Source organism: Scleropages formosus, chromosome 11, assembly GCF_900964775.1.
Source record: "Scleropages formosus chromosome 11, fSclFor1.1, whole genome shotgun sequence".
NCBI classification, from domain to species: domain Eukaryota; kingdom Metazoa; phylum Chordata; class Actinopteri; order Osteoglossiformes; family Osteoglossidae; genus Scleropages; species Scleropages formosus.
The window spans coordinates 16,879,355-16,948,453 of NC_041816.1; the positions used below are offsets into that span (position 1 = coordinate 16,879,355).

Below are 69,099 nucleotides of genomic sequence, written 5' to 3' on the forward strand. Positions count from 1 at the left end.
GAGGTAAGGACATTCCTCTCCATCTCTTAACCGTACTGCCAGCAAGTCAACATTCCGACAGATGTTTCCAGCAAAGGATTTTATTTTAGCCAAAACAATTTAGAATCAACAAGTCTGAGTTAGTTTCATATTAATGTAGTATATGAATTTCGTTGCTGTATTTTCACATAATGATATACATGGATAATAAATGATGGTGCAGACATTAATTTACCCACAGTAGAGAACTCATTTGATGTACATTTCATTTTTGCAATTATGCAAGTCACACCCCCAAAAAAGAAAAATTGACAACATGCTCTGCAATAACTTTCCTCTAAAACTCATCTAATGCTTGTGGCATTTGTACAACTGGGGTCTTAATATTTTCTTAAAATATGTAAAAATTAATAAAGAAGCTTCTTTAAAAAAAAAAAAAAAAAAAAAAATACAAACCAGATTAACTTAGAGCATTTGTGCCAGTGGTACACTCATTTCTTCACTGCTGCCAGAACTCAGCCTAAAAAGTGAACTTAGTAATTTAGGCCTCCCCATGTTTGTTTTTGTATTCTGAAGAAAGTCATTTTATACGAGTCATACATTCCAAAACAAACAATGAATAAAGCAACTCCCTCATGGCATTAAAGGCAGACAACCTGCAGTACTGCTGCTTTTGTTACCACATGTGCAAAGTCAGACCGTCTCATTTCAGCATTTATTTTATCACTGTAACTAAATGTAGCACACATCATACTATTAACAATGACTTTAAAACAGAACACTTACTGTATTATGACAGCTGTTAACTATAAAAATATGTAGGTCATTTTATACCAAAATAACAATGTGACATTTATTTATACTTTTAAAACCTTAAAAGATCTGGAGGGATTTATGTAAAGTGTACATTATACAACTGACATAAATATTAAATACCTCTAAATGTGCAAATATTGCACAAGTTACTACACAACTGTTTGAACAGTGAAGTTATCTGAAGTACTTATTTCAAATATCCTTACAATGGCTAAAATCCAACACCATGTTAACTAAAAACTTAATACGGTAAATTACAAGAAATGACGATGCTTGAACATCTGCTGTTGCAGGAACGTAGACGTGTTAAGTGGTTGGTTCCTGAAGTCCTTGGCCATGGGGCCGAAGGATATGTTGTGGCACTGGGTCAGACTGCCATGGAGGTGAAGCAGGTAGGGTATCAGATCTTTTGTCCCACCTGCTCCAGCTTCTCTGCATCCCTGTCGAAGATGGGGCTAAGTCCCCTGAAGCCCGAGTAGGGCCGCAGGGCCCCGTTAAGGGCTGGCTGGCATGGGTCCATGGGGCAGATGTAGTCCATGGAGTCATCCAGCTTCTTCTTCCTCAGGTGGCCAAAACTGGAGAACCCCAGCTTCTTAGGCTGAAAATGAAAGTGTTGAAGTAACTGAGGGGGATTCCTACCCTTATCAAACGCCCCCAAAAATGCTGAATGTTTTGTATGAGGTGAAATTGTGCTAGAGGTAAATTAACAACATCTTTAGTTTGCTTTTATGAAAGAGCTCAACAGAACAATGACCTTAAAAAGGATGTGTGCTAACGCTACAAAACCCTCCCTATAAAACCCAAGCAGTGAAGCACCCTTGAGCTTAGGTTGATCTCCAGGTCTGAAATGTCAGTCACAGATTAAGGTGTTTTCAGAGTGATTAAGTAAAGGTGCAGCAATTTTTCCCAGCTCCCAGGTGTGTCTGATGCTGGCCCTCAGTTCCCACCCCTCTTATACCCCAAACCTGTTGAGGAATGTGAGCCACTTCTCTCAGCAAGATCGTAGTGCTGCTGTGGACTCTTACCCGGACTTTGGCAGTGGTTGTGAGCGGTACGTAGCCTGAGGACTCCATGTGCTGACGCTTCTCTTGCTGGGCCTGAGTGCCCACTAGGGCGTTGAAGTTGGTGGCCAGGTGCCGACGCAGCAGGGTCTTCTGGGGTGGAATGTTTAGCAGCATGGCTAGTGCATCTGAGTTGAAGCGTGGCTCTAGAATCTGTGAAAGACCATAAAATACAACACTACATGAACAAGTTACATCAAATGTACAATGAAAAATTAAATACACACGATGCCATAGCAACAGCTTTAAGAGGCAGTTAGCATTTGACTGTACAAATCCATTCAAATTTTCAGCTTCTACAGATTTGAATTTTAGCATACAGTGTTTGGGATTAGCCAGTGTGTGAATGGGAGTAATAGGGAAAAAGAGTAGAGTAGAAAGCTTAAACAGCTTTTGACAAAAAGGTGTGCTCATTGTTCTTTTGCTTATTTGTGTAGCAATGGAAGAACATGACCAGTTGGGGATACTATGTAGCACTGTGCACTTTGTCACGATAGGACGTCACTTACAATGAGTCCTCCGTGCACACCGCTGCCCCGCAGGTTCGGTGCATACTCAGCCAGGTCCACTGAACGCAGCCACTCCATCACACGGTGGTTAGACCACTGTGTCACTTCTGTGGGTGATGTCTTATTCTGTCCAATGAAAGACACACACACACACTTCTAGAATCTGAAAGCCATGAGTCTGAACAACTATTAGCTTCCTGTTTTATGGGTCAATTAAATTTACTTTTTATACAGTGCCCTTCCTAAAAGGCTGCCTCAGAATGATTAAAAGCACACAGACTTTCATAAAGTAACAACTAAAATGATGCAGAAAATAAGTGTGGAGAAAAGGCAAAAAAGGCAACAGAACTTCTACAGTAACAGAGGAGAAAAATCTCTGGGGGCCCAAGGTCAACTGGCTGCCCAACCCTAATGTTTTGTAAAGTTTCTGGAGTGATGAGGTACCTGTCTGGACACCTCTCTGTTCAGCAAATGAACAAACAGCAACTGCTCATTATTACCATTTGCTCATAATTGTGTGGCTTTATGAATGGATGAGCTCCTGCCCCTCACCTCATCCCCTGGCCGTCGCCTCAGGCAGTTGGGGTTAAACTTGTTGATGTGGAGCACATGGATTGCACTCTTGATGCTGAGGTGGTGGAGCTGGCTGGTGACTTTCAAAAATAGTAGGTCATTCTGCAAAATGGAGAAAAGTACTTTATCCATGACAATACAGCACAAAGGAGAAACTGTGATGCCACAGCTTGATAAGGCACACATCTCTTTCAACCACATGTACTTTAATCGACTGCCTTACCAGGGTCAAATACTGAAGCATTCTGCCATCTACCCTTGCTTCATTGAACTGATCTTTGTACTGTGGTAGGCCAATGTCATCAAGCCAGCCTGTGAACACACATCAGCAATATAGGATACTTATCTTCACTTTTCCCTCTAATAACACATGTTAATAGTAGTTACTGGTGGAGCACACTGGGTAGATAAGCTACACACGTGTCACCCAGATGTGGTCCAGGTCAGCAGACTTCTCAATCACTTTCGTGCTGAAGGAGCGAACTGCCAGCTGTAGCTTCTTCCTGTGCAGAGGATGTTTAATCCCCATTTCCTGGAATACAGTTTAATAGAGTAATGTAGGACATAACATGGACATATGCAGTGAGTAGAATGTGCATGCTTTGCTACTGAAGTTATCATTAGGAAGTACCGGATAAACCAACTATTTTATTAACATTTATTCATTTGTTTGACATCTAAGACAACTTGCAACGTTAGGTTTGTATACTAAGACACAGCACAATTACACAGCTGGACTTTTCCTTTGACTGAAGCAATTCAGAACCTTTCTCAAGGGTACTATAGCAGGAGCAAGGATCTGAATGCAGGTTTTTTGATTACAAAGATGGTGGCTCTAACCACTATGCCACCTGCTACCAATTTAAAAAAACAGACCAGAATTGTTCTCATATCTTAAGGGGGAAGTTCTGAACCTTATGCTTTTTCTGCCTCTACCTTCTCAAAATCCTGGGGTGTAGCTGAGAGGAGTGTTTCTCCGCTGTTGACCCACTGCCTGGCCAGGTTCACATACTGTCCCAGACCGTAATCCTCCAACCAGCCACACACCTGCTCTTTTGTCCACTTGGAGAAGGGAGTGTTCATGTTACTGTGGGCAAAGTGACACGATGGTCAATGATCACTGCTATGTCATTGTGGTTTGACCTTTAAAATCCTCACACATCCTTTTTAAGGTCACAGTGGCCCTTACAGCAGAACCTTGGACTTTAAACATTTTCTCTTGTCAGAACGGAAACCTCCACAGTCACTACATGCTATATAGTCACTAAGGCTAAGGTGCAAATTGTCTGACAATACCTTTAAAAGCTAAAATCTGATGTGTAAGATGTGTTTCTGCAGGATGCTAAGAATTTGACATTAAAATCAAAATGTAAATTGTTATTTCTTGACTATTCTGTGCATTACATTTCTTCCATTATCTCTTCATACTGACAGAAAGGGGGGAGCGGACTCATACCGCACACTGCTGCCACCATCACTGGTGCAGGCCAAGCGTGGGCCAGCTGTGGCACGAAGGCCCCCTCTGCGGAACTCTGTAGGCTCTAGGTCATCTCTGGGTAGGCTGCCTGACTGGGTCCTCCTGATCCTGAGGCAGTTTGGTTTGAATCAATGCATGTCAGCATACCCTAGATCAGTGGCACTGTACATGCCAACTACTCTCATTCTGCATCTACTCACTTGCCCCAGAACTTTTTGATGCCCTTCTGGTTCTTTTTGTTCTCTGGAGAGACAGGAGACTGTTGCCAAGAGTCAACACCAGATGATACAGGTGAAAGATCTGATGATGCTGGATCATCTGTTTTCTGAGTCCTTCCTGTTGGAGTACAGAAAAGGTTTAATTTAAATTTATCATAATTTGTTCCTGAAATAGTCAGTGTTGTCATGTTTCTTTTAAGTTTTGGGGGGGGTCTGGAGATCTACAGATTCAAATTTAACCCCACCCACTTTGTGGTCTGGCTGACTAAAAGAAAATATTTATGTTAGTAAAAAGACTTCCTTAAATTTGTTGAAAGTTAAGACTATAACAAAGGAAAGAGAATGTAAATAAACCATGAGCAACCCACCAGATCCAAAAAGATCATGTTTCCCACGATATCCTGGACCAAAGGCAAGCCATGCAACAAGCAGAGAGGAAATTTGGTGTAACATCCCAGTTATATTATAGTTCTGTGCCGTTACGAAACATTAAGTCTGCTAATAAACCTTAAGCGACAGCTTTAACTCAAAGATCTATACTAAAATAAAAAGAAGCATATGCTATACTTTTACTGGAAATGGAAAATATTCTCATCGGAGGTTCTCATGTTGATTTTGTGTTTGTGCAGATTAGGTAACCTTACAGGGAATTTTTTTTAAAAATCAACAGTGAATTTGAAAAGAAAAAAGTTTTGGTGACACCCCTAAGAAAGCAAAATGAAACCAAAGAAAAAAACTAAAATTTCATACATTTGTATTTAGTTTGTGTGCGACTATTATTTATTTAACTAAAGCAAAAGTCAGTGTGAAGTCTCCCATAGTCAAATGTAAACAAATGAGTTTCAATTCACCATCTGCTTTTCCATAGTTTACAGCCAGTGAAGAGTGTGTGTGCGCGCCTTTGCTTATCTGCAGTAAAGTTTGAGGTCTGGCTCTTACTATACATGTGCACACCATACACCACTCTCATGTGGAACCAGTTAGGATTTTTAAAAAAAAAAAAAAAATTGTAGTGTGTGCTAATTTAACTCCAAGTCCTACTCTAGTGAGGCAAGCACCATTGATGCGTAATGGGAAAAAAACCCCCACTTGGCAGGCTGCTTTAGAAAGGCCATATTAAAGGGGGTACAGTCTGTTAGAGATGATCAAAAGACCCTATTTCTGATCTGAGGCTTGTTCAGTTGTGGGGACTGGATGTAGACACATGCGGTTGTGTCTGCAAAAGACGATACCTAAGACAGGTGCGCTGGCACTTCGGCATCGATCTTCAGTCATGTCAAGTGAGCAAGCAGAAAGCCACACAGAAAAGCAGAGGGGAAACAGTAGCAAAGCAAGGGACTGTTAAGTCAGAGTAAGAAAGAAGTGCACGTGAATATACACAGCAGGAACCCATGCAAAGTATATGGAGAGAGAGAAAATAATTTTATAATTTAAAAAAAAAAAAAAAAAAAAAAACAGATAACCATTTAACAGAAAAAAGAGAATATTGTGCATAATTAATGATTTTCTAATTTTAGGGATTACTGACATGTTATTTTTTTAAAAAGGACTTATTTTTTCACCAGTTAGATACTGAAATTTCACAGGTAAACTGTACTCTTTGGATTGAACAGAACATGAAATGTATAACCAGTTTTCATGTTTATATAACTGGATGATATCCATCCTACCTAAAAGCATTTTCCTCTTAATTATTTGTCTATTCAATCTAAACTTCAGGATAACAGTGATAGTCATAAATGATCATTGCATCATCACAAAAGTCAGTGTTTAGATTTGGTATTTACTGTAAACAATGCCTATGAATTGTCCTGAACTGTCATTATCATGGCATCACTTGATTGTTTAATAAGGGCACCACCAGGTACAGTGACATTAAAACATACTTAGGCTGAATTCACTGTCTTCAGTCTCTTCAGGCTTCTTCTGAGCTGGAGTTTCTCTCTTTCCATTTTGGTCAGACCGACACAGCTTTCCAGGAAGGGTTTGATACTTGTTTTCCATATGTTGATTCTGTTAAAACAGATAACAGTATTAATAGTGGGCAGTATACATAAGATATTGTGTGCGTATATAATTATTTAGTGAGTAAATTAGTAAAACTAGGCATTAAAAATTATACTTTAAATTTTCTGTGTCTACAGCAGACCAAAAATATAAAATCCTTGAGGGACACCAGTAACTCACTGCATTTCATACATTTTATGCATAGCAGTCAGGTACAATAAATCAGAGCTTGAGTGAGCAAAGGGTTAAATATTACAGTGATGTCATCCAGTGGGAATACCTCTGCTGCTACAACAGGTTGTACCGGTTCCCCCACTACATGCTGTGGGTTTGAAGGGTCAGTACATGTAACAAAGAGAACAGACACAAGGTTAATACAAAAATGTAGTACACACAAGATGTTTATTTAGTAAAGTCTTAAAAACAGAGTAAGTTGTGTATAGTTAATTTTATAGTTTTTCAAGTGTGTCTGTTTTGGACACTTTTTTTTTTTTTAGTCACCTGAAAGTCTACTATGTCTATGTATCATAAAATATTTACAACATTTAGAATTAATTAAATATAAAATTTATAGAAACAACCAAATATTCATACTAGGCTTTAACTGCTTTTACTTCACATTTACATTTTGGTTTTAAAACCATCCCAGAAAATCCAGACAATTTCCTGGTTTAATATTATGTTAATGTTTATACACAAGTGCCTTGACATATGTTAGTTCACAAACACTGGGCCAACTGTTAATATAACAGAACATTTACATTTATTCATTTAGCAGACGCTTTTCTCCAAAGTGACGTACATCTCAGAGAAATACATTTTGTGCATTACATTAGGGGAAAGAGACATAGGTGCAGACATGTGATTAAGTAAAGTTAGTTTTTTCCACTATATGCACCAATGTTCATCACACGAGTAGCTGCATAAAACTCAGAATACACGATTCCTGATCACCTTCCGACAATTTTTTTTTTTTTTTGGAGACACACAAATATTTACATACAATACAGGAGTAGCGGCTGTGTAAAGGCTTATCCGGGCATGGTCATAAAATTATGGTGCCTGAACATTTATACCTTAACATGAGATTAAGAGATCATGGGCGAAGCAAGTCTGGAAGACGTGAGTTTTCAGACCCTTTTCAAATGTGGACAGTGTTCAGCAGTTCTGAGTGAGATGGGGAGGTCATTCCACCACAACAGAGCCAGAACTGAAAACCTCCATACTTTACCTTTTGTGTGCAGGACCACCAGGCAGGCAGAAGCAGAAAAGCGAAGCGGTCTGGTTGGGGTGTAGTGGTTTATCAAGTCTTGTAACTAGCTAGGAGCAGTTCAATTGATGCATTTGTAGGCAATAACCAGGGTCTTAAATTTGATAAGGGCAACTACAGGAAGCCAGTGCAGAGAAATGAGTAGAGGATATGCATGGGAACGCTTCGGCAAGTCAAGCACAACTTGGGCAGGAGCATTCTGTATGAGCTGTAGAGGTTTGATGGCAGTAACGGGAAGGCCACACAAGAGAGCTGCAGTAGTCCAGATGGGATGTCACCATGGCCTGGACAAGTCGTTGAGCAGAGTCAGTTGTGAGGTAGGGACGGATCATGCAGATGTTATGCAGGATGTATTTTCAGGTCTGGGTTGCAGCTTCAATGTACTGAGAGAAAGACAGACTTGAGTCAATCATCAGTCCCAGACTCTTAGCTGAGGAGGTAGGCAAAATGAGTGAGTTGTCCAGTTTGATCAACAGATCATGATAGGAGGACAGGCCAGCTGGGAAGTGAAGAATCTCTGTTTTGAAGAGGTTGAGTTGGAGGTGGTGATCAGACATCCATGCAGAGATGTCCAACAGGCAGGCAGCGATGAGCGCGGAAATGTCTGATGCTCCAGGTGGAAAGGAGAGGAAGAGCTCGGTATCATCAGCGTAGCAGTGGTATTTTAATTCATGGGAAACAATGACAGGGCCAAGGGGAGAGATGTAGATCGAGAAGAGCAGAGGACCCAGTACCGAGCCCTGCGGGACACCAGTTGACAGAGGCATAAGACAAGTACGGGAGCCCAGCTAGACCATTTGATAGGATCTGTCAGATAGGTAGGACCCAAACCATCTTTGTGCTGTTCCTTTGATCCCAAGCTGACTAAGAGTAAAATCTGGTTACACACACACACACACACACACACACACACACACACACACACACACACACACACACACACACACACACCACAGAATTTAATGAAACCAGTCATTGACAGCTTAGACAAGAAGCAGCCTTTCACAGGCTTGCATCTGACCAGACTCTCTAAGGAAGAAAATGTAGTTTAGAGGCAGCTTAGTAGAAGACTGTGCACATAACACTATGGCCATACCTTTCGTAAAGATCCACTTTGCAGCTCTTCCAAACTACTTGAGAGTATCCGTGGTTGTGTCCTATCAAGTAGAATATATATTAAAACACTTCAAAATTCTGAAATATTTTCAGTCTCAGCAGTATTTGTACAGTACTGTAAATGTATCAACAAATTGCAGTGATACCAAATACCCCCTAGGTGGCAACCACTAGCAGCTCAGCCAAGATTTTGGTCATTTAGAAGCAGCCTTATCAGATGTGACAGTTGCTGCTAAACAGAACTTTTATGGGGGTTGTCTGTAACAGACAGGGACTCAGAGGAACAAGGTCAAAGCCACTTTAGTTCCTTTTCATGAAATCCATGTCTAAGTGGCTGCTGTACTTACCACTGTCCATTCTGGAAACCAGTGTGTCCAGGAGAAATGGCCGACTCAGGGGACACCTGGATACTCCTACAACTAAGGACACGCGGATGAGCGCTCAGTTACTTTGCATATGCAACAATGCAATACAGGGGAATATGCATAATTATGACTTTTAAGTCCCATTCATCAATATCCACTATGCTGGAAACATATAGTGCCAGGCAGGGTGACACCAGGGACAGGATGCCAGCCCATCGCAGGGAAATCACATGCATTCACACACTACTAGCAATTTAGTGTCACCTGAAATACATCTCCTTAGACTGAGAGGAAACCCAAATGAACATAGGGAGAACATGCACAGAACACAGCCCAGGAGCTATGAGGCAACGGCACTACCTGCTGCACCATTATGCCACCCTTGTTTAAGTACTTTAGTTATATAAAATATAAAGTTGAAAAGAAAAAAAAAAGTGACAGGTCCTCTATGTACACTGCAAACATCAGGTTGCATGAAATGTTCTTCTTACCTGAAGTCTGTCTCTTTCTGAATTGAAGATTGTCCAATTGAGAGAGGTGAGGAACCTCTGGAAGACACCTGAGGAAGAGGACAGTGAAAAATGAGATGTAGTTAACATGTTAAAGTGTTACAGATGTGGAATTACAGAAGCAGTGCTCACCTCCAGTTGAATAATCTCCGATTGGGTCTTGTGAGCAAGGCCTCTCAGGTTCCCACCTGCCACCTCCTCCTCACTGCTGCCCAAGGGTAGCTTGTCGTTGGATGCTTGGGCACATCAACATGCACACCTCAGTTCACTGGCACCCCTACTACTTTCAGCTGTTTAAGTTTGCAATTTTTCACTGCACCTCTTAAATTAATACTAAACAGTAACTTCAAAAGATCCACTGTGTAGACGTCACAGAGCTGTGAAATTTCAAATTTTCTGTATTTTTGAAGGTCTTTGACACCACATTTGATTAAACCTTTTTGTCCATTCTAGCAGTATATAAATACTGAGAGAAAAAAAATGACACCAGCATTGTTTTGTCATTTCCTTGACATTGAAGATAATGAAATGACAGGTGTAAAAATGTAATTGCTCCCACACTTTATTCAGCTGGGGAGTAATTAAAGTTAGCTGTTTTAATAAAATCAAGCCTCACTTTGGCCAGTCCTATACTGTTTTCAACAATTTAAAGCCTTACCAGCACAAGTCAAGTTGCCAAATCAGTGATTCACTGTGGAACATTATGCCATGCTCAAAGCAAATTTATGAAGACCTTTGGAGAAAAGTTGTTGAAGTCTAGTCTGGACAGGATTACAGGACCATTTATAAAGTTCCAAACATCAAATGAATGATGAACAAAGCCTTATTCCTCAAAGAAAGTTTGGAACAGTGGTGACTCTACCCAAGAGTGGTTGTCCTGGAATTAAAGAACCATGAATTCCTGCTTGTATAAGAAAATTCTAAAGGAAAATGTCAAACCATCAGTCTGTGAATTTACACTAAAACCCAGCTAGGTGATGCAGCAAGACAATAATCCCCAAAACATACACGTAAGCTCTCATCATAATGCCTGAAAAAAAAAAAAAAAAAAGTTTCAGAATGGCATAGTGAAAACCCTGACCTGAATTTGATTTAGATCTTGTAACAAAAACTGAAAAGAGCTGTTCATGTCTGAAAATCTATAAATGTTGCTGAGCTAAAGCAGCTCTACATAGGCCAAAATTCTTTCACAGCAACATGAGACTCTGGTGAACAGCTACAGGAGGCATTTAGATGCAGCCATAGCAGCTGAAGGTGGTGGAACCAGTTACCGCAATTACTTTTTCCACGCCTCTGATTGCACATTTCATTATCTTCCACACCAAGGAAATAAACACAATATTGTCGCTTTTTCTCTCCAATACTCTATTCATATTCTACTGGAACAAACAAAAAGATATATGATCAAATTTTATGTAAATAAGCTGAAAAAAGAATATTTTCAAATATTTTCAAATATTCCTAGCTGATGTACACATTGAGAGCAAGTAGCAATGCATTACCTGGTGTGAGCGCTGTAACTTCTTTCCCGTTCCTGTACTGCCCCAACAGCACAGTCAGTTCCTCTATGCGACGGTCCTAGAGTCACAGAAAGCAGTCAGACCTCAGCCAAACACCACCACCTAATAGTGATGATGACCTTGGATTAGGCATACAATATTGCTGTATGTTGTCATGGCCTGTCATCAACCTCTTCTATTCTAAATTCTCAATATGGCTTCATGAACCATGTGTATGAACACTTTTAGCAACTCGTTTTAAAATTACACACCAGCTGCAGTTTTCACCATTCATATAGTAATGTTCACGTACACCAGCTACAAACTACATTTTTTTTTTCCCTTTTAATCAGTCTTTAAACCATTTTCTTTTGTTCACCCCAAAAGAAAACATAGCAACTGAAAATCAAGCACCCCTATAGTTCTATAATGTGTCAAAATATTGTCCAATAAAGCAAATTAACACTGATGCTACCAAATAAGGTGTTTTCTGTTTGACGCAACCAGAGTGAGGATGCAAACCAGAAGCCTGATTTTTGATGTGGGGGTAACTGCTGCTTCCATTTGGTCTTTCCATTTACTCCCATTAAGTCGATATTGGTTTGAAACTTCAAATGTGATTTATGGACATGGTCTGAAAGTTGAACTGTGTTTTGTGTGTGTTAATCTTCATTTGCTTGCATGCAGAGAAATGCAAACAGTGCAGTGTGAAATAGTAAACTGCACATACTGCACTACATATTGTGGGGATTTTGTGACAGGAATGGAAAGCATTTAGACTTAGCTCTTTGCTAAATGTGTTTATTCATGTTCCTACCTATTGTGGCAAAGTTATTGTGTGCTGTAATTCATTCAAGATTATTCACAGTTGTTACTAGACAAAAAAAAAAAAAAAAATTATCCATATATTCACACACAATACAGAAATTTCTATGAAAAAAAGCATGCTTGTTTTCTCTAACCTTTTCGTTATTTGCTGCTAACAATGACTCCATTCCCGTTTTCAGCCTCTGCAATTCTTGATCTGTAGGGAAACATATTAGCTCCTGGTTGTCTGCATTAGTGAGTTAAAATATTTTCTCCTCCTTAATGTCACATTTTGAAAAGTACAGTAAAATATGGATTTAGAGTCTGGCCACAGTAACAGACTAGAAACATGTCTCTTCAGTTCTGGGTTTTTGTGCATGTAATGACCAGTTTCTGGTGTTTACATTTCAGGTGTTCATATCCTCTGCTGAAAAAAGGTCATACTGGGATGTAAAAAAAATTAAGATCTGTTTTTGTAGCCTGGGGAGAAACGGCATAGACTTCTGCAGTTCTTGACTGGGAACAAGAAATGATGTCACAGTGGACCATAAGATATCCAGGCTGCTTTTAGGTACTATGCTTCCTTTACAGAATTAGCTTGTGGCTGTTTTTCCAGGTTGTGGTTTCAAAGTTTGCCCAATGAGTTTCAGTGAGCTGGACATTACAGCACTTTCTGAACCCATGCCTATGTGATTCATATCAGATTCCCAACCCCCTCAAGTCAGTGCAGCACCGCAGGCAGATGAACTGGGTGCGACAGGCAGGACAGTGTGTTAGAACTGATTAGACAGCACAACAAACAGGTGATGACAAGGGAAATGGTGTGGGGGTGGACAGGAAGAAGGAGAGCTGCATTAAAACCCCAGATAAGACTTGGAGCTTACGTTTTTCTTTCAGCCTTCTCCTATACATCTCCTCTATGATGAGGGGGTTGCATGGCAAAGAGACAACATCAGAGGAGGCACAAAGAGTCATAGTTAGGAACCATGTCCCATGTATGTGAAACTCATGCAAACCGAAAGGCTGGACATACTGCTGCATTTTACTGAGACCAAACAAGGAGTTGGAAACATTCTTAAACGAAAAGTCAATGTGCCGGTTGTCCATTTGGTCTGTGGTGTTAACTGCAAAATAGCCACAATGAGTTCCTTCAGATGAGAGTTTTGATTTTAAACTTTCAGCAGGGAATCAGACTATTACTCCATATTCACTAACCTTTGTCATATTGTGCTGTTTCATGAGAACATTTCCACTGTCTTTAAAACCCTCCTAGCTGCACAATACTACACCTGAAATGGGCAGCACTAAATATTTCTGCCAACACTGTTTAACTGGGTGATGTGTTAGCTGCCTCATTTATTTAGTTCCACAGCTGTATTCCAATGGAATAAACATTTGCATTACTTTCCAAAAAAATAAAGCTTCATATCAAAGCTATGCGACACAGAAATAATATTTTTCCCTAATTCAGACTACAACACACTATAAGCACACATACACCATGTACAAAGTTACATTAATATAGTTGCTACCCTATAACGTATTTACCTTGCACTATGGATTGGTTGAAGTAATTTTAACTTTTTTTTTATATTATATTTTCTCATTCTTTGTCTGGGCAAATCCCTGTACACATAGTTAGCTTTATACTGTAGGAACCACAAATTTAATAAAGCTCAATAGAGGCAACCTTATTTTATATACATTGCTCACATTTCAAAAGTAATAGAAATATTTTCAATAAACTTAAAAAAAAAAAAAAAACCCTGAATATTCAACATTAAAAAAAAAAAAAAAAAAAAAAAAAAAAAAAAAACCCTGCTTTTACTGAGCTGTTCCTATCATTGAAAACGCAAAGATGGTGCCAAGAAGGGCTGAAATCATCTTGATATCGTTTACTATGAGGTCAGTGAACATTAGGTAGACAATGTTTCAATGTGTATTGCAATCTCTCCACCACAAGCATCTGCAATTGCAGCATGAATTTCAGTCCAGAGGTGTAGGAATGCAAGTCATGCAGCTGGATAAACCACCCTCCACCTCACAGCCCATAGTGCAAAGGTCAAAAGCCACACAACTGTGAGCAGCAAACAGTGGATCCTTTTCTGGCGATGCTGGACCACGGACCATGCTCTGGATGCTGATATTACTGTACCTCTTTCTGCACTGTCACTGCACACAGGGCTCTTTGATAGCAGCTGACTCTGAAGACACTCGATTTCAGCATCCTTTGCTGCCAGTAAATGCTGAAGTTCTGCAATTTCTGCCTACAAAAGAAAACCTATTACTTTGGACATTGAAATGAATTTTACACAAAGAATGCAAAGATAGTTTTTACACTTTACTAAAAAATTTCCATCATGTTTATTACACATTGGTGTTCCTTTTCAAATTAATTACACTAAGAACAACAACTATGATTTAGAACAAATCTTTAAAGTGATCATGGGCTTCCTTTTCATCAACTGTAGGATAAACACAACCTATATTTCAGAAGACAGACAACAGCATTTCAGGCAGACTCTGGTTAAAGCATAACAGTGAATTTGCCAAGATAACCAATTTAAAAAATAAAGATCAAACATCCTTCACAGTCTTTCAGAATTCACTTCCACCATCACGCTAATTGACAACATACAACCCTAAAACCAAAAGTTAATTTGGTATGGATTCAAAGGGAAACGAATGAGACATGAAAGCAATATGCAAATCTAGTGCTACAAAGCTGTGCTTGGGATGTAAACAACTGTACATGAGCACATAAAAGAACCTAATTTCACCAACTCAAGACATGATGTGTCTAAGATGTATCCAAGCTGGCATTTGGTCTGGAGATGAGTGCTGATCTGTTGTGGCATCCCCCACTTCCTCATCTCTTGTTTGCCTTAGAGTATGGCAATGCTTTCTGAGAGATTGAGAGATCCACGCTTAAAAACCATGCTTTCTCTACAGCAAGTGCCACCCATTGAAGACATATACTCGATAAAACTGTATGGCCATTTTTAGCCACAGCAGTGGCTTATCCTTACAGTGGATAGAATGGCTGCCTGAAATTTCTGTCTTTCGGTAACACTATTTGTTATCCTTTTCTGAAGATTTTTTAAAAGAAGGAGAGTTAAGCACAAGCAGCTTCTTTGTTTACTTTCATTTCCTTGGTCTGGCAGGACTAGGGTGTTATAACAACCTGTCTCCCCCTGTCAGCATCAAGTGCCCAGATCTCTCAACATGCTTTTCAAAACCAATTTAAATGCACAGAGACCACATCCTTACAAGTGTTTTGTCACATTTTCAAGGGTAATACTGCATAACAATGTATAATACTTTATTTGTATAACGAAATTTACAGATATACCATTTTATAGTTGATTTAATACCTTTTTTGTTGATGCGCTCATTCTATTTTTCTTTGAGATTTACATTGCTTTGGAGAAAAGCAGCTATTAAATGCATAAATAAATGTAATGCAAATACAAATGTACAGCTATTAAAGTAATTGATCATAAAAATATGCATCTAGTTTATGCAAAGGATTCAAAAATACCATAAAAGGTTCTAATCCTGTCCAATTAGCTGCTAAAAGATACATCTCACATGGGACTGGATGAATGAGATTCCAACCAGTGGATATCAGTGGGAAAATGAGGTGGGCGAGGCCTAGATGAGGCTACGGTTGTAAAGATGAGGATGATGAGGAAGGGGCACCTGAGCCTTCCGATACCGCTCCTCCCATTGCTGCTTCTCTACCTGCGTGTGCTCGACTGTGAGTTTCAGGCTAGAGAGCTTGGTCATTAGCGACTGGTAACAGACATGGAGAGAGGATGAGATAGAGAGCTAGAGGAAGAAAAAGCCAGAAGAGTGGAACTTAAGCCCAGAGCAAGGAAAACAATGTATACCTCCAGCCTGTGTCATTAAGAGAAATGATACAAAGACTGGTATTCTCAAACTTTAGAATTTAAAAAAAAGACTTAAAAGCAAACATGAAAATTAAGATCAATTTAGGTGTAGTAAGGATTAAAACTAGCATGAATGAAACAACTACTGATAAATGGCCATAGTCTTGTGGAACTCATGTTTTTACCTTGGTTGCCTTCAGCTTTTGCTCATATTGGGATTTCTCTCCTTCCAGTTCATCCACTTTGTTCTTTAGCTGCCTCAGCTCTTGCAGCAAGCCCTGTTTACATCAGAGAAACCAATGAGACACAGCCACAGCTGTGACAAACAGCTAACTCCACTAACAGAACATAGCTTGAAAAAAAACTTTTTTCCTACCAGTCAAATTATCATCAAAAATCAACCCTGGCAAAATGTTTCATCTCACAATGTGGACAACTTCTCTTCTACAATAGCCATTACATGGTCTTATCACAATCATTTTCACAGTGTTTTAGTTAGTCAAAAACTAACAAAAAAATGACCATTTTGTTACATGTTTGCTGCTCTCCTGTAAAACAATATTTGGAAGGTCATTAGAACTATTACTACAACTCTTTACCTAAAGAGAATATAAAGATTTTATAAAGGAAGGCAAAGCTTCCAAAAAAAAAAAAAAAAAAAAGTTGGTATTTTTGACCCAGTGTCAGCCCCTACAAAGCGACACACAAAGCTGAAGCACAGAGGCCCCACCAAAATACCTTCACCACCTCCACCTCAATAAGACAGCTACCCTTATAAGTCTTGTGTGTGCTGGTGTGATATCTCAGGCCTCTCACAGAAACACACACATAGTGCTAAATATTAGCCAAATCATGAGGCTCATGAGAGTATACTCTTATCTGTGTGCCTCAATTGGAGTGTAGAGGCTCCCGTGGTAAATTTGGAAGTTTCAGTCTGTGTCAGGTGATGCGCGAGGGGCTTAAGGCATCAACAAAGTCCAGTCTGGAGAGAGAAAGGAACACAATCCCCAGCCTTTCTCAGCAATACCACCCATGCGTGCACACACTCCACGCTACCATGTCCACAGTTTTCCATAAGTAATGTCCAGATGTGATTAGTGCATATTAGAAAGCACATGACCTTACACAATCATGTTCCCCACACTGCTAGGGCTGCAGATTATGCAAGAGCTCAGAGGAATAGTTAGTGTTAGGCTTTCTGATGGGGGAAAAACTCATATTACTTGTGGTGGGGCAGAGCCGGACATGGTGTGCATCTGGCCGTGCAAAGTCGGTGAGCCTACGTTCTCTTCCCTACAGCAACAGGACTCCTCAGTGGGCAGGGTGCGCGGACCCACGCTAGGGCTCTCTTGGGCCCCTTCAGCGCTACACTCAGTCTGCTTCTCCAGGGCCCGTTTCTCCTGGATTCTGGTATTGATCTCCAGCTGAAACTTACACATCTGCTCCTGGAGCTCGCTAATCAGATTGACTACACACTGGGAGAGGGAAAGAGACAGAAAAACAATGTTCTTACAAAAGGAGAAATTACATCTTATTAATACTTGCTTGGATTAATGCTGAAACGTGGAAACGTGTTGCAAGTGTGTGAGCTAATGGTATTCCTTCCCATGTTGAAATGGATTTTGATCTGATTGAAGACAACATTGTCTGCAATTTCTAAGGTATTGCACATGAGGAGAAAGAACTGATGAAGTGTGCAACTGTTAGTGAGTTATGGGTTTATATGTCTGAACTTTAACCATAAGGGAGGGATGCAGCTCTGCTGAGGACAAGTTGCACTGTATATATAGCAGGGTATATGATGTATAGCAGGGGGAAAGTGGCTGGAAATTGTCAGGTTAAGTAAGTTTCCAAGCATAGCAACATGCCACAGTGAAGGGGGGGCAGGGGGGGAGAAATACTTTCCTGCCAGAAAACAATTGATAATCTTTGTTCTCACAGGGGAATGGAGGGATGAAATCACAAGGAGCACTAAAGACTGAGAAATTGAGAGCACTCATACAGTTTTAGCCTTAAAAATATATTTGAGTGTCCTTGATGCTGGTTTTTTAAAAAAAAGTCATTCCTAAAGTAAATAGAATTACTCTCTTGCAGTAATTAAAAGCGCGGTATATAAGTTTCATATGTCCATCCCAGTGGATGGCCAACCAGATGTCCTGTAGTATGCCTTGTCCTATATATAGAGGCATATCTGATAGGAGTATGGGGACAGGCGATTTCCTCAGTGAAAGTGAGGAATGTCCCAAGCACATATTTGCCATTCTGTGTCACTGACTGGATCCCAACAGCTGTCACAGATGGAGAGGGGTTGTGTTTGTTGGCTCAACAAACACAGAGAAGACTTGGTTACCGCAGTGCTACCAGGCATATGTGGGCCTTTGCCCCAGACAGCCTGTATCAACAAGGAGGTGAAGGAGAAGACAAACTGCCCCTGGACTTGGGACACTTTCGAGACCTGCCCAAGCAGCCAAATGGCTCCATTGATACAGCACAACTCTTGCTGTGAGCACAACAATCAAACCTCCAACAATAAAATGTTATAATGCATAAATCTATTGTTCATCTGTGCAGTAATACATAAATCTTTAAAAACAAATTAAATCACCACAATATCTCTGCACCATTTTTAAAGATGGTGTTTGCTTCATTTGCAACTCCAGGCTTCATTAGCCTTTCTGGTAAATAATGACTACCTGAAGAGGCTGTTACCTTCTGCTGTTTTGGTACTGTACATTGAACCATGTGACTGGTAAAACTAACTGGGACTGAGAAAAAGCTGTTTCCAGGCATTTTTTGCCACAGTAATTTAAAAAAAAAAAAAAAAAAAAAAAAGTTCTGGCATTCACACCAAAAAATCACAAATGGCATCTTCCAAAAAAACTTCCCAGCTTCCAAAATAAGAGGTCATTCAAACTGGTATCCTTCCATTTCAGGAGGTTATGAAGTTACGGGGGTGGGTCATCTGACAAAATGTTCCATTCATGTGCATCCTTGTTATTGTTAACTTTTTTCCCACCAAAACGTTTACTGGACTGGGTGTTGCTGGATTACTCAACACTCTGAACTCTTACCTTGCTTCTCTTAACTCCAAGGGTGCTCTTTTTTTTCCCCCCACTCTACATAATCAAAAACCCTCAAATTACAGTACTGGTTGCCAGTGGGACCACGTTTTTCTGTCCGATACCACCCTGACATGCTTCCTACCTCGGCTTTGTGTTGCTTGTCCTCCCCATTGCTCTGGGCCTCTTCCATGCCCACGAGCTTCAGTTTCAGGTAGGAAACCTCATCCATCAGATCTAGTTTCTGTGTCTCTAGCGATGTCCGGCTCAGCAACTCCTGGGGGGGGGGGCACAACACACACACACACACACACACACACACACACACACACACACACACACACACACACACACACACACACACACACACACAGCAGAATGCAGCTTAGTGACATCTTGTTTGCCCAAGTACAGAGCCCCTCCAAATCAGTCAGTTGTCAACAGTCACATAAAGTCCACTACTTCTAAATATACTCTGCTATGTACTCTATTTTTACTTCCTCTGTCAACAGGCAGAGCCATTCTCAGAATGCACTCTCAGCTGTGGCAAAAAAACAAAGGCGAAACAGAGGAACTCAGCAGAGGAACTGTTTGAACATGAAAATGGGTGCACTTGGCTTTGTGTGAAAAGCCATGCTGCAACTCCGTCAGACTGTCAACAATTCTTACTCCCACTCAATATCCAACAACACCAGTCTGTAGTTCTTTTCCAAGTTACCTAGAAGTTATTCTGAGGTCCACTACAGTACATGCAGTCACCTGTAAAATAAAATATAAAAATACTGACAGCAGTGTAAACTAACATAACGAAGAGCGTGAGGAACAGTCATAAGAGAAATTACACTCTCTGGATAACTTCTTGAAGTATTTGTTTCAAAAAGCAGTTATTTGAGCTTTTGGCAGGCCAAAAATGGAAAATATTAAATCTGTATCATTGGAATGACAACTACAACACAACATAAAACCCCATAATTACAACATTTAAAGGAAAGAAAAATAGTCCCTTGGCATACTTATGGCTTGTAGTTTCCAACAGGATACCCCCACCACTTAAACGTATCAAGCTGGGTATGTTTAAAAAGTACTTTAACAGACCTCTTTATGTGAAGAGGTTAAAAGAAGTAAACGTATTGAAAATTTCATCTTGAAACAGTTTCATATTTAAAAAAAGTATGTGAGTACTTAAGTTTACTCTACCTTCACTCTGACACTGCAGAGTTCCTTGAGCTCTGATAAACTTGGTATCTGGCTCAGTGTGGCAAGTTCTTAAATTTTGCAACTGAAAGCTGCTCCTGACTTACTGCATCCTCTCAGCAAGCTGAGGAAGACTGGGCTTTGCTAAACAATTGCCTGAATACTGTCCTGCTTATAAAACAGGATGCATTTCTGAAGGTGAGGCACACATAAAAACAACTAAAGGTGTGTCTGAAATGGCTCTCAGCAAGCCAGGCTGGCTGAATAATGGTGAAGAAGCATGAGCTCCAACCCTACCATGAACCTGTCATGAACTTGTCTGGCAAAATCATTCCCCTTCCCCAAAATATAGCGAGGGTCATCCAGATAACCTTGATCCCTGTTGCACTTACATTTATTCATTTAGCTGACTATTCTTCTCCAGAGAAACTTACAGTGTTAAGCTACTTACAATTTATAGCCATTTAAACAGCTGGGTAATTTTACTGGAGCAATTTAAGGTAACTTTGGTAACCTTTAGGTTCAAAGGCAGCAGCTCTAACCATTATGCTACCAGTTATTCATGTCCAAGCTGGCTTTTTCACCCCACCACAGACTAAAGTGAAACAGAAGAATGTATAAGCAGTTTTTTTTTTTCTATGTTCTAAGTATTGTTCATCTGCTGTTGCTCATTAGAACTGAGAACACAATGTACTGAAAAAAGCTATATGTCTACAGTATGCATATAGGGCAAAGGTCCACTGTTTTGCAATATGCATGTCAGTTAAACAGGACTGTGGGGCAACAAACCTTTCTAGGTGAATGACTGGGTTGATTTATCTGTAACTGTATAAACACAGTTCCAACTCAAAAACACCCAGTATCATATGGAATTCTTCACATGCCATTTCTACATGGAAATGTCAACCATGTCTAAAGACAATTCTTTCTAACAATCTGCCATTTTTCAACAGCTGAACAGAACTGCTGTGATTACATTTAAATACTTTTACTGATGGCAATTACTGAAAAAACAACTGAATCACACATTCACAAATTTTTGCCGCACATCAAAAAGTAAAATGGTACAAAATCAGAAGGGCATTAAATTTTTAGAGATGACTAAGATTCAACCTTAAACTGACCATAACATTCAAACTCAAAACTGGCTGGCCATATAAACACACTATATCTAATAGCTTCAGACTCCTGAACGTGAAAGAAAGTGAACATTCATAATTACATCAGTCTATTTAAAAAAAAAAAAAAAAAGCCACCCTTAAACAATGTTCTATTCCATCTGTATGGAGCATTGCATAACTTTGTGCACCAAGCTGCATGATGAGCATAATAATCAGGAGGTTCTGCAGATATAACCCCATATGATGCAGATTGTTGGAAATTTGCTCCTTGAGGATAACAGCAGCACATCTGTCACTCAGTGGACAATCTCTCAAAACTAGTGGATCATCTCTATCAAGTGTTGATTATTTTAAATGCTCTGTGGAAAGAAACCACCGAAACATGCGATTCCTCAAGGGAAAAAAAGCAACAAGCAACAAGAACAATGTGGGGTTTGACGTATCAGGGTCAAACAGCATTCACCATGTCACCTTGTTCAACAGACGCTACAAAGTTGGAGAGAGGTTCTCTCTGCTCTCTTTCTCTGAACATGGAGGTAATTACCCAAAGTAAAGAAGAAGCATTACTGGCTAAGGTTAGCCCTACTTTTGATGACATATGTGAACACAGCTAGGGCCCCCAGACCTAGGCTTTGTCATTTCAAAATACCAAGCACTGGAGGGGGGGACGACACACACAATTATCTCAGAAGAACAATCATATGGAAAGAACTTGAGACCATCTGAGCACAGCTTCCCATTCCTATGTAAAAATACATGTAGTTGTGGAAGGATAGTTTAGCAGGTGTTCCTCACATGTCCATGGAGAATGGTAGCGAGTATCCACATAAATCAAAGTGTAGTCTAAGTCTCTGTGGGTGAAGAGTCACCTTGCCAGACAGGAAAGTGAAACTGGTATTTTCATGTAGCTAATACTAATTGTTTTGTTCACTATAACAGAAGGGGCTTGAGCAGATACATTTCACACTTAGTAAATCACTATAAAGCCAAGTGTGAAATTAGACAATACACAATCGAATAAAAGTGCACCTGCATCATACTGCAAAATGAAGAATGAGACCACAACTTAAATTTGTTTTTCCTGTATACAAAAAACAGGATTTGGAGTAACAGCACTCAAAGACAAATCAGGTTTGCGCATTTACATTTTAAGAAATGGTCAGAGCTAGGATGCACACAGTTATACATATCCAGCCAGACAAAGGAGCTGATCTTACCTGCTGTAGCATTTCCTCCGTGGAGCTGAGCTTGTGGTGGTGCTCTTCCAGGGAGGTCTCCAAGTCTCTGATCTTTTCACCCTGAGCCTCCACTTGGTCTGTGAGCACACTCACCTGTTAGGCCAGAAAGTCGTGTTTCGTGAGCCTCATATGCCCCCCCTCTAACCTGGGAAAAGTACAAATTCCTCCGGCAGCACCAAAGAGCAATTTCACTCCCTCCCAAAGTGTTCACACTGTCATAGCATTTAACATCTTGTGCTATACAGTACAGCTTTTCCACTTTTGCAAAATAACCTCTTCTTGGACATTAAGGTAATCAGGAAGTGAATAAGAGCTTTAAAAAACACACGTTTGTTCTGAAGAACTGCCTTAACCATACGGAAAGCAGACCGAAGAGTAAGCAAACTACCTCCACAAGAGGGGAAACCAATCACCTTCTCACTTTGTCAGCACAGAATTCCACCCAGCCAATCAAGAGGGGAATGTGCTGGCCCACACAGACCAGCCCCGCTCGCACCTGGTTATAAACATGCTCTGGAGGCTGTCCAAGCTCAACATGCTGAAACATGACTGACAAAAGTAAATGACAGTCCTCTGTTCTCCCTTTAACTACACATTAACTGGCTAAGTTAGCTTTTAACCCCAGACAGAAGAACCAGGTGGCACAAAATATGAATCGCTCTTATTATAGCAGCTGGAGTCTCAACAAACCACTTATTACAACCAACCCACATGAAACATTGACAGATTACACACATCAAATATATACTGTAAACTAGAAAGGAGGATGGCCTCAGCATGTCAGATTTCTAATTATAGCCACTGCATCGAGGAATGCATTGCACATTCCAAAAACAGAGCCCTCAAACCTCTCTTTGCTTTCACATTACCATTATACAGGGTCACCTTCCTGTTAATACATGGCACCTGGACTACTGGCTGAAGGTTTCATGTGTTTGCAGTAGCCCAATGTTGAATTAGTCCCCACCCACTTGTACTGCCTCTGATCACACACAGAGCAGTCCAAGTTGCTGAAAGGTAAACAACACTTGGGGGCCACTCTCACCTGGAGGACCAAGGATTCTTTGTCCCCCTCTAAGCGAGAAAGACGCTCCTGATAGCTTTCATTGTTCACCGGGGACCGATGATTTATCTGTGGAGAATTTGCACAAAAAGGACCAATCAACCAACAATTAATGACAAAAGACAGCTGAAACCTATTGTCTTTGGGGATGATAAGGGGCTGTTTCAATGTAAATCATGGATATCATATTAAAAAAAAATTAAATGGTTGCAGTTTTGCACAGCTTGGAGAACTTTTTTCAATTTATCAGTGTAATCACATCTCAGTCTAACCAAGAAGTTAGTTATTTGCATTGTCTACAACATGTAAGTCACTTTAGCTAGATATAAATAAATATATGGCAGTACTAAATTAAAAGATCTGGAGGAACTTCAACACTTTGGAACTGCCATAAAGTAAAATCACACCCATTACAAGGGTTGTGGGATGCCTGTAGTATCCTTTTGCAAGGTACTTCCTCAATTTTTCCAGGAACAAAGTTAATTGTATTAGCAGGAAGCACAATGTGTAAATGATTAACAGTGTAAACGGTTGAGTTGCAGGCCTCCTGCTATACAAACATGCTATAATTCAACATTTCTATTTGAAAGATTCATCGGAACTAACGATACCAAAGTACTTGCATTCATCTAATAATACCATTTTAAATTACAGTACAGTCAAGGGAAGGCATGTTGTATACAACAAAGATCCATTACATTAACCATTTAAAGGCATGTATCTTTAGGGCTTCTGGTAGCATTGAACCAGAAGTTCTTCAATATGTTCAAACTGACTGAGAACAACAACATCTGCAGCTGTACTTTGCTCAAAATAAGCAGCACATTGAACACATTCTGTGAAATGGTCTGATAATACATGTATCACATAATGCACTCACAGCATGGCTGCTTAATGTCTGCACAGTGATGGGTCAATCCTCATTACCAATCAAGATATGAAAAAATAGAGCTCACATTTGAACTTAAAATGTTAAGAAAATGTATTAATCTTAAACTACACAACCAGTGATTGTCTTTACTGATAAAACCTTTTCTCCAACAAATGTGAAATTTTGTGAAGTCATGGATCAAGCCAAATTAATAGCAAGGTCAGCTAAAGGAGAACAGGGCACATACAAAGAATGTTGAATTGTGTTGTACTTTTAAGGTATTTGACCTACACTTTGTGACCTAAATCGCTCAAGTGAAAATCTAGTTCTATAAACATGCTTATCTGGGTAAGAGCATTTGTACCTCCAAACAAAAATCTGTTGAGAAAGGGTTTATCATCAAGTCATGCACAAGATATTTTTATGCTCTCTAGAATCTAAAAATATATGGAAAATATGTAAACAGTGCAGTATTTGACATATTAAAGAGTTAATGTGCTCGTATCTTCCAAATAAATCTTTTCCAAGAGCTGAGTTTTCTGACACAATATAATCTTTCAGGAACCAGATACAGGTCTTAAACTGCACAGAATCCTAACTCATAAATTAATGAATAGCTTTGGTAGACAACCAAGGTCACAAAAAGCCATCCACGTTACACTCAGGTTCAAATTAGGGTTTATCATCGTTAATACATAAATCACAACACCAATGAGGATTACAGATTTCCCTAGCTTGTTATCATTAGCATACATGAAAAGGCCCATTTACAGATGAAGAAAATGGCAATGCAAAAAAATATCCACAACCACCCATAGACAGACACATTGCTTTAGAAACATCCAGCCTAAGAAGTGTTATCCAAGTCCTCTGGAGCACTGACAAGTGGGATTAAGACTTTCCATAGTCATAATACTGGCTTAATAACCGTTGACCAAAATGCCAACTATGTCTTACTGTAAAAACAGGGACTTCATACTGTCAGCAGTTTCAACTGCAAGCTCTATGAAATGCTTCTGTCACATGCAATCATCCTTCTTTGGGAGGCTGGGACACACTGACAGTTACAGCTGGTGTGATTAAAAGTGTCACTTGCGACTTCCCTACCCCCTACCAATCGTCTAAGGATCCATCTCCCTGGAATGCTTTTGACAATAAATCTACTTCATTTGCCTCTTTGAATATGGTTTTACCAAAATGGGTAGCATTAAGGCATTCTTACAGTTATGCTGGCAAAATTACAAAAATCTGCAAAGAAGATTCCCAATAGAACCTGGTACTCAGTCATGTTTTAAGTTTTAAATATTACTCTACTTTCATTTTGATCCTTCTAGTGTCTTAGTACTAACTGATGGGTTGTGATTATAACTCAGGACTTTTGTCAATACTTTTCCAATTTGATGTAAACTCTGTGGGAAAGGCATGAAATTGAGAGCATCATATGTCTAACTCCTGATGGTATTAACACGCAACACACTGTCAGTCATTAAGTAGGGGAAAATACATCTGAATTCACATCCTTATTAAATTAATAAATGAGGGGACTCCACAGTGATGCTCCTTCCAGAGCTCTGAAAAGAATTCAGCAATGCCTGGGTTTTAGAAGGCAAAATGAGACCGGTCATCTACCAGCTCAAACAGCCACAGCAGTAGCCTTTTCCTCACCAAGGCAAACCACAGGCAGTGGAATTTCCCTTAGTCTGTGAGGCTTACGGCCCTGGAAAATCCTTAAAGGTACAAACACGGAAAGAGAGACAATAAGTTGAACAATCACCTGAATTTTGCGGCAATGTTGAACGTTTGTAAATAACCTCAATGAGAAAGAAACGGAATATGTTTGTGGTTTTGCAGTTCTTTCATCTTCATGGCTCAGTTGGTGACAAATTTCAGATCTGTCACATGACCCCCTTGTTTTTTTTTTTTTAGAAAAAATTAACAGCATATTTATAACGAAAACACCTGCATTAAAGAAATGAAGTATGCCACCATATCACCCAATGGCAGAACACAGATCCATTCAACTTTTACTATTTAGCTGCACAGTGCATCCTCTTGACCTGCTCTTCATGCCCAGCCCCTTTCATATTCTTCTTCAATCACAAGAAACACAACACACATGGCTTATAAAACCTGCATGTCTGACTTAAATACCAGCCTAAATAGCCCTTCTTGCAAACTTAAGTTTCCTGAAAAGCATAAGTTATATATTTATGGATAATTGACACTAAAATCTAAAAAAGAATTGTTTGTTGATATGTATTAATTGACATACATTTCTTCCTCACTATGATGACTCCTATTATCACAAGATTGCTGTTAGACAACCTCCCTGCTTTAGAACAACTTTGTATTATCAGTTGGTGGCTTTTACACAGCAACTAGGAAACAGTTTCACTTTGAAGTAGTAGAAGAAGAAGAAAATAAGAGGAAAGAAATTAATTTTTTTTCCATGACAATTCTCCTGGGGCAGACCGATGCTCCTCTGCTGTCTAAAAATAAAACTTAGTATCTCAGGCACAGCTGTTTCTGGACAAAGAAAAACTTCAGTGAAAGACTTAGGGAGAGCAAGGGAGCAATCAATTGGCAACAAAAGTCAAACATACCTTTTTAAGCCATGTGAAATGCTTGTAAAAATCAATATCTCCTTCCATGCTGCAGGCCCATTTTTGCCTTAACTTTTCCCAGAGTGTATAGGAGTGATTCCTGGTACTGGGGAAATCACGGTTCAGATGTAGCTCTGCTTCCTGCTCAAGCAACTTGTAAAGTGAAGCTCCGCTCGGTTTACAGGGACTCCCCCCTCATTCTCATCCTGGCCCCCTTGACGTGAAGTCGCAACTGTTACAACCTACTGACTGACGGGAGGTGCTGTTTGCTCCAGACCTTGGAGCATCTGGTTTAGAGCACGAAGCAAAAAAAAAAAAAGATAAGCAACAAACTATAATATCAGGCTGTTGCCTCCTCTCAACATACAAATCATGCCAGCTGGCTTTTCTCGCTCTCTCTCTCTCAATCACTCTTTCTCTTCGTTTCCCTCAAAAAGCAGCTCTTATTAACTTAGCTCTCTCAATGCAAGTCTGAACTTCACAGGCTCAAAGGTGCTTGCTGTGGGAATCAGGCAGAAGAAAAGAATTCCAGAATGCATGCGTGCCGCAGAAAAACAGGGTAATTGGGGGGAGGGCATTGCACTTCTGCTTTTAGTTTAAACTTTGGCTGGGATTCATTACCACATGGTCCTCTTTCTTCTGGAAAACCTGAAAGTATTCCTGTGCAGCAAGCACGACACCAAGGTCATTAGCATCACATGGTTTAGCTTAAGGAGAAATTTGAAGCAGAAACGACAATCCTGAGCTAAACGTAAAAGACACGGCAGGCAAAGTGTGCTGGTGGGTGATGGCAGTCCCTGATCAATTGGAAAAACAGAACTCCATGGTTCCCTGCCACTATCACAACAGCAGCCCTCTGATTTCATGTTCTCAGACTATTTCCTGTCTGCATCACATGGGGCTCCAAGCATCATCTGCACTGTTTGGGAATTGTGTGGGGATCTTCAAAATAAGAGCACAAGTTAATTCTGTTTGTGTTTCTGTGGTTTATGACAGAAGGAGATAAAGCAAAGGGTATGAGTTCTACAATAGGATTGTTTGGCAGTTGTAACAGACTTCAGCTTTTATTAGCATGAGAGTAATTTTATGGAATAAGGGTACTGAAATTGTTCTTTTCCTTTTGGCAGTTTAGAAAAGCCTTGTATTGGAAACTGCTTACTGAATATATGATTAGAGTGTAGGAATTATATGTGCAATTAGAACAGATCAAAGTGCAGATAAAGATGTAATGAGGATGGGCACAGACTAAAGCCCCCTAGTGGCAGATGCAGTTCTCAGCTCTGTCCCAAATAACCAAATCACTGTTAACTGGTTGTTTTACTCATGCAGGTGATACCAGAGCTGAATAAACAAAGTGGTGCTAACCACTTCTCCCAACAGCCACAGATAACTTCACATTTGTAATCCATGTAACCTCTGCCCCATAGCCTTGTGGAATTGATTGCAATTAATTACTAATTACTGAGCATCTGAGAACTTTGGTACTAATAAAGTGGTGTCACCCAGGCACAGTGAATGACAAGTACACAATTAGTTCAACTCTTGTCAATGGAGGCCTCTGCACTACACGAGTTGCTGTCCTATCTCATTCCTTCTGTGTGTAATTGAGTGTATGTGATACACTGCAGGTCTCTGTAATCATGTGGCACCCTAAAAATCACTCTTAGTAAGTGCACTAAGTGTGTTTCATCAGTCCTGCCCTGTTTGGCATGCCAAGTTCTTTTCAGGGACCTTCAATTTTTACCAGTGATTTACTCTTCAAATTCTCCATGAACCATCTCCACAAGCAGACTACTTCTCAGTTCACTTCACATTCAGAAGTTCTCAAAAAAATTTAGTGAGATAAACAGCAACAGAAAACATGCAGTTCACTAGTTTTAATTAGATTACCAATCCTGATATCAGGCCCAGATCACCCAGCCATGGCAAAAAAGAATGCTATTCTTGCTATTGGCTCAGTGGCTCTCAGCTGCTATTTATCTAGCACTCATTACTGTTCAGAAGTAAATGCAAAGTGGAAGGCCATTAATGAAACAGAGGAGAAATGGTACCATTTCAGCACTGGAGCTATTTCTGTGAAACTCAGTCCTGCAGACTGACATTAAACGCCCAGAGTTCCTGGAACAGTCGACCAGCGTACCTAAGCAGTTCCAGCTACTCTAAGCCAAAGGCAGTGTAAAGCCCAATGGAACCAGATACCCGGTCCCATGTGAACCCAACTTACCCCTAACACCTGGCAGGATGGTACAGGATTGTTGTAGTTGCCAAAGGAAAGTGGAAGTGTGGAGGGAGGCAGTGCTACAGGAAGTTCAGTTTAAGCTCATATAAGCCATGCAGTCATGTGCCGCCGCCTCTACCACATCTAGCTCTCTCCACTCACGAAAGCAGCCAAAGCAAGCTCCACCATCAGGCTGGGAAAGATCCCAATTCTAGAAATACTCATGTGCCTGCCCAACAGACTCATATAGCTGTCTCTTGCCAGTTAAGTTTTAAAAAAAAGGGCTTTCAGTAGAAAGGGAATAAGCATGAAAAAATGAGCACATGTAAAATGGAAACAATTTTCCATGCTTCATGCCAGACACACTGGATTTTAATGTTTATCGTCATTGTCCACATTGAATAAAACTGAAAACCACATTAAAGAAAATGTTTCTAAAGCAAAATGTAGTATAATATATATTGACACATTGTAAAGAAGACTTCAAAATGCAAAATACCATGAGCTGCACAACACGTCTGGGACAATCTTGATTCATCAGATATTTTGACAAGTCTTAGTTTATTCAATCAGCTATATGCTGATTTAAACAGAACTAACAATTTATTCACTTAAAAGTGTTTATATTTTGAGAAATTCAAGTATAAATACTTTCCTGCAAAGTACTATGGCACAGAAAATTCTTGGGTGTGAACCAGCAACCACCAAACTGGAGTCTATATTTAAGACCTCTACTCTATGTGCTATCTCAGACAAAGCAAAGTCTGGGGTAGTAGAAAAATTTTGTCTTTTAGTCTTGAAGTAGTAGAAAAATGAACTACATTAGTGTTCATCCCTCAGGAACACAGCGGCACAAAAGATAGTGGAAACTCACCATGCCACTCTCTAGCCACTCCAGGAGGGCCTCTGCAGTGGCACTAGGCAGCTGGTTCCGTACTGCCTTCCTGTCCTCCGTGCCCGCCTGCAACTCCAGCGCCGTCCTCAGGTCCTCAGCCAGCTGTAGCACCTGCAGGGGCCCTATGCACACAGGTGAGCCCAGTTCATACAGGGTGCTGCGCAGCTCTGCCACCGCCTTGGAACCTGCACGACAGTGGGACATTGCTCAGGACCGTCTCAGCTCTACCATCACGTTGCCACAGGCCACGTATCTCTGTGAAGTCCACTGACAAAATATTTGTTGCAGCTGCTTTGCTGGAGTACTGGAAAGGAAAATTACAAAACAAACACACAAACATCTGGAGGCTATTAGCCTGCTGCAGTGCTGGACAGCAAGGATATCCATTACAATTTTTAAGTGTATGATATCATTTATTCGGTCCAAAAATAACATGTGTTCATAAAACACTGGCAGCATTGCTTGTGATTGTAGTTCCACTTTTCCTTAACTTTTTAAAAATTACAAGCTAGTATTATCCACGAATACCTTCTTGGTACTGGTAGTAACATAGTTACGAAGAATAATACAATTAGAGGAGTAAGCATTCCTGAAAAGGTTGACTAACTTCAACATTAGACCTTCAAATTTCCAGCATTACCTGGAATATGTGCAATGCATGGCCTCTGCAGGGCAATTATTGCATAATCTATGTGCTGTAAAGCAAACAATGTTGTGTCACCCAGTATCACTGGACACAAGCCAGCCTATCCCTGTCACAGAATCAAATGGGTGGCAGTTCTGGGCACTCTGAAAAGTCTGACCCCGGAAGCTGGTTAATTTCATCTATCATGTATAAGCATCCTCATTCCCGTTCAGCAATACTATACAAGGCATGAAATCTTAGCCAAATGTGTGTCTGCTTTAATAAAAACTACTACTACACATTTATAATGTACATTTAACATGTTTTTTTTTTTTTTTTTTTAAAAATTTTAAATATTTTTTTGTTGTTTTTTTTGATGCCACTGTCAAAACCCATTAGCAGTTTAGGGTATACCAAAACTTTATCAGGTTGGAACACACAACCTCAAAATGCCTAAATGTGACACTCTACAGTGAAACGTAACAGTAAAGATGAGCTTGTCATACATGACCACAGTTTTTTCTTGATGCTTTTCCATGTGAAGTCTAACACATTTTGTTTTCCAGGTTTTATTGCACATCTAATTTTGGAAGTCTGTAACTCAAGAGTCAGTCTATGGTAGGCAATACCGAAATATTAAATGTATTTTAATGTGTTTGTATTTGGAACTGATGTTATGACTCAGTTGTGTACTAATGCTTTTACTGTTATTAGTCACAAAGGGCTGTAAAGCCATTTCACAGTCTACTGTTCATGCTTGTATTACCATTTTAATTTTGAGGCCTTTCTGTTTCATGGAATGAGGTCATCTGAAACCAATAAGCTTTTTTTTTCTTTATATCTGATATAGTCTCCCCTTACCCTCCTTTATTAGGATCACTAATCACGTTTATACTCAACATAAAACTGCTGGTACTGCTTCATACTGCCTATAGATCATATACAGCTATATATAAATAATAATAAAAAAAATCTTCACAAGTATCAATAGACACTGAAACATGAAAACTAACTAACTAAAGGACTGTGCTCTTGTATGTAGTCTCAACTGGTCTCTGAAGGCTAATGTTAGCATATAAATGCCACACAAATACTGGCTTCTTTCCATTCCAGCTTTATACCAGTACATAGATAATATTGTTTTACCTATTCCATTAAAAACATATGTCTTCAAATTACTTTTACTGCAAATTATGCATGCTGAAATTCTTAATAAAACCACCATACATTCTGTAAAATAAGCTTTGCAACTCGTAATTGAAAGTGTGCCTCTTTTGGCATTTGTCAACCCATCAATGTTCAATGCTTCTTAAATTCTGAAATATATTTTAAAATCTCAAACAAGTTTACAGTATACCAATGACCTTGCAATATTATTAACCAGTGTACAGAAAATGGAAAGTCTTTACAAACAGTTCAGTGCAACTATGTAAAAGTTCTGATGATTCAGACCGATTAATCCGTTTTACTGTTTCACATATAGCTGTCTGAAGATTCCAGGTTTGATTATATAATATTTACAAATCTGTAGCTCAGAGTAAATGGTCTTCAACAAGACGTCTAGATATGAGCAGCAATTACCAATTATATCCAGTAGATGGTGCCTAGTTCACCTATCACGAAAGCAGTACTGAATTTAAAGTTCTAACTGCATAAGTTGAAGAATAAATATTTCAGGTCATTAGGCTTCCTCTTATTAGACTGTAATCTGAATTACAGCTTGGATTCTATGTGCCAGCATTCCCATGTTTCATCCTGTCAGACTGTTCACAACAGTCAGATCTGCTAATACACTGCAGATGACAGCACAGTTTACTGTAATGAGATTTTAATGACATTCTGTTCAAGCCCTTCCAAACAATGAATTTGAAATAGTTTAAGGAAATTCTAATACAGGATACAATGATCATATTACTGTCCGAATATCAAAAAATGCACTGCCTTGCACCAGTTAAAGTTCTGGCAAATAAAAAAAACATAAGGTGCTTTACAAAGAAAGTAAAAAGGATACAGTTTAATAAGAGGGATGAAGAGATATAAAGCTACATTTACATGAAGGAGATAAGTCCTAATTTTAATGTCATGTTGAGCCTTTTGAAGTGGATATTTCTAGCCAAACTGCACTGTTGAGTTTGTGGTGTGTAAATATAAGCAAAAACTATATATGTTTGTCCATTGTGTAAGTGGATATTTGGGAGTTTGACAAAGAATCACAAATGGAGATTTTTTTTCTTGATCTACTGCAGCTATTGAAATGTGCTGTTTGAAAAAAGACCCCCAATATCAAAATCTGTACTACTAACAACTGGAAGAAATCCTACTGTTTCCCTGCCTGTTTTTCACCAGAAAATCCCACATTCCAGCTGCACCACCTACAACATCTGAGACTCAAAAATGGCTCCAGTTCTGCTGTCCCCCGAGCTTTGATTTGTCGACTGGCTGCATTACACATTTATCCACTATTAGGGCAATCATCCTGACAATTTCTTAATATCCTTTGGGAGCAGCAAGCTCCCACCTAGTGAGCCCCCAATCTAGGCAGCCTGTGCTCTGTAAATCCTCCAGCCTTCCACAGCCTTTCCCTCAGCGATGAGCCTAGAAAAGACACTCTCACATTTAAAATCCAGTGAACGGTATTTTGTGAAGAATCGCTACACATAAGTGCTAAAATTGCAGCATTCCTATTTGCACATGCAAAAATCTTTACGTTTCTAAGGAATAATTTATAGAAGAATAATAAAGCTGGTTTTAAAATATCCTTCAGCTTCAATTCTTTTTCAGGCATTAATGAATAGCTGACAGACAACAGTGTAGCAGCTGTTACCAAAGGTTTCAATTTCTAGTCTCAGGTGGGGCTGTGGTGTTTGTCGTTTGCCTTATTTAATCTTAGCTGTGTATGTAAAAATTTTCAACTAGAAAAATCAGATAATTACTTTAAATGTTTAAACCTATATAAGATGCTTCAGATAGTATATATAAAGCCATGTTATACTTTCCTTGATACATGAACAACAACGCTTAATTCGGTCAGAAATGTAATTAAAACTATAGCCCCACCATAGCTCTTTGGCAGAAATGGGCTGCTTCAATTCCAGTTTTAAGTATGAAACAGGAATTATTCCATTAGCAATCCTCAGGATCCGATCACAGTGAGTATAAGCTCACTACAATCATACATCCACTACAATCACCTTCACACAGTTGTAGAAACAAGCAAAAACTATCCAAGAAATTTAGAGATGTGGCAAAGTGGATCAAAATCCATCCATTCATTCATCCATCCATCAAATAGGGATTTAAATTTAAATCTGTACAGATGCAAATGCAGTTATGGTTTTTAATGACAATTAAAATGGAAAGTATCGTTTTTATTAATCTTCATGCACATATCAATTAAAAGATAAAAATATTCACTTTCAACTTTACACATTAGAAGTAATTTTCCTTTTCAGCAATTCAAAAAACATTGGTGTATGCTAAAATTACATTTTAGTAAGAATGTAGGCCTTTACTTATATCAATATGAGTAATTCCACTTAAAAACTCAAAACAAGTTACACATATGTGAACGAACACAAATAGTCTTACACTATGCAAAAGACCACGACATACTGTACATGGTATGCAAAGTAGGCCTAATGCATTTCACTGTGTAACTGATGTGTGGATATATACACAAATCATTAAGTAGTTGTTGACACATTAATGTGTACACTGGTGCACAGGTAGTACTGTACAATCATTCATTATCACAGTCTCTGTCAAGTGTGCCTAGACTAGCACACAGCAATCCATATACCTGTAAAATAAAGCTTATAATGAGCTGGGTTGCTCTGACTACTTTTTTCCCCACATTGAAATTAGTCTCCACCAAAAAAAAAAAAAAAAAACTTTGAAAAATTCAACGGATTTCAGATCTGCCAGCAACATTAGATGTTCGACAACATTCCAATTTGAACTTCACGACATCCCTAGCTATAAATTTATGTTTGCTATGTTAAATGACTGAAGATAGGGGAAATTTGGCCTTAGCTGTATATAACATGCATCCTTGCTTCTCAGTCAGCATCTCCTAAGAGTACCATTTGATTTTGTTGTGATAGCTGATAAACAGCCAAATTTGAAGGCTTTACTTACACAGATTCGAGAGCTGATTTGTTTGCTGGGAATTACCGAGAAATTTGCCCTCCTCCTCCAACAGGAAATTGTGTCAAAATACAAATTCACATGACATTTACATTATGGTCTAAGTCAACATGATTTTCAAGAAGAAGAATAAAATTTAAAAAATGAACACTGCTTGACTCACACAGAATGTGGTCTGATGCTGTGTATGTTGCACATACATATGGAGAGCTCAGCTATTAAGGTGGACCGAGTGTGAGTTGCATTAAGTGAGCTGAGCTAAACTGCCTGAGTGTATGGTGAATCTACAATAAAACCAGTTACGGGAAAGGACAAGCCCCGTATTCATCCCCTCTGCAACTTTGGATTTACAGAAATGGCAAATAAAATGACAATGCATAAACTAGCTATAACCCATTCATTTTGCTGTCATTACAGTAACGATCTGTGTACTTTGCTCTTTGAATATATAAAACTGAACACCAATTTCAGGATGAGAGAGCATTTCAAAGCAGTGTATTTATCTGGCATGTGCCATGATTTTTTACAGCAAAATTGGTCCTTATTTCAGGTCAAAGATTTAAAGAATTTCATGGAAAGTTTGTTTTGTTTAGAAAAATATTTTCAGAACCATCAAGAAAACAGCTGTAAAAATAAGTGGTTGGTGCATTTCAAAACATCACATGAGTCTGTTCACATAATGAAACTGTAAACCATGAAGAATTTTGACCATGTGCTTGATGTTCTACTTCATATACAAAGCTATGTCTTAGGTTAACATCAAAATAATTATGTTTGTTAGTCCATTTATTTTAAACACTATGCAGGACCCCTCCTGTGGATATGAAGAGCAAAAGAAAATAATAGGATTATAAAAGGATTCATTTGGAGAGGGCTCTTTATTAAATCAATTACTCTTACCTGCAATAATGCCATCCATTTGTTCCAAAGCGGCCTCCAACATGTGACTTGCATCCGATGCCATGGTGACCATCTAATTAATGTTTCTCAACCACTAAGTCCTGCAAAGGACACAGAGCTAAGCAATAATGCAAGACTTACAATCAGCAAATATTTACCAGATCACACACTCAGATTTAAGTCTACAAAAGTTTGTGATTTTAAATCACAAACCTGGATATAAATTTTACCATGGATGTGGTTACAATTTCATGCGAAACTTTACTTTTACGGGTAATGCTATAGCCCCCATTAGGGACTAGGAGTCCCCCCCCCTTCTTGAGACGTTAAGATCTCTTCCTTTAGCCTTTCTCACGTCCAAATGCACAGATCTGCTCCTGTGGAACAGTTTGACTAATACAGATTTCCCGTTAGCATATTTAGCAATCATAAACCACTGCAAAGTCCTTTACACTCAAAACGATGCAGACTATGCACCCTGCAACTGGAGTGCCTTTACTCTCTGATGTGGCGTTTTCTCTTCTTTAACCTCAGTGAATAATACTGTGGCTTGAGGGAGGGTTGCTCTACTGCCTACATGTTAAAGAAGTCCAAGATTAATTGGGCCTTTCAGGAAGGTCTCATCCCTCCGTCATCATGCCTAACAGCAATCTGAGATCACTCTCAGAACAGCAAGAGTAGTGTGTTTCTCTCTAGAACGTCTTCTTTGTCTCCCTTGCCAGCAAACTAACTTAATATGACCTGTATAGCACTGCACAGAAAATTATTAGTTTACTCCAAATAATGGATGAAACTAGGACTGAATCCTGGATCTTACAGTCACTACTTGGAAAACAACTGCATTGCAATAATGACCGATTAAGAAACAAGCCGATTACCTGTGAACTGTGAAGTAAAATTTACATCGAAATACGTTCCAAAAAAAGGCTTCTCAACTGGAGAATTTTATGTATCCTTGTTCTGAGAAGGAAACATGAAACACATCTGAATATCAATGTTGATATGAATGATATTGTACATTGGAAAACTGAACATAATCATTGTTTGTAATACAACCATAATCACAAGTGTTTCCACAGCCTGCAACTACAGTGGAATGCAGTAATACTGCATTGAAGGTAATAACAAAAAGAATTTGCTTGGTGAATTAAAGAGTTACACTGCAGCCTCATAGAAGACCAGTGACAAAATGACAAAAACAAGATCATTTCCCCCAATAGACTCAGATGCTTCCAATCCACTCCTGGGCAACTATATCAAGATCATGACCACTCAGAGAAATACAGTATCTGCTTATTATGATGACCTTGAAGAACAGGAGGAAAGCAGCAATGATTCTAGTTTCAATAATAGTAATCAAGGAACAGCACTGAACTATTCCCCCTAAGCCCCTCACACAAAAGATGAAGGGTACTATGTACAACAGATAACACTGTGTGAGACATCAGCTAATTATATGGCGAAGTTTAGGGTGACACCATTGACCAACAGCCCTGCTGTTGTGAGGTGAAAGACTCCATTGTGGACCCTATCATTAACAAAGGTAATAATGATAAACACAGCAATACAATAACAGAACCTGAAGAAAACCCTTTGTTGAGAACTAGGCTAAAAATTCCTTATCAGACAACATCTTGTGTACAACACAAACTCTTCATTATTTTCCAATTAAGTATTAAATTATGTCAACACATCAAAGGGTTTTCAGTACATATTTCTGATGATTTAAAATTGCAGTAGATGTACAGATGAGAAACTAATAAGTACTGAAATATGGCAAATGCCATTTCAGAGTAGATTATTCCATATTTCAGTTCTAAAGATTCCATACCTACTTACTGTTCTTATGGCATAATATGAAGTGCCAGGGGAAACAGACACACCTAATCATAAATTTCCTCCAGTAGTCTTACTGAACTTGTTCTGCAATTACACATTCCCACGGAATATTCTTTTCTCAAGAGTATTTTGCTAAAATTCATCTTAGCTTATGTTTAAACACCTTCACTCAAATATATAGCACCTTCAACAAAACCAACTGAAAGCGGTTCATTATGCAGTTGCACTTATTAAGCAGAAGATCACATGAAAGATATCCTACAACATTAATTAGGTCAGCAAGTAAAGCTAAAGTGCTGATACATTAACTTTGAATAAAAGTATGTATTCATAAATAATTTTGTTCTGTGAAAACAAATTTAGTTGATATACTCTGCACATGCATGTAAGCACTGATGTACAAAGTTTTTAGCAGACAGAATTAGCATGGAAAAAAACAGTTAAAATTACAATAAGTTTAATGAATTATGCAGTATTATTAATTATGACTTAATGAATTCAGAACATATAATTAGAATTGTCAGTTCACACACAATGAACACCCATCGTCATTTTCACAGGATTTATTTTAAAAATAATTCAAATTATTTATGATAGGTACAGTGCAGCTTGCTCGGACACAGTGGGTAACGCGAATCAGCTTTATGAAACACAAATGATCAAAGTGCAGTTTAAGGTAGATGAACAGCTACAAGGGACACATTAACACTCTACATTGGCTTCCTTTAGTTTCCCCAGTGAAATTCAAGATTCTGGTTATGGCCTACACAACCATCAATCAATCTGCTCTCTGATATCTACAAGACCTGATCACTCACTACACCCCAACCAAACTGTTACAGTCTGCCTGCTTGGTGGTCCCACGCATAAGAGGTCCAAAATCAAAAGCACAAAGGTTTTCGGTTCTGGCTCCGATGTGGTGGCAACACTCAGAACTGCTGAATCTCTCTTTACATTTAAGAAACGTTTCAAAGCTCACTTCTTTTGGGCTCACTTCTCCCCTGATCTTGTAAGTGTGTGATAAAAGTTTATTTAATCATTTTTTAATAATGGAAAATCCTTTATGCAGCTACTCATATAATTTATACTGGTCCATATGGTAAAAAGTGACAAATTGACTGCATCAAGAACCATGTGTCTGCATCCAAATATCTCCTCCTGTTGATGTCATGCACACTATTGCTCTCTAGGATGGATGCCACTCTGGAGAAAAGTGTCTGCTAAATGAATAAATGTAAAAAAAATAATCACTATAATATCTTAACTTTAAGACCCTCAACAATCAAAAAGATTAATGCACAAGCAAATGTATTCAAAATGTACAGCATATCTTAGAAGAGACATTTCTGTAAAAATGACTATGCTCATGACAGATTACTTTGCCTCTTCAGAGGATGGATGCCGATACGGACAGGTGTCATGTCAAGCACATACTGCTGACTAGTGTTGGGGGGGGGGGGGGAATCACTTAGTCCCCCATGTGTCATGAAGGTGTCCGACAGGGGTTGCATCTTGGTGCAGGTCTGGGTCCTGTCTGCCCACCATTGATGTAACTACTTTTAGTGTACAGTCATACACACAGACTACTGGCCAGCACAGCAGGTACAAATCTGCACTAACACGGAATAAATCCTAAAAACCTGGCTTGAAATGGACTTGGACACCAGAGGTAAAACAGTGCAGCCTGCACAATATATAACAAGTAAACAAACAGCATGTACAGTACATAAATTAAGGACAACTGACAGTGTAGTGATTACAGCTGCTGCCTCTCGCAAAGGCTGCAGGTTCAAATTCCACCACCAGCTGTTGTATCCTTGAGTAAGATACTTACCCTAAATTGCTCCACTAAAATTACCCAGCTGTAAATAATAATTGTAAATAATTGTAGATAGTTTAACGTAACTCACTTTGGAGAAAAGCGTCATAAATGTATATCATACATTGTTCACTCATTTTAAACCAAGCAAAGGAAAATGTATAAAGAAAACTTTCAAAGATTTCGTACAGAATACAAAATTATACTGAACATTAGAAAATGATTTTGTATTTAATTATATGAGTGGCAACTGCATTGAATACTGAGAACAGCAGAGTATATTAATAGTGCGCTGCTCACTGATTCAGGACAAACAGCAGCTCTTAAGAACTCCATTTAACAGGAATCAACTTTTTGACAGAGCAGATATTAAAGATGATGATATTCACCAGTGTGAACAAGCTTTTGCCACCTCATCAAATTCTGCACAACTCAGGTTGATCTTACAGTTGCTCACAAAAAGTTCCATAGATAAGCTCTTATTTCTCAACACCTCGTACAGTTGTGCCCTCCATTTAGATGCCTGTTAGTGCTTTTCACGTAGATCTACAATATAAATCTGAACCGAGAACATTCTGGAGTGTTATATTCTTCTGAAAGGGTCCAAAAAAAATGCCATGACCCTCTCAAGTAATGTATTCCATTTAAAAAAAAAGTCTGCAATGTTTTTTATAAATTACCTGTTAATATTTTGTTTTAGGGCCTGTATAAATTGTTCTGTACAGATTTTTAGTATTCCACTATAGACAGATTATGATTTTTATTGCTGTTAACAAAACACATGAAGACCACACAGTATTAGAATTAATGTTCTCACTTCAGTCTTGCAGTCACATACCCTGCAAACCACCTCACCAAAAACAGTATGTGTATGTATGTATATATATATATAAATACAGTGACACAAAACACAATATTTTATCCAACTTACTCTTCAGCTGCCTTTTTGTGCAAAACTCCTACATTCAGCTCTGTTGATAGCGGCTAGCTCCTTCCAGGGCCTTTGCAAACAGAGCCTCCCAGAGAATCTCCAGGCTACTGTGAGCTTCTGCTGCTATCAGTAAAACGATTAGTGACATCATGAGAGTCACATGCTGACTAGTGTTGGAAGCATATTACAAAGATCCAAGTTTGTGCATCTGGCTTCTGTGTATCATCATGTTAGAAAAGCTTGATAAGCTTAGAGAACAGGGCAAAAATGTTAAAATGGAAAGAGCCAGGGACCCAAAAAAAAAAAAAACATAATTCTTGCTGAAAACAGGGTTTCCTAGCCAGCAATGCAGGCATACTGCTTTATCTGTTAACAATGGTTTAAAATCCTATTACTTAACTCATAAGGCATGGAAAATAAAATCCAAATAATTTCCCTAGGGAATTTTCCCCATAGTTACAGAAAACATATCTTCAAGACTACTGGTGTGAAAATATACATTTCAGAAAACACTACTCCTTTGAATTTGTCAACCATCCTTATTCAGAAGGTTAAATAAGAAATCCTCCCATCTAACTGAAGCATGTCATTGAAGTATTGACTGATTTTAACATATTAAAACTGTTAATCTAGACCACACAGGCATACTCATGTCGGTGGTCCCTCTCTTGCTCTTGATATTTTAACAAATTTCCATGAATCTGCATGTTGGCAGAACCAAGAAATCATTTATACCATTTTGTAGAATGCAATTGTTACTACAGTACAAAGATAAGGCAAAAAGGGTGGCTGGTTTTGGGCAACCGGAGGTTGCAAACTGTCAAACTGTTTATCTTGAGAGAATGTTCCACTTACTGATCCTGGTGTAAATAAGTTACATTTGCTTCATTGGAAACATGGGATTTGCATTACAGTAACTTATTTGAAATCCAGTTGCAGCCAGAAACGCTTAAGAAAGTATTATGCTATGCAAGATAACATTTTTTGGGGAAAAAAAAGAAAAAAAAAGTGAAATAAATGACAATGACCGGTAAAGCAAAACTCCTTAAGTTTAAAAATAATATGTTCAGACATCAATTTTTCATGACTACACAACCAAAAAGGCAAAATTGTCAAAGTCAAGCTGCCTGACTTGTTGACAGGACCATGCCCATCAGTCTTTGTTAGCTCTCATGGGTACTGACAGCAGGACTGTGAATTAAGGAAAGAGAGAGTGAGTTGCAGCTCTCACTAATCTGCAAACATTTACTCCTGGAGCTAAACAGTCACCCATTATTATGTCTCTCTGTTGAAAATTTTACCATGAAAACTTGCAATTTAATTAATGCTCAGTATAAAAGAATGTCAGTGTCACACTCCTCTTGGTGGGCGTGCAATTAATGCAGAAACACAAGACTAACGTGGCCTTCAGCTCTGCACACAAGCCCTTTGGTCATAGTGTTTGCAATGCCTCTGGTATGTTTGTCCAAGTATCAATACTGTGTTGCTTGCTACATCAATGATACATAGTACAATACAATGCAAGGATAATTAAATGCTATGTGGCTTGGTGGTTTTAGAAACTCCTGATGGATATAGGATAATATTACAGAAAATGTGCTCTTTTGTATCGGAGAGATCTTTTAGTTCCTTAAGCAATGTTTTCTGTAATAAATAGGTTGAAAAGTCAAAAAAAGTAACCACAAAATTTTCTGGCAAAACTCCTCATTGCTACTTTATTTATATTAGCCTTGCCCTCCATCGTACTGGACTGATGTTAATGGAAAATGTTAAAGACTACAGGGAAACAAAAGTTAGTTATTAAAGACTCCATGTTGACACTACAGTGTGGACCTCAGCCCCTGTTCAGCTTGTCCTGTTTGACTTTGCGGAGACTGACACTGCCAGCCAAGTAGGGCTCCATGCCTCAGCAGTGAACAATCTTTAACTACAGTGAGAAATCACATGCCCATCAACACAACAGCTAAGCAGTAGAGGACAAGAAGCATCTACAGGGACAGCAGGTAGCTTGGTAGTTAGAGCTGCTGTCTTTGGACTTAGCCTTTCTAAAGAAACTAACAATTCTACCTTTAAATCACCACTTGCTTATGTTCTCCATCATCCTTAAAGTAAACCAACATCAGTCTGACCCCAAACCTAAACTAGTGCCTTGCAGCCAGTGTAACATTTTATGTACATCAACAGCATCAGGAGCACACCATTGTTTTGCATTTAAATTAATTTAGCAGACAATTTTCTTTGCTGTACAACTTACAGTAAACAAAAATGCATATCACAACAGAAAAAATGTTGTCCAATACTACCAATTTTGTCAGCGCACAAGTAACTGGCTAAAGAACTGAGAAAATACATAGGCTGTTGTGACAGATGTGAATTTTATGGAGCAGTTAGGATGCATGCATGTATATTACTACACTTTAATACTTTTAAAGTATTTTAATGTTTAAATTATTTAACAAGACACATCAAGACAGTTACAAGGTAAATGGTCAAGTGACCACTACAATACTAAAATAAAAATCGCTAGTAACAGAACAAACCTTTACATATTCCAGATTTTTGGCACACAGTCTCCAAGGTGAACTACTTTCGACAGTCACTGGTGCAGTAATCACACATGCAGACACTGGCTCACCTTTAACCTGCCACTCAGTAACAGCAGGGTTTCCAATCCTACTGCCAAGTCTGAGCTTGGAAACCTCAAAACTTCTTCAGGAGGGGTCTGGGTTTCAGCTTTCTACTGATCTCAGTTGTGCAATTTGCTAACATATCTTACTAAGCCTGAAAATGGCAAATAACAAAATTCGTACTTACTGTATAAATTTTCTGGGTAGAATTGATTTTGTCATCCTGTTCCTACCAGATGACTTGGACAGAAACCATGATTATGAATAACCAGCAGGAGAGGGGGAAAAACACTTTCATCAGCAGAAATGGAGTGTAATCTTTTGCATCAAACTCCCCCAGCTTCCTACTGGCCTGTAAAGCTCTCATTTTGCCTTGAGATCCAAAAACAGGAAATGCTTGGGTGTGAACCTATACTTAGGAGAATAGGGCCAAATTCACAAACGGGTGTGAGTTTACCAGTTCTCCTAATTGAACCTTGTTGGTTTAGGTAGACAGGCAGTCCTGAATCTGAGTCCTGAGCCCATCAAGATGCAGAAAGGACTTACCACAGCACTAGTAAAACTTTCAATAGAAACCTTGGAACCATTTCTCAACTAAACAATGGCTGCTCCTGGTCATCCTCTGGCTCTTCCCTCAGGGAAGCCAACATCAAAGAAAGCATGGTGCTATTTACTTGTATACTTCAAAGGCACCACCCCACAAAACTACTATGTACTATGGTCGCACATTGAGAGTGTATGTCCACAGCAATGGTGGGTAGACCCTGGCCATTTTAACCACAATGTCAAACACTGACCAAAAGCAGAAGGTCTCACATAACCCCAAGCATGTAATAAATGCTATATAATGGTTGGTTTACATACAAATTTAAATGTGCAATGTCAGACTAATGTAGAAGCACTACTTGTCTGTTTAAAATAGTTACAGTGATCCAGGCATTATGTATACATACCACTGGCTCTAGAAATTGTAAATTGCATGTACACTCTCGCACTGCTACAAATGTTGGAGCGAGCAACACGCAGACATGCAAGTTCCCTCCAACCTTGGATGACCAGGTTCTGCATGTGACAATGGCCAGTGTGAGAAAGACCCTGTCCAGAGTCAACCCACGAAAAGCTCCGGGTCCTGACAGAATACCAAGACGGGCACACACAACTCATGAAACACTTGGCTGTTTTTCCATTTACAAAAGAAAAGACTGCACAAGTCACTTGAATATAGAACATGCCATTTTGTTCAAAGCACATGTGACTTTAAGCAAAATATCACATTATGCAAATAACTGAATCCTCCACACCTTGAGGGGGGGGGATTACCCCCAAAGAATCTCCTCAAACTGTTAAACTGTCATGGTACACACTGTCCCCCTGTTTATTTCTGCTCCTATAACTCACAGTACTGTCTCTCTTGTCTAGTGTTTTACTGTCTATAGTGCTACAGTAGCTTACGTGTCCTGTATTTCTTTTTGTAAATACTAAAAAATATTTACATAATTATGTACACTGTACAGGTGGTCCCAGATTTACAATGGTTTGACTTGTGATTTTTTCAACTTTACAATGGTGAGCTGGCAATAGAAATTCAGTAGAAACTGTACTTTGAATTTTGATTTTTTTCCCCCGATTGCGGAGCGATATTCTCTTGTGATGCTGGGCAGCAACAGCAACACACACCTCCCATTCTGTCATGCAGAGGTGTGTATTATGTGTATTAAATGCATTTTTGACTTATGGTGGGTTTCGGGGAATGTAACCCCCTTCGTAAATCAGGGTCCACCTGTATATTGTCACCAGACTCTGGCCTGTGTACTGCACTGTCTTGAATTTGCGCTCGTCCGTTTGTAACACACTGCACTATATGCTCTGTGGGGCACAGAGGTCCAAAGGGGAAAAAAGAGGGGGGGGGGGAAAAAAACATTAATTTTTGTGTGTGTAACTCACCTATAGGTGGAAATATACTTTGAGTTACCAACTTTCAAAGATATATATGTATTTTTCTATCCAAGTTATTTTTAATTGTATCTTCCTCACTTAGCCTTTTTTAATTTCTGTCTGTTGCTCAGCCAAACATTTTTTTCCACCACCTAATCAGCTGGCAGAAAAATGTACTCAAACAAGAGGACTGTGGAAGTACTTTAGTTCACATCCTTCTCTTCTCCAGTAATTTGCTCATTTTTATAATTAGGTTGTTTAAACAGTAACATGACTTTCTTTAATTCCATTAATTCACACTGTCAAAATGAGCAAATTATGGGAGATTTTTCCTCATATTGTCACATGAAAATCTAAAATGGCATTAATATTGAGATACATTAGAGTTTTAATGTTATTTTGCCTGGTTCTCTTAAACTGTGGGACATTAAATCCAATAAAGACCTGAAATAACAGCTGCAAAACCAAACTCACCATTTAATTCTGAATGCCGTCAATGCCAAAAATGAAATAAAAAAAAAATAAAAAAATTTCTCCAGTTGTGAAAATTAAAACTCGTCAAATCACAAGACCAGAAAAACACCAAACAGGTAATCTACACACACATTGCAGAATGGACAGTTACCAAGCCCCTACCTGATGCCCAGATATTTGTTATGTGCTGTTTCAGCTGTAACCCTGGGCTTGATTTTATTTCTGTCAGATCCTTTACAAACTTTGTCAGCTCACCCCTGGAACATTGTTCACTCTCCAAAATGTCAGCATCAGCTGGGGCAAGTGTAATCATTCTGGCAGGAGATGATGTGTGGCTCTGCAGCATTTGTATCAGCTATCAAGCTGAATCAAATCTGAAGACTGATAAAGCAAGCAAGTGAGACCTGCATTACGGGGGGGGGGAAAAGACATTCTGCCAAAATGTACATTTCAACACTCTGAAAACTGGAAAGCGCAGCTGTTAAAATGCATAAGATATTCCTAAGTAAAAGTGCATTTATTGCACTCACAATGACCAGCACAAACTTGTTTTTCATCTTTATAAAGACTAAAATTATGAAAACAGTTCAATTGCAGGGTGCTTTTCCTCTTTTCCCCACACAAACTTCTCAAAAATTCCAGAGGCAAGTGAAAAGGAAATTACTAACTGTTACTACCACTACTTTCTCTTTCTCTTTACAGGCTATGCACAAGTAAGATAAAGGAAATACCTCTGACATTCATCAGGAATAGACTATAAGGCCATAACATCAGGATTTCTTTTAAATTTAGCTTGCATTTTTTTCTGTCAGTTTTTTGTGCATATGAGCATCAAAAAAATTCCAATAAAAACAGTGGATCACAACTTGCTATGTCAACAAAGGTAGTCATCACAAAAAGTTTCCAAACAAAAACCCTATAGAGAGTTATTGTGGAACTTACACACACACACACACACACACACACACACACACACACACACACACCACGACCCAGTCCAACCCACTGCACCACCGCACCCCCCCCGGAACTTATACATTCTCTCAGAAACACCCAGTATATGAGCCACTATCAGTAGTTATGGAAACCACAAGCAATGCCTCTTTGGAATTAGCATTCAACTTTCCATAAGATCTCAACAGATCAAATAAAACAAGAGACCAGTCTTTGGGCATTTCCATGAGACAGATGGGTCCCATAGCATGATTACCTGGCAATTCGCATGATGCAGGCAACTGTCATATAAGTCCCTACTATTTGATGCTGGCAACAAGCCTAGACAAGCATTAAGGCAGCTTCTGTCTAATTGTGTTCCAACACTTAAAAAAGCCTCTTCGGTTTCAACATCTGTACCAGCTATGCTTTGTTGTCCTAGTAGTATGAAATGCCTTCTTTTACACAAACTACGGGAAACCAACATATTGCGCAAAATTGTCACCCTAAACCTCACTCAAAAATACATACACACGCAGTTCTAAAACTGGGTCAGCTGGATTCAAGTGCCAAATGGGACACAACTCTTTGTAGTAGGCCCACTTCTTATAAGGAAACAGCCAGTCCAGAAAAAATAACTAAACAGGTAATGCACAGGCATGAGAATTTGCAAATATTACTATCACCTCGGTCAATAAGCAAAATAGTAGTTCATTTTGTCATGTGTCCCCAGAGCTGGGGAAAGCCATCTGGTGCAAGGCAGCTTCCCCAGTTCCCCATCCACAGTGCGAGTCTAGGCGCAGGTGAGTGCCCTGGCTCAGGAGCTGGAGGTCCTTTGGCAGCAAGGCAGATGCCAGGGAAAATCTCTGTGCTGAAAGGGTCCACAGGAGAAAATGGCATGGAAACATGGCATTTGTATGCTCCCCTGCTCACACCCCTAACCCCATTATTCCTACGAATGCTATGATACGCAGAAGAATAACACTGCCCTCAAGTACAGAGGCTGAAATGTGATAGCAAGCAAACACAGATGCCTGACCCACATGGACAGTCGATGCTGACAGAATTCAAGAGTCAAGACAAAAGGTCTCCAGCTCTCTAAAGGAGGGAACAATAAAAGAAAACTATTCTACCTGTGTTTGGACAGGTGAAAATATAGTGGAAATAAAATTGTAAGATAAAGCAAGTTTAAATGCACTGTTACACTAGTGTAAATGAAGAGTTACGTCCTTCTTTACACTGACAGGATGCTTGTGCTACCTTCAAAGCCAGTAAGGTTACTGCAAACGTTTCCACTTACAAACATTAATGACTGTTTATAACTGTTCCAAGCCGCACATGTTCAAATGCATTATTCAAAATCTGTAATGATTATGCAGCAACGAAAAATTACTATAGATATAAAATAGTATTTTGTTTTTTCTGTTTCCTAAATTGATTATCACAGCAGTACCCTGGTTTGACAGCCCCAGTGAGTCATTTCCTCATTGAAAAGGCAAAGTAATGCACATCACAAAGCTCAAACCAACAGTACTTTAAACATGCTTGCAAGTAAAACCCACATAAATTCCATCTAGTAGCTTATTCCTCCAAAGACTTATTTGTTCACGCTTCACTGAGGAACTCTTGAATTTAAAGGCTTTACTTGATTAGTTCTGACAAGAGACGGTCGTATTAGTCCAAATGATTAAAACAATGTTCGTTTAATTCTCTCTGTTCAGCTTCAGGGGGAATTGGTTACATTCTGGTTTCCTTGGGTTCCCGTTGCCTTCACCTGCTTGAAATTAAAACAGTGGTTACAGTAACAAATATTCTTCTGCCAAAATGTAGTCAATGCTACTGAATTCACACGTGTAAATGCAAATTTCTGAAGAAGGCTCGTTTTTCTGGCGCACCTAATTAAATCCCATACTCAGTGTTAAAAACAAAGCTGACCAAAAGCAAAAAAAGCAGTTTCCCTCTGCTGGTTAAACACTGAACGAAAGCTATGTCTGTTTCAAAGGAAAACACACGAGGCTGACTTTCTTTGCCTGCCTGGACACATGAATTACAGATCTATGCCAGTGGCCAAAAACTGTCAGTTCTGAGCAAAATCGCCTTTGATTCTTTGCCCCTGTTCTCAGACTGGTTTAGGGCCTTTGAGTTTGCCTTTGAGTTTAAAATCGAGCCGAGCTTCAAGGATATCACCCAGCTAAGGGAACAATTACATTTACATGGCATCTGTATTGCCCCCTAAATGTAATGTTCACCCCCCCAATTCCACCATGACTTATTCTAAAGAAAATACACTGACAATTCTCTATATAAAACCTCATCCAAAATGAAGATGCTCCTCATTCTGACATTATTCAAGGAGGATTATCGAAATGACTTAGTCAACAACTCGGGTCTATCCATGTGTTTTGACAGAATAATTAATGAGTATAGCTCTGAAAGGATAATTCCTTCCGGGGTTTAGCCCATACTTTGATCACTTGACTAGTGTGCTCAGATTGAATGTACTGCTAGGTTATCAATTAGTTACCACAAGCATACAGAACAATACACATTTACTTGGAAATTACGTAAGAGTTAAATTTTTTCATCATATAAAATTCCAATCTGAAAAGACCTTTCATAACATCATGAAAAGGCCTTTTGTAAACGCGAACTCTTAAAGAGGCACAAATCGCAGATTTATTATTTGTGGCATGATTTTTCCATAAATGTTTACAGGAATTATTTTGATAAACAATGCATACAGACTACTTGGCTGAAACCACACAACAACAAGAAGATTTAAGTTAGAAAGGCCTTTTATTACCCCTCAGTGTCATCCAAAGTGTTGCACTTCCAGGGATCCTGAAGCACACTACCCACGAATAGCCGAGCGATGACTGAAGAGGGGGACACCAGCAGCTGCGCACACTGTGAATTCACATACTCTACAATTCGAGTGTCATCTATGTCGGGTGCCATTTGCCGAAACAGTTTATCTCTGTGGTTGTTCGGTAAGAGTCTTCAATTAAAAACTCCAAAGTCCTGTGGTTGAGAGTGCAACATCAACATCCATCATTCTCGCCATAGTGCCACCCAGCTGAACCCCCCCAACCTAAGAGACAAGCCTTAGGGGTGCGCTCCAGCAGCTCTCATAAAACTGCATATTATCTTAATGTGCTTCATTAAAACCCAATTTCTTCTTAATTCTTTTTATAGTACACATTCATTATAAATCTCACTGTGAAAGTATCCAGTGCTCTTGCATTCACGCACAAAACAGTTTTAAAGAAACATGCACAAATTTTAATCAGTAATAAGTGAATTGAAACAGTAACAATATTCTGGCATATAAATTGATAAATTACTGTAAAATTGTCATTTTATGTCGCCTTGGACAAGGACGCCAGACAATAATACGACAAATGATGCGGAATATCAATAATAGGCTTATTTGTTGGGTACACACACCAAATCTTGTTTCAGTATTTCAGACTTCCCTAATTAAAATACAACATTATATCTAGGTTTCTAGGAAGAAATAAAAACGTTGCTGGAATCTTTTTTAAAATCCTGTAAACAAACATTTACAGACACAAAAAAAAAAAAAAAAAAAAAAAAAAAAAAAAAAAAACTGTGCTGGTTTCTCTTAGTCTTAGTCTTTCTGTGATCATGTCACATGATGTTTGTGAGGTCCCCAGAAATACAGAAGTGCACAAACTAAGTGTAGTTTGTAAATGTTTATGTGCAATTATTTATTGCCGAGAAAACGAGTGGTTCGCAGGCAGGTGACACTGACTGACTGAGTGCTGTGACTGGATCGCTTCGCCAACAGGATACACCTGTTCCAAATGTATGCAAAATACGTGCGCTATCGAAAAACAGGAACCCGAAAGAAAGTGAACTTAAAACATCGACGACCTGGCGGACTACGTTAATGAAAGTGTGAAAAGAAGTATTAAAAGTTTACGTGTCAGGAGTATTAGGACATACAGACTAACTTTAATGGAACATGAAGGAACATTCGGTCCGCGGTGACTGACGCGCGCGCGGCCACCGGAGTTCGAGTAACACACACGACGGTGATATGTTATGTTTAGGGGGGAAAAACGACTAACACAGCGACGGAATAATACATTAACTTAATCGTAACTGAGCGCACAGAACTAAAGTAAAACAATTAAGTGAAAAGCATTAAAAAAAAAAATAATCGCTTACCTTCTTAAAACAGCCCAGTTTGAGAACTCCTCAGCCAGCTGCGTACTGACGACTGAGAAAAGAAAAGAAAAAAACAAAAACCCAGCGCTTCCATTCACGCGCTCAACGCGCTCCCGACCCGACGCCACTCCCGCTGCCAGCGCGAGGGCGCTACGCGTGACCACGCTCGCGGGGGTCACTTCGCTGCAACCCAGCGGCTCGACCCGTTACAAGTCTGCCGTCCAATGACCTGCCGCGTGCGTCAGGAAGCCGCGCTGTCCGAGCGTTAGGGACTCAGACCGAACTACTAACATTGTGATTGTTTTATAAGATAGATAGCGTGTTGTCGTGTGTATTTAAATGATTAAAATGACGTGACAGGTAGCTGGCCGTTTAAAGAATTTAATGTGTTGCACGTATAAGAGCAAATGCAGTTTTAAAATGACCTCAATGACAGCTGGTTGCTTTCTGCTGGTATTTTATCCATATAACTGCCTTGTTTGACAGGCATCGTCTAAAGCTGGAGGGCACAGCAGGCACTTACCAGCAGTTGTTGGAAGTTTGTCTCCCTCCTGTGGTCAATTGTGGCAATTACAGTTTCTGTATCATTCCAAACGACATTTACATTTATTCACTTGTCTGACACTTTTCTCCAAAGCGACTTACAATGTTAAGCTACTTAAAATTATTTCCTCATTTATACACCTGGGTAATTTTTACTGGAGCAATTTAGAGTTAGTACCTTGTTCAAGGGTATTACAGCTTGGAGGTATGGGGGGACACCATGGGTTTGGCCTGTGCCTGCTCTCTGGTGGGTCTGGGGTTCGAGTCCTGCTTAGGGTGCCTTGTGATGGACTGGCATCCCGTCCTGGGTGCGTCTCCTCCCCCTCCAGCCTTGCGCTCCGGCTCACCGTGACCCCCGCATGGGGCAAGTGGTTTCTGGCAGTGTGTGTGTGTGTGAGCTGGAGGTGAAATGAGGACTGAAGGCAGAGTCTCTAACCACTCCAGGGCCAGTTGCCTGACAAACTTTTCAATAGTTGCTGTAATCCAACCCTTTCTTGGAAATTCAAAACATTCCTGTAACAGTTTGGGGGCACATTGAACTTAAACGACTTTAGTGCTGGTGTACTGTGATAATACTGGACCAGCAGCTGATGAGGTGGTTACGACTGTTGCCTTTCAATCTGAAGATCTCTGTTTGATTCCCACCCTTGCTGTAGTGCCCTTGATCAAGGTATTTACCCTGATTTGATACAGTAGGAATACCCTGCTGTATAAATGGATTATTAACTGTAAAGTTGCTCATTTAACATTATGTCTCTTTGGGCAAAGGAGCCAGATATACCCTTGAAGCTCATATCAGAAATGTAAAAGTACTGTGTTTTTACAGTAATCTAACTAAACTTTCTAAAAAAATTCAAAAAACTAAGTCCTTTGTGTGATTTTTGGCTATTTTGCTACTTCCTGTTTTGGTCATCTGGAAAGTTTCCACACCACAACATTTCTTCATCTGATTCTCACACAGAAGCACCGTTGTATTCTGACTAACACTGAATTTTAACTGGTAAACAGCTCCACTTATGATACGGGGGCAAGTCGTGTCACGCAGAACAAGCGAGAAGAGCGAGAATAGTCCCGACGTTCCCGTGTCATAGTTTCGCTAATTTCCTCACGTACACCTTTACGTTTAAACTTTACAGGGTTCTCGCAGCACCTGAGAAGTCGGTTCCAGAAGGATGTTTCCTGTATTAATCAGGACCATGTTATGAACTACTTTCCGCACACAATACCTGATGTGTTTGTGGTTGCTCAGATATTGAACAGCTTTGGTTTTTGCAGCTTTATGGAAAAAATAAAAAAGGCCACAAACATGGTAAAGACACATACATTTATGAATAACTTATGAGGTCATCCATTATACCGTTTTTGTTGCTGAACCAGTTATACGGATCACATCAATGTGTTGGTCTTATGATACCAAGTATTATGGGATTTTCTGGTTTGGGAGTTCTGGGTGTTCCTTCTCTCACGTGCACGTCTTTGGAGCACGTATTTTTTGTTGTCAAAACTTTAATACAGTATTGTACATAAATATTATCTGTAATATTTGCTTCTTGAGTTCTTTTAAGAACCCAGGAAATTAACACTATAGCTGCAGGCAAGGTGGTGCAGCGGGTAGCAGTCTGGATACATGCATCGGTATCTTTAAATTTTGAATATGTGTGAGTGAATGACTGCGTATGGCTTCTCTACCATGGACTGCCTAACGTAGTGCCCTATGTCTCCAGGATAGGCTCTAGACCTCTTCTACCCTGCCGTAGGGTAAGTGCTTATTGAAAGTGAGTAAGTGACTGTAATTGCAGTGCGTAGTAGGTGCAGGTGCAAGTAATGAAAAGAATGTACAAAGTACATAGCAAGATAATTTACATCACGAAAATGTGAAAGTGAAAAAGTAAACGTGAGTAAAGTTACCTTATAAGATTTCTGTACGCAGCACTGTCAGACTCTGAAGGCAATTTAAAAAAAAGCACAGTTTTGCATAAATCGTGTCTTCACATTGTGGGAGGAAATCCTGGCAGTCACAGGGTGAACACGGAGAGACGTGCAAACTCTAGAGGCACATGGAAGGCAGAGCTCAGATTTCAACCTGAAACCTTGGAGCTGTGAGTCAGCAGGATCACCTGCTAAAACACCCTACCGCCCCTCCCTTGGAATGTGTCTGTCATAATGATTTAAATATTTCTTTATTAACAAACAAGCTAGTTTGCTGCTGAAAAGGGAGTATTCATATTTTAGATTATTGTACTGACAATGAACAAACACCCTTTTTATTAAGGTGCTTTACTATTTACAGGACCAATAGCAGTATTCAGTATCTAAACTCTCCTACATGAAAAAACACACACACACACACACACACACACACACATTTCCAGAGCCGCTTGTCCCATACGGGGTCACGGGGGAACCGGAGCCTACCCGGCAACACAGGGCGTAAGGCCGGAGGGGGAGGGGACACACCCAGGACGGGACGCCAGTCCGTCGCAAGGTACCCCAAGCGGGACTCGAACCCCAGACCCACCGGACAGCAGGACTGTGGTCCAACCCACTGCGCCACCACACCCCCTCACATGAAAAAACAAATATTATCTACTGCTGACTGAAAAAAATAAAGATTCTTGAAGGCTTATGAAGATTTTGTGGTCCCCCCGATGCTGGTCTTAAAATAAAACCACAGTGGACCCAAAGCATGGCTTGTTTTATATTTTAATTCATGAAATTTCATACAAATCAATAGAAAATTACTACAGTATTTTAGTTAGCACTTATTGCTGTTTTGAAAAGTAATAATTTGTTGGCACAAATGTGATTTAGAAGTGTAATTTATATTGTCTAACTGTTATATCAGTTATTTTATTACTCATTTAAAGGCACATGCTTGGACAGATATACAGGCAAAGCTGGTAGTGTCGTGGTTAGGGCTGCTGCCTTTAGAACCATGGGTTGCAAGCTTGAATCCCACCTCCAGCAGTAGCACCCTTGAGGAAGGTACTTACTCTAAATTACTCTGGTAAAATTACCCAACCATATAAATGGGTAAATAAATATAAGTTGCTTTGGAGAAGGGGGGAGCGGTGGCGCAGTGGGTTGGACCGGGTCCTGATCTCCGGTGGGTCTGGGGTTCGAGTCCTGCTTGGGGTGCCTTGCGATGGACTGGCGTCCCATCCTGGGTGTGTCCCCCTCCCCCTCTGGCCTTACGCCCTGTGTTGCCGGGCCAGGCTCTGGCTCCCCGCGACCCCATATGGGACAAGCGGGTCAGAAAGTGTGTGTGTGTGTGTGTGTGTGTGTGTGTGTGTGTGTGTGTGTGCTTTGGAGAACAGCATCAGCTAAAGGAATAAATGGACTGTAATAGACTTTGAAGTGTGGCTGTACTGCAGATGCAATTCTCAGGCATTCCAGCAGATGTCGCCAAACGATTCTGTATATTTACCCAAAGCAAGAATGTACTTTTTACCAGTAGTATGTGCAGATACCACATCTGTCACCGTGCATTAATCTTCTTGTGATTTTAAATGAATGGAGCAGCCGGTAGTGTAGTGGTTTGCGCCACTGCCTTCGGACCCAAACGTCACAGTTTGATTCCCACCTCCAGCTGTAGTACCCTTGAGCAAAGTACTTAACCCTAAATTGCACCAGTAAAATGACCCAGCTGGGTAAATAATTGTAAGCTTGTAACTGTAATAATTGTAACGAGTAAATATAATGTGATTTGCTGCCTTTCTGAGGAAACCCTGTTGGGAATGGGTCTTTATAAAATTTACATTTATTCATTCAGCTGATGCTTTTCTCCAAAGCCACTTACAATGGTAGTCTACCTACAATTATTTACCCATTTGTGCAGCTGGGTTATTTCACTGGAGCAATGTTTAGGGTAAGTTCCTTGCTTAAGGGTACTACAGCCAGAGGTGGGGATAGAACCTGCAACCTTTGGGTCTAAAGATAGTAGCACAAATTTCTACACTACCAGCTTTATCTGAATTTACTGAATTTTACTGTCCCCAAAATTACTGAATTTACATAAATTCACGTAAATACATTTGAATACAGCTGAAAATCCAGAGTTTACATTGAAAGCTGTGTTAGAATAAAACTATTCTTTTACTGTGTGGGAACCCTGCCATCGCCATCACTTTTTTTGTCACACACCTTAAGGTCTACTAAATGTACTTTAAACAGAATACAAAAATGTGGTGTAATAAACCTAGTTATTAATATGCTCTGTTGTACAGGGCCAGGCGAAAGAGTCTGTGGGCAGTTTTAGCCGTGACACACATTTTCAAGACATGTTCTTTCTCCGGGGTGCGGTGGCGCAGTGGGTTAGACCACAGTCCTGCTCTCCAGTGGGTCTGGGGTTCAAGTCCCGCTTGGGGTGCCTTGTGGTGGACTGGCGTCCTGTCCTGGGTATGTCCCCTTCCCCCTCCGGCCTTACGCCCTGTGTTGCCGGGTAGGCTCCGGTTCCCCGTGACCCCGTATGGGACAAGCGGTTCTGAAAGTGTGTGTGTGTGTGTGTGTGTGTGTGTGTGTGTGTGTGTGTGTGTGTGTGTGTGTGTGTGTGTGTGTGTGTGTGTGTGTGTGTGTGTGTGTGTGTGTGTGTGTGTGTGTGTGTGTGTGTTCTTTCTCCTGACCTCCACCTTGTAGATGGTCTGGTATCCATCATCCCAGGCATAGATCTCCTTGTCTTTGGGGTGGTAGTGCATGCTGGGATGGCTGGTGTACCGCTTGGGGAAGAAGAGCGGAGGGGTCTCCCCACTGCGGATGGTGTCTTGGATGTCAAAGAGGCACCGCACGCTGGAGCGGCCGCTGTAGCCTGTGTCGTACACCACATGCAGTGTGCCGCACAGTGGCCACCTCTGCATCCCTACCCTTACAGGGCGTGTCCCACGTGTGCTCCGCTGCCAGGTTGGTCCTGTCCAGCTTGGCGACCGCCAGGTTACCTCCGAAGTCCGGGTCAGCACGAACGGCCCACACCCCCAGCTCGTCGACAGCCAGCCGGATGAAGGTCTGCGGAGCGAGCGAGAAGGCCGGCAGACGGCCCGCCCCGCGCAGCAGCACGGTGTCGCTGACGGTTCGGTTGCGGATGTGCACCTTGACAATTTCGTTCGCTGCGCCGGCTTCGTGGTAGTAGAGGAGGCCGTTGAACACGGCGCGGCCGGTCCCCTTGCCAAGGGAGCGGGAGCTCGACAGCACCAGGTGTCTCTGAGCGGTTGGTCTCGGTGAAAGCCTGCAGGGAGGCAAATTCCACCACTGTACTGTTCCGTGTCCCACCGAAGAAGTACGCTGAGCCTTTGCCGGGGTCTCTCAGCCAGGCACCCTGCATGTCTCCGGCTCTCTTCACGACCTTCAGGGACTTCGCGCTTGTCGGTACCGCACCGCAATCTAGCAGAGCGAAGGTGCGAACGACTAATGTGCTCAGGGATCCCAAGAACAACAATGCTGCTGTGCTTTTGGATGTTTACCATAGCGCTGCACATACAGTATGTGGGGGATGATGGTACGATATGCGTTTCCTCCTGAGGAAAGCAATGGATGTTGCCAAGAATTTCCCGTTCAAATATGCATTAAGCAGAATCCATTTAAACAGATTGAAGGCTGTTTCTAAACCAAATGTTGTACCGCGTATCAGTTTGTTTTCCTGTTATCCTTGTAAGAAACGAGCTTTCCAGATCAAATGTCAAGTTTTCTCGACAGCGCGCAGCAACGCCTAATTGTTTTAGCTCCCTGACGACAAGAACGTAAAACTGTAAAAACCGCCCAAAAAAATCCATGTTTTGTGTAATAGCGCAGACGTGGCGAAAGAATGTAGTTTTGCAGCCATATGTAAAAAAAAAAATATATATTGGAAAGTTTTCAGTAATGTTATTGATTTTCAAATGCTTGCACCCGGGCTTATTCATAAATAGAAAGAGTTTTCAGCAAAGCTAAACCACTGAGCCAGAAAGTGTTTCCATTTCATAGCTCTGTTTCCAGCAGATAGGAGACACCTGGCTGGCGGTCATTACCCACGGTGTTGTAAACATATAAACAGAATCAGTGGGCCAGCTTCATTTTCATGAGCTGTTCTTTCAAAGCAGAATCTCAATGTGCTCCACCGTGATAAAAAATGTTTTCCGCATTAACGTGCACGATTCCATACGATAAAATTCCTTTCATAGTACATTTGTAAAAGATTTAATCGTCCGAAAGGGCGATTAAGGATTTTTTTTTTTATTATGAATTACATTTTTATGTTAAGATGCACCCCACTTCAGGGTGTCTGGGCCTCTCTCGAGTTTACACTTTACAGTGTTCCTACCTGCGTGTGGTTCTTTACCTGTGTTCTGGTTGAGCTTGCTCCAACTTTCTTGTTGAGCATCCTTCACCTGCTGCTCCAAAATCCTGTCGTCGGTCTCGATGTAGGACTGCGAAGGGCTGCGGTTCTCCATGTATTCAATGTCCCTTTCCGCTCGGTCCATTCTCATTCCTATGCTGTCCACCTGGCTCCTGATCTCCACCTTGTAAATGCTCAGGCCATCCAGATGGTGCCGCGTCTCCGCGGAGAGGTCATAGAGCTTCCGCTCATACGCCTGTATGCTCCGGTCACGTTTGGTCGGACGATCCTGGACAAGGGGTGCTGTAAAACTTTGTAATCTGCGTATATTTGCCAGGTAAAAATGTTTTACAAATTCTGTAATTCTCACCTTGTCCAGTGGTTATTGGAAACTTTATTTACTCAAACTCTGCACTGTGAACTCTACGTTCTGTGAAAAGGGCTCTAAAATACAGGTGGAAAATACATACAAATTTGAACTACTATTTCTATTACTCAATACTAACAATAATAATCAGAGAAAACCAAGAGAAAGAAACGCAAGAGAAGGAGTCTTTTTATACTGTTTGTTTTGCTCCTACCTCCAACTGGGCTATTCTCCTGTCGAAGTACTGCAACATGACCATAACCTGTGTGCTCCTCTGAGAGTACCCTGTCTCTAGGGCCAGCAAGGATGCCACAAACATCAGCTGCTGGGCATACATTGTCGACGCTGCTCAGTGTGTAGGGATCGCGAATGTCTTGAGCTCCTCTAAAATGGCCTGTGCTACATGAAAAGTGCTCAGAGAAAACTTCTGACGTCTGGTTGGTTGTTACTCTCAGCGAAGTTGCCTCCAGCTGATTCGCGTAAGAAGCAGGATCGCCGGACGGCCACCTCGCTCCAGCTGTTAATTTCCTCCAGATGTGGACCAAGCAGGCAGTCTTCCTTAGTTCCTTGCTAAGAGCCTTAATGGTTTCCTGAAATACTGTATATACATATATATATGTATATATATATATATATATATATATATATATATAGTGGGTCTGAGGTTTGAGTCCCACTTGGGATGCCTTACGACGGACTGGCGTCCCGTCCTGGGTGTGTCCCCTCCCCCTCCAGCCCTACGCCCTGGTGTTGCCGGGTTAGGCTCTGGCTCGCTGTGACCCTGAATGGGACAAGCGGTTCAGAAAATGTGTGTGTGTGTGTGTGTGTGTGTGTGTGTGTATATATATATATACACAGTACATATAATATATATATAGACAATGACATATCATTGTCTGTGCACATTAGTTTAAATGAAAGCCCAACGTACAACTGCCTGCATTTCTTACATTGAAGTGTACTAATAAATAGCTTGTATAAGTATCACTAGCAGTAACAACAACAACAGAATAATAATCATAAAATTATTATTATTATTATTATACCACATCTCACTCTCATTTTCTATGTCTTGCAGATGTGAGAAAGCAGAGTGTATATTGGTTAAGGACAAGGATTTGAAACCTGAAGGATGGTGGTTTCATCACTGCTCTGTGGTATCACTATAGTACCCTCAAGCAAGGTATTTAGCCAAAATTGCTCAATAAAAGACTTGGATTTATAAATAGGTGAAATACTGCAAATTGCTTTTGTGGAATGTGTCACTTGAGTAATGAAATTGTAGTTCTTACTTAAGATACACATTATATTATGCTTTAAATAATGCTTTTTAACAACTCTTCTCTTTAACACCAAGCCAAGGGCCCATTACTCTTGACACAAAAAGGCATTTGCATGTATTCTTTTTGCAGTAATAACTTTTCAGACAATAAAGTATATAAAGACAGGTGTGTATATTCTACATAACCATCTATAACCACAAGGTCTTTGTAAGAGCTCACAGATAATAGTAAACACAATAAGCATAGTAAACGTAGCCACATTCTTGAATTTTCTAATCTCACAAGGGATTGAAGCAATGAATCCTGTTGAATTATGTTTGCATGTAGAACATGTGTGGAACAAACATTATTGTGTTGTTTTTAGCACATATATTTTGAGTTAAGTCCAAGATGAAATCCATTCAACGATGTATTCAAAGATGCTTTGGAGACAAGATGTTAACATGAACAGTAAGAGCTATAATAGGACAGGTGGTAATGTAGTGGTTAGAGCTACTGTCTTTGGATCCAAAGGTTGCAGGTTCAGTCCCCCCCTCTGGCTGTAGTGCCCTTGAGCAAGGTACTTACCCTAAATTGCTCCAGTAAAATTACCCGGCTGTATAACGGGTAAATAATTGTAAGTACCTTAACATTGTAAGTTGCTTTGGAGAAAAGTGTCAACTAAATGAATAAATATAAATAATGTTCACTCAGCCTAGAAGACATCAGGGTGGTCCCGACTGACCCAAACTTTTGTCACCGAATGGCACATCCTGTCCAAGCCACACACGTCTAAAGTTGCATGTAACACACTATTGTTACACATCCAGCTTTTATCAATGTGCTTTGTTAGAAAGACGTTAAAATCAAAGCCCTTGAGAGTTTAAACCGGTAGCATCAAGTTCAACATATTTCAGCAGTTTATTTCTTTGCGTAAATTAATTTCCTGACATTTATGCCAGTGATACTTTCAAAAACTTTCGCAAGATATGATGCAGAGAACGTTAAAAAGCAGTAATTGTTTTTTCTTCTTATGATGAATCTCATAGTTGCTGTCTGTCTCATTGGAGCCCACCTTGCATTCAAGAAGAGTTTTCTTGAATGCATTTCAGTGTCTGGTAATACCTCAGTTGCTGTTAATGAGGAAAGGGAATGGAGGACGGGCTTTGGGGAAATAAAAGCTCTCAGAGTTCCTTGGTTACGATGGACTTGAGAGGTAGAGCTTTCGTTCACAGAACTCTCTTTCGTGAGTGCTTTGTTTTGTTTTTCTTTCAAACTGGACCTATCCTTCGACAATTCCATTCCGTGGAGAGTGGCAGCTCCCCACCACCAGAGGACGCTACGCCACAACCACAACATCATTTCCTACTTCCTGCTATGTCACTGGTTGGGCAAAAGCATATTCTTTGTGTAACAAACCATTTAAAATGTGTGAATACCTCTATGTTATGTATGCGTGACTATGTTACGCAATATGAAAGAACGGGTTTATATGTTTGGAATAAGTTTACGAGAAATGGAACTGTTCACGGTGTACTTCGGAACTGTGCAATATCACTTCATAATGCATTTAGTATTTTTCAGCCGCTGTCAACAGTGCCGGCAGTGACGTCTGGACCTAAAGGGAACTGCCTCACTAAAAGCAGAAGCAGCCTCTCCACCCTTTTCACTAAGCCATCCAAAAATGCCATTATTTTTCCAATTTGTTTTCATACATCAAATGTATCAGATGCCTTTTCTTAACATGGTGCAAAAGCCGCTGCTTTGCAGATATTTATCGTTACCCTCGTAGCTGAAAGGCTGCTGATATTTTGCCACGGTACTTGTCTTCCACTGAACATTTTCCATTCACATTAATTAAATTTCTCTGCTATATCAAGTTAACGAATCTTCACATAATGTTATAAAAGCTCATTATGAAGTAATTTTCCCATCTGAGGCCCTTCGTGCCTCAAGGATAGTAAAGCTGATAGACGTCAGTCTTTCTTAAGGAAAATGTGAATGTCAGGGCGCTCATCTTAGTCTGGCAGTAAGACGCGTGTGGCAGGATCAAAACGGGTACAAATTGTATACAGTCTTCCAGTAGCTTCTGTTTCCTTCTATAATGTAAAATTCAAGTCACATAGCATCTTTTTATTCATCATTGGGAATGTCAGAATTAACTCTGTTTGGAACAATGGCTTCTCTTGTCCTTCACTGCACAACTACACAAGTTTCCTCATAGCTTCAGTCTTAGCACACCTTGCAGTAATGGCATCTCTCATCTCTTTGTCACCAAAATAGGTGGGGATCAATGAATGTGCATTACAATATTCATTTCCTTAGATTATTCCGCAAATCATTCAAAGATGCATCCTCTCTCAGACACATAAATTTTGAATAATGGAGACTACAATATGAGTGGGTTAAAAAAAAAGATCTCCACCTGAGCCTTTACACTCTGTGCTGTTTCTCACTGAGTATGTAGGTATGTAGGTCACACCTCACACTTCTGTGAGTCTTCTCATTATGTTTCAATCAAATCTAATTAATGTGCATGGGTCTGCAGCACCACGGACAGTTTCTACACGGATGAAATAAGTGCATACTGTAGCTAAGATGATGCTATGCATGTAGGTTATGTTGAGATATGGAAAGCAAAGAGTGGCTTGTGACTGACACTGATACTGATATTGTATGTTTCAAAACTTTTTGATTCACATGTAACTGAACATTTTTGAAATGACCTCATTTTCAACACAATTGGAAGTAAAAACTACCTTTTTCCGGCTTGGAATTCATGCGATGATTAAAGAAACGTTATTTTCTTTTTTAATACTTTACATACTGAGTTTTTTTTTACAATGTCTTCAAAAAATAGGCTTGGTATTTGGATAGTTTGCTTGTACTCTGAATATCCATATTGCTCATACAAAAGGGGTATACTGAACATTCATCTTAAAGTCTGAGGTTTCACATAAACTGTATTTTCCTATTTTGCATGAAGAATAAAAGGAAATGAAACCAGATTCTTTGTATGGTTTCTGTCACTGTGTATATTGGCACAGTAGAAATTACTGCAGAAGAGGAAATTACATATGGGTGTGTGTTCCATAGAGTCATCGAGGGCTGATTTTTTTTTTTTACTTCAAATGAATCCTTTTAAACATTTTCTATCATGAATTTTTTTGAAGTCAAAAGGCAGGGCAAAAGCAAGGTTGAGTGTGAAAAATGCAGTGAAAACCGCTTATGTATTAATAATTCCAGCACCAATGTTATGACTGGCCTGTTCAAGGCTGAAGATGGTAGTGTCCTTGTAAAAAAAAAAAATTACTAGTGGAACTCAGTTGAATTTGCTTTTTCAAGTGATGCATATTTACTATTTATTCTGACTTAATTACACAAACACACTATTTCTTGCTAGTGTTTTTTCTAAATTGCATTCCTCATTTTTCCATTTTTTCATGTGAAAAAATTTAAAATATTTAAAAGGTAAAATGTTAGTAGATCAGCATCACAAAAACACTGTTTTGCAGTCTTTTGCAAGGCAGTAGCTCTAACCACTACACTACCAGCTGTCCTTTAATGTACCCTTGTCCATGTTCGTAGCTCACGTGTGAAAGATTTGTTGTCACTATTTCAGCGGATACAGTTTTGCACAACACAAATACCCCAAGGATGGAGAACTCATAATCCTTTTTCGATATATTATATGTTCTACGGCTTTGATCGCAACTAGAGCTTTGACCAATCTATGGCAGCGTGTTAGAGAGCTTTGCAAAGCTACTGTTTCGAAGGCTGCTGCTGTGCAACCCTTGCTTCATAGATCTTCATATCCTACTCCATTGATAGAATAATAAGACATAAGTATTTTATCACTGAGATATTGCAAAACAACATAGCTCAGTTCTTTCTGTCTGTAATTCTCTCACATCTCAGTATCTCACAGACTGCATCTCTCTGCCATCAAAACACAAGAAGCTTCAACCAACATAATCTGTGAACATTTAATGAAAGGCATCCCTCTCTCCCATTTAATTTGGGAGTTGGTGTGAACAAAAGAGACCATCGAATTCGCAAAGCAGTCGTGCTGAGTTGGGTTGATTTCACTAAATTCTTTACTGTGTTAGTTACTAGAAAAGCCAAAGTGATTCTGTCTCGGGAGACAGAGACTGCTCCATTTATCTCCCTTTGTAGGTTTTACCAGGCAAGACCAAAGCGGGCAAAGTAAACTAGCAACAGAAGGGTCTTGAGAAAAGGAGGTCTTGATTGTATGCATGAATACTGCGGACTCAGGCTACTCAATTTGTTGTTGGTATTGAAATATATTTACTCAAAGTAAGTCAAATATTTTAGCTTATCTCAGACAATTCATAGTGTGTCATTATTTGCGATAACAACATTCGTTTCTTGGGTTTGATGAGCTCCTTAACTATGTTGCCTGGTACCCCCTTGTTTCCCTTGAAGACAGTTTACTAAGGAACAGAAAGGAGAGGAAACCAGATAAAGGGAATACAATATAAAGCAATGGCCTAAGCAAAAAAAATAATGAGATGATAATGAAGCTCATTTAATGTATGTCAACGGCTGCCTTGTGCTTATTCCTTTTTATATCAGGACAGTGAACTTATGAATCTTTTTTAGGTCAAAATATCCCTTGATCTTACTGAATACAGATTTTATGTATGTCCAACTGAAATACTATAATTTAATTGCTTTTTGAGGACTTACAACTTCAAGGGAGTCCATTGACCCTCGGTGTACTGCTTTGTGGACTATGATTAAAGGAGCTTTAGACTGTAGTCTTTTATATTATAGGATGGAAAGTATGTCAGTCAAATTTGCAAGAAGCATTCAACAGAGCACAAATGGAAATTATGTAGAAATAAAGCCAATCATTGAGGTCTGATCCTCGAGGAAGGGTCGGTACAATAAACTCTCTAAGGACCCGTTTGCCGTCTCATCCCTGATAGCATTGCAACTCATGCTGTAAAAGTTTTTACACTGTTTTTTTTTTTTACACTATGAAACTGCAGAAGACTTCCCATGATTTCCAAGACAAGCTTTTCAGATCTGACGATGTACTCGGCGAGTGCATTAGTTTGGAAATGTTTCTGTGCCGTGCTGTTTCCATTTTACCCGGTATCTGCTCAGGTACTTCAGAAGGGTGAGCTGCTTCAGTGCATGCAGCTGAAGGAGGGCAGTCTGGGTGGTTTGTGGCGATGATGGTATTTTCAAGCTTAGGGAGCGCATTCCACTGTTTATTGTTTGGCCTGAAGGCTTGTGCAAACATACGTGACCTGAATAGTTTTGTCTTGCACATGGACATGGACGGTATGAAGAGGTGGCGGATCTTCTTGATTTGTGAATAAGTAAAGATGCAGCAGGTCTGGGGTTCCCAATTCTTTTTTAGAATACCAGCATGCTGGCCCTTTAACTACGCATATCAGTTCTGTAGATAACACAAGGGAGACTCTGTCCTGCCCTAGAAGTGTGGACGATTCTCTCGGCGGGTCAAATCAATATTTTATTGGAGTTGTGTGTGAGCTGCTGCTTCATGGCACAGTTTAGTTCTGCTCCTGGACTTCATGATGTTGATCAGATGCACTGACATAAAAGCTGTCAAACAGTTAACGATGGAGATGAAGTTGAGTGCTCAACTGGGGCTCAGTTGGTGGGAGAAGGCAGGAGAGTGAAGAGTTATGTAATCCCATAAGATGCCCTTCTCTCCCCCATCCACTGCTCCTGAAATTTGTACTGGATGAAAGCAATGTTCCACTCGGGATCCTGATTGGGGACGAAAATGTGATATGGATGAAACTGTTAGGATTGTTCAAGGCCAGGCTACAGAACTCAAGTTATAGAGTAAGCCAAGTGTGTTTGACTGTGGGCTTAGTGTAACTGCGTTCACTAGTTCATGGCAGGACATCCCTTCATCAGTTCTTCAGGATAGCAATACCTTCAAGCTATTGTTCCATCTAGGTGGTAAACAGCCTCAGGCCCTGGAGAGGGGAGTGATTCACATTGATTTCCAGAAGATAGCCATATTTCAGAGTCAAAACAAGATATTTTTCCACCCATTCCCCAAGTATAGAGCCATCCTTCGGCTCAGTATTGTTAAATTTTCCCCATTTTTCATGCCCACTGCAAGCCTTCTCTTCTCTGTGTTCTCACCTCAGTTCATCAGTATTCAGCAGACAAAAATTGGACATTAACACACAAAATATACTGCACTCCCCAGACCTTTGCATATTTAATGTTCCACTCTGAAACTGGATGCTTTCTGTAGGGTAATACAAAAAATGCAGTGTGACACTGCAAGGAGAGGTAAAACAAGGAGGATTTCACATCTAGGTTCACTGACAGTTCTGATGACACCCATCTGTTTCCTTTCTCACTATGTCAAATTCTACATCAATCGCTATAAATTTTTGCACAATGTTTAAAAATATTTCTAAGTTTTTTCAAGGTTTTCTTTTTTAAAGTCATGGGATGTAAGAAAGACTGGCCAACATGAGTGATAAAGATTTCTTTTTAAAGTTAATTTAATTCACTTAATGGGCATTTGGCAAAGAAAAACAAATGTATACTGTCACGCCCCCCACCCCCGCACTAAGCAGACACACCTGCAGCACATCGGAAAACAGGGGTATAAAGGGCTGCACTAAACATTTACATTACATTTATTCACTTAGCAGATGTTTTTCTCCAAAGCAACTTACAATGGATACTATGTAGTGTTATCCGCACACACACCTTATTTACCGAGGTGACTTACACTGCTAGATACACTACTTACAGTGGGTCACTCATCCATACATCAGTGGAACACACTCTCCCTCTATCACTCACACACTATGGGGGAACCTGAACAGTATGTCTTTGGACTGTGGGAGGAAACCAGAGCACCCGGAGGAAACCCACACAGACACAGGGAGAACATGCAAACTCCACACAGACTGAGCAGGGATCAAACCCACATTCTCTCGCACCACCCAGGCACTGTGAGACAGCAGCGCTAATTGCTGTGCCACCACACATCACCTTCTAGAACCTCAGCTGAGCATACCGCAAACCCAGCTCCAGCGCTTTCTCAATGAGTTCCCCAGTGTTCCTGTTTCCTTGCCTCCTTACCCTGTGTCTTCGTCTCCCTGGTTTCCCGACTCACGTCTTTTCCCCTGGACCATGACTTTTGGATTCTCCCTGGTGCAACGTACTCTCCTTGGTGACCTACTGCCTGTTTTCGACTGTTTTCTCGCCTGCCCCTAGTCTGCCCACGTCTCCTGAATAAACAAGTGCGCCCGCCCGCAACTGGGTCTGTCACCTCTCTGTCGGTCGGCGAACATGAAATATGCTAGCTAATGATTTTTTGGTAAATGTAAAAATAAAGGACTCATGTCCCATCCAGGGTATACCCCCCGTGGCCTTGCACTCGGTAATTCCGGGACAGACTCTGGACTCCCAAGACTTTGACCGGGACAAGCAGTTAATGAAAAAGGATGGATGGATGGATATAAAATAAAGGTCATAAAGAACAATATTGTCTATGATGGATTTCACAAAATTATTTCAACAATATTACTGCATTGAACTGCTTTATAAAAACAATTAAAAGGTTGCCTGCCTCACATATCTTTCCATTCTAGTACAGATGAGCTGACGTTAAAGTTTATGTATTTTCTCTGTACTGCCAAAATAGTCCTGATGGAAATGTAATCCGCTAGAAAACCCATCCTGACTATCACAATAAAGTAACATGTCACAAAGGAATAGCAAAAACACATGGTGTGGGTATATAGGTTAAGCAAAGCTTTATTTACTGATGTTTTCTTGAAAATCTGGCGCAGCTCCATCATCCTCACAGGACTTTTCACACGCTTAGTGAAGCCCAAAGAACATCTACATGTTCTCCATAACCTCCTTTCTCTTCCCATTAGCTGCTGTCCTACAGGAAAGTCTATAAGCACCTAGCTGGAGAAGAAATGTTCCTGAAGCACAGCGAGAACACCACAAGGGTGTCTGGAAATAGGAAAAGGCTTGTTATTCAGGTGACGGCATTGTCTGCCTGTCGGGAGCATGGTCCCGACTCTGTAGATGCCACGCAGATACAGGTTTTCTATTTTTACTGTTTAGCAAAATACAGGAGAAGATACAGCCGAGCCTTGCAGAATAAGTAAATATATGTGGGCACTACATTAGAAACAGTGTATTCCCTGTGTATAATTACGGCTGAACGTGGTGTTTGTGATTCACAACCAGCAGGTAAGGTTAATGCTTGTATTTCATCTAGTCCAATGTTTGAAATTAGTGTTCGTTACAGCAATTTTCATCGCCAATTTAGACGAAAATGTTAAGCAGTTTTGAAAAATGGAGGATCTGAATCACTCCTCATTTCATTAGCATATTCATTTTGAAGTGTGATTTGACTTGTTAACAAGATTTTATTTCTTCACTCGTATTCATGCTTGTCTATTATTAGTACAATCATACAGTGATTACCTTCACTTTTTACATGTACCAGAACCAGGATATAATGTAAGGTGACACTGCAGAATTATCATACAGTGTTGTGAGTATTTGTCCCATCCCTATTTTCTCCATCACTGTAAATTTTTTGAACTTAATGTTTTCAGGTTTTCAACCAATACTGACTCTAAGGCAAAGGGCACCTGAGTGAACAAATGCATTATTTTTTAAAATTTAATTATTTCATTTACTAATTGAACAAAGTTATCCAAAACCAACTGGCACTATGTAAAAAGTAAATGCTCCGTAGTTAAATCAATTCAATTAAAAGGATAACTAGAGTCAGCTGACTGAACACAGCCAGTCCTACTCAGTGTAAACCTTACTCATTTTGCTTTAGAAGTTTAAGAGGTTTAAGATTTAGGTTTAGTTTAAGAAGTACATTATGTTACGAACAAAGGAAATTCCTGAAGAGATCACAAAAAAAGTTGTAGATGTCTGTCAGTCTGGAAGAGTTACAAAGCCATTTTTAAACCTCTGAGAGTAAAAGCCACAATCTCCAAGTGGAAAACACTTGGAACATAATAAATCTTCCCATGAGTGGCTGGCCTGCCAAAACTTCTTCAATGACGCAATGTAAAATCATCCAGGAATCAGAAATCAGAAAGACACTTGCCAAAAAAAGGGCTTCGTGGGAGAGCAGCAAGACAGAAACCGCTGCTAACCAAGCGAAGGAACCTGGATTATCCTTCACGTTCAACCTGTTCAACAAAGTGGATTTAACTAGCAATGGAGATTCAATGAACATGATTCCAGAGAGCCATTAGGAAAGTGAGGAATAGTGAGCACACTAACACACAGTTTGCTCTTGAATAATTAATACAGAATGAATCTTTTCTCTTTTCACCGTGTCTACAGTTGCTCTCAGGCAGACATAGCCAGAATGGGTCTGCGGCACCCAGGGACTGTTTAATGGAGCCACTGAGACGGTGGACAATGTGATGAACGCTACAGCACCATCAAGCGCCGGCTGCCTCGCTCACCTTCCTTCCTCATATGCTCTGTGCTGGGTACTTATCATCTGCTTAATTTAACCAGCTCATATTTTCTCTTTATATTTCGGCTGGGAGAAAAACAATGTTTCTTATTGGAAGTTAGATGGCTCTTGCTACAGGTAGTTGTCAAGGATATTTATTAGTGAAAGCTTTCCATTTTCAGAGCATGTCAGCAGTTTTGCTTATTATGGTGCTTTTGAAGGTAAACCAATTTAGACTGTTACAAGTATTTGTTATGTTTATGTTTTCATAATCTCCATTCAATAAACTTCACATGCACGGCAAAGGTTTATATTTTTGTGGTGCAATATGGGGCCATGGGAGTTGAATCATTTAGGC

At 39.9% G+C, this 69,099-nt stretch overlaps 2 protein-coding genes across 7 annotated transcripts; both read right to left on the reverse strand.

Moving 5' to 3' along the window:
• Positions 1–419: 419 nt before the first annotated feature.
• Positions 420–51,130, reverse strand: ppfibp2b (PPFIA binding protein 2b). 6 transcript variants are annotated; one of them, XM_018763786.2, is made up of 29 exons: positions 50,785–51,130; positions 36,911–36,992; positions 36,033–36,133; positions 30,341–30,546; positions 23,757–23,843; positions 22,691–22,804; positions 19,304–19,435; positions 17,323–17,574; positions 16,285–16,377; positions 14,362–14,473; positions 12,362–12,423; positions 11,403–11,478; positions 10,033–10,136; positions 9,883–9,950; positions 9,374–9,445; positions 9,007–9,067; positions 6,921–6,962; positions 6,520–6,646; positions 5,866–5,898; positions 5,002–5,034; positions 4,616–4,751; positions 4,395–4,523; positions 3,875–4,025; positions 3,359–3,470; positions 3,162–3,250; positions 2,918–3,040; positions 2,366–2,491; positions 1,821–2,009; positions 420–1,393 (listed from the first exon to the last, which is right to left on the reverse strand). In XM_018763786.2, exons 3-29 carry the CDS (start codon positions 36,103–36,105, stop codon positions 1,196–1,198), a joined length of 3,000 nt encoding a protein of 999 aa, XP_018619302.1. In that variant the 5' UTR covers positions 36,106–36,133; positions 36,911–36,992; positions 50,785–51,130; the 3' UTR covers positions 420–1,195. The 6 variants fall into 6 exon arrangements, with proteins under 6 accessions (XP_018619302.1, XP_018619301.1, XP_018619304.1 ...); XM_018763785.2 differs by lacking the exon at positions 36,911–36,992; XM_018763788.2 differs by lacking the exon at positions 36,911–36,992 and having other exon boundaries at positions 17,383–17,574; positions 50,785–51,129.
• Positions 51,131–55,931: 4,801 nt separating this feature from the next.
• On the reverse strand, positions 55,932–58,335 carry LOC108940890 (olfactomedin-like protein 3A; the record flags this gene model as incomplete). Its single annotated transcript, XM_074559708.1, is given in 5 exon segments — positions 55,932–56,166; positions 56,168–56,481; positions 56,483–56,700; positions 57,635–57,920; positions 58,213–58,335. Coding segments are annotated over 5 exon segments (1,176 nt in total), but the record flags the coding sequence as incomplete, so codon positions are not given.
• Between the last annotated feature and the right edge of the window lie 10,764 nt (positions 58,336–69,099).

Excerpts from the sequence above, each read along its gene's own strand:
- ppfibp2b (XM_018763785.2), bottom strand. The coding sequence starts at position 36,105 with ATGGTCACCATGGCATCGGATGCAAGTCACATGTTGGAGGCCGCTTTG. Across the intron at positions 22,805-23,756 it reads AAGAATCCTTGGTCCTCCAG|GTGAGTGTGCTCACAGACCA; the intron begins GTGAGAGTGGCC and ends CTGGCCTAACAG. Across the intron at positions 5,035-5,865 it reads TGCCAGCGCACCTGTCTTAG|GATATCGTGGGAAACATGAT; the intron begins GTATCGTCTTTT and ends CCTTTGGTCCAG.